Raw genomic sequence first — 72,089 nt, forward strand, 5'->3', positions numbered from 1 at the left:
TGTGTCATGGTGTTCTGGAGGGGGGTGAGAGTGTTGGCGCAGTTGGCGATCCATTGGTTGGGGTTGCTTGCCGCTGTCGTAATTGAGGGTGGAGTGCAGGTGAGTGCAGAGGTGAGGTGTTCTTCTGAGACTTTGTTTGAGCTTCTTCATGGGAGGTGGCCCATGTGCTTGTGTGCGGTGGGTTTCGTAAAGGCGACATGGATGCTGTGGTGGTTGGTCCAGAGCAGTTCTGTGATGTGGCTGAAGCGAATGTTGTTTCCTCTGGCGAAAATTAAGTCAAGTGTGTGTCCTGCTGTGTGAGTGGGGGTGGAGACAAGTCCAATGTTGGTGAGGTTCTCTAGGAGGGCAGAGGTGTTGGGATCGCTGTGGTTGTCCAGGTCGAAGTTCAGGTCTCCGAGTAGTATGTAGTCTGTAGAGGCGTGGGGTTCGATGAAGTTGGCGATGACATTGGTGAAGGGGTGCAGCGTCCAGGGGGTCTGTAGGTGAGTGTCATTTTGGGGTATGGCTGGATCTGGTAGTGGATGCGTTCCATGGGGGGCGCGGCGTCATCCGAGTTAGTGGTTGTCAATAGAAGGGAGCTCTTTATCAATTAGCAATCAATCTAGCTCTTCGTGGTAGAAGGTTCATAGCTTGGAGCTTGTTTTTTTTTAAATAATATGTGATTTTGTTTTTCTCCATAGGGTGGCCAACTCTTTCCAGGTAATTATGGACACGAGCTCCAAACCTGAGCTGAGCTTTTTACCTAAAAATCAGTGATTTCAGGTGTGTTAGTTTAATGAGCCAGTTCACAATACCCAGAATGCTTTAGGCTGACCCACTGAAGTCCAGGGCAGGACACTGTGCCCCCAATGAGCTTCAGGGAGGTGGGCACCCTATTTCAGGGGAGCAACTCGTGGATTTCATGACGTTTCCCATGGTGCAGAGCTATGGTCTCCAATAGATATATATTCCTGTGTGCGTTCAGCGAGCTGCCCGTTTATGTTATATTGGTATTTCTAATTCATTTTAAATGCGACCTCCATGGGCCACAGAGGTTTATGAAGGATCTCTTGCAGACCTCACAAGGCAACATTTTGAAATACGAACGGAAAAAATCGGGATTGTATTTTCCCTGCAGACTTTCATTGAAGCAGAGGCAATTTCCTGTGGTCGAGGCTAAAATCAAGCCGTGTTGGCTTAAAGATGGGGGTGTCTCTCCGGCCCGTTTGCAGGTGTGCAGCGGGGCAGAGTCTCTGCTCAGAGCGGGCTTCTGATATCTGTGTCCTGGCACCTGAGGCCTCGTGTGCTGATGCTCCCTGGTCGCTGTGGGGCATGTGGGAGTAAACTGGGCTAAGGCAGCGCTGCTATCTCTCTCTCTCCCGTCTCCTGGGCTCTAGCCCCGGGTGGCTTGTTTCAGCGCTGTGTGCAATGACAACACAATATATCTGCTCCTGCGCCACATCCGCAGAGTTTGGAAAGCCCTGGGTACCAGACTGAGTTCAGGGTCTTAAGGGATCCTACGAACACGCGCCTTTGTTACCCCGAGGCCGTGTCTACATTCATGCGAGCAAAGGGTGCACCCTCCGTTTTTTGCAGTGATTGCTGACGCGTCCTTCTTTTCATATTTCACCTTCAGCCTTCTCGCACTGTCTCTTTCTTCTAATCTCTCTTGCTTTCACTCTTTGTCATTTCTTAGATTATTTCGCTTCTCTAATATTTTTGCACTTTCCCTTTCCTCTGTTGCTAAGTTTCTACTTTCCAATAAATCATACTTTCTCCCCCTCATCTGTAGTATTTATTGTTCTCGCTCTCCGTTCTAATAATTCCAAGTTTCTCCCATCGCTAGTATTTAATACTTTCTCTCTGTCTCTCCTCTCTAATATTTGTGTTCTATGTCTCCGCGATTTCCCCTGGTAAGTCTCCCTTTACTCTCTGATATTTTGCATTCTCTCCTCTGTAATCTGGCTAGTTGTCTCTCCACTCGAATTTCTTAGCCCCCTTCCCCATACCTAACACTCTCTTTTCTTACATTTCTATTCTCATTTCTGCATCCCCTCTCGAAGAGGTCTAGTCCAGCACGTCTCTCTCTCTGTCTCTCTTGAGTATGTCCAACTCTCTGCCTCCACTCTAATGAGTTGTGGCCTGTCCCTTTTCCTCCATCAGTGTCTCTCTTGGGAGGCTGTGGGGCCAGCTCTTTCCCTCACGCACTTCCCTCTGTCCATGTCCCCTCACCTCTCGCGTCTCTCTCACCCCAGTGGTGGCACTTCGTTGCCAGGCCCGCGAAGGCCCCACCCCACCCCCTCTTTTACGAGCCTCGAGGAAGTGCAGCGCGGGTTGAAGAGACTGGCCGGCTCGGGGCTCGGGGTGGTAATTAGAGGGCGGGCCCTGCGGGGGGAGGAGGGAGGGAGGGAGGGAGGCGAGGCCTCCGCCGCCGGCCCGGCCCACTCGCCCAGTGCAGCTTGAGGTGAGCGGAGCAGCGCGGCGGCGGCGACAGAGCGGAGCCCGGACCGGCATGGCCTCATCGATGCTCGAGGCAGGTAACTCTCGCTCCTTCCTTCCCCCGTGCTGTGGGCTGGGCAGCAGCTTCAGGGGCACGCGCTCAGAGACTAGCGCCAGCGCGCAGTGCCTGCCCGTGAGGCGCTTTATGCCCGTGAGGCGCTTTATGCACACCTCTTGTTTCTGCCTGCCATGGTGATCTGCGCTAACGTGGAGTACAACTGCTGCTTCTTTCAGTACTTGGGAGGTTAGAGTACTCTAAGTATCAACAAGTGCTTTTACTGGGTGCCCATGGGTACTCGCAGCCGCCCCAGCTGTTTGAAGCACTTTATGAACACGTCTTCTTTCTGCCTGTCATTGTGATCAGTGCTAACGTGGAGTACAAGTGCGGATTCTTTCAGTACTTGGGAGGTTAGAGTATTCTCTCTAGGTATCAACAAGTGCTGGTACTGTGCCAGGGGTACGGCTGCCCCCGCTGTTTGTAGCACTTTATGAACACGTCTTGTTTCTGCCTGCTATGGTGATCCGCGCTATCGTAGAGTAGAAGTGTGGCTTCTTTCAGTACTTGGGAGGTTAGAGTATTCCCTCTAGGTATCAACAAGTGCTGGTACTTGCAGCTGCCCCCGCCGTTTGAAGCACTTTATGAACAGTCTTGTTTCTGCCTGTCATTGTGATCAGTGCTAACGTGGAGTACAAGTACGGCTTCTTTCAGTACTTGGGAGGTTAGAGTACTCTCTCTAGGTATCCGCAAGTGATGGTACTGTGCCAGGGGTACTCGCAGCTGCCCCCGCTGTTTGAAGCACTTTATGAAAAGTCTTGTTTCTGCCTGTCATTGTGATCAGTGCTAACGTGGAGTACAAGTACGGCTTCTTTCAGTACTTGGGAGGTTAGAGTACTCTCTCTAGGTATCAGCAAGTGATGGTACTGTGCCAGGGGTACTTGCAGCTGCCCCCGCCGTTTGAAGCACTTTATGAACAGTCTTGTTTCTGCCTGTCATTGAGATCAGTGCTAACGTGGAGTACAAGTACGGCTTCTTTCAGTACTTGGGAGGTTAGAGTACTCTCTCTAGGTATCCGCAAGTGATGGTACTGTGCCAGGGGTACTCGCAGCTGCCCCCGCTGTTTGAAGCACTTTATGAAAAGTCTTGTTTCTGCCTGTCATTGTGATCAGTGCTAACGTGGAGTACAAGTACGGCTTCTTTCAGTACTTGGGAGGTTAGAGTACTCTCTCTAGGTATCAGCAAGTGATGGTACTGTGCCAGGGGTACTTGCAGCTGCCCCCGCCGTTTGAAGCACTTTATGAACAGTCTTGTTTCTGCCTGTCATTGAGATCAGTGCTAACGTGGAGTACAAGTACGGCTTCTTTCAGTACTTGGGAGGTTAGAGTACTCTCTCTAGGTATCAACAAGTGCTGGTACTGTGCCAGGGATACTCGCAGCTGCCCCCCGCTGTTTGAAGCACTTTATGAAAAGTCTTGTCTTCCTGTCATTGTGATCATTGCTAACGCGGGGGTATGAAGTGAAGAGTGTCCGAGTAGGAGAGGTCGAAGTACCCTGAGTATTGAGTAGGAAGTGCGGTTTCATTGGTATTTGAGAGCCTTTTAAGTGCCAACAAGTATTGTTACGGAGAGCCCCGCTATATCTGCAACTGCCCCGGCGGCGTGCAGCACTTTGCGTACACTGCTTGTTTCTGTCTGTCACGAGGGCCGGTGCTATTGTGGGGGCGGATCATGCCAGTACTTGGCAGGTAGCGGCGCTCTCAGTACCAAGGAGAGCTGGGACTGAGAGCTCTGCGGTACCCGAACCTCATGCAGCACTTTATCCGCACTTCTTGCTTCTTCCTGAGATGTGCATCAACTCTGCCGTCGGGACAGGGAGCGCAGCATCTCTCGGTGCCTTCGAGGTGCATACTCTCCTAGATGCCCCCTCTGGAGGCAGGGATTCGCGCAGCCGCTCATCCTGTCTCTTATCGGCCCCTTCTCTTGGCACCGCTGCGCACGCCGAGAAAGGGTTTGCGCAGGATCACAGAGCGCTCATATGGGGGAAGCCGGGATCAGAGGTGAGTTCCCTTGACACGGCGGCGCTCAGATGAACCAACGGATCTCAGCTCTGCCCAGTCAGTGATGTGAAGCATACAGAGAACTGACAGGGCGCCCCTGCCCGCGTCTTTTGGGGCAAGGATACCCCTAAGATTTGGAACTGCCCTATAAAGAGGAATGCGTGGGTTGAGGACAGCACAAGGGAAGCCTTCGCAGGTGTTTCATATTATAGGAAGAGAATATAGACGTGACTGTAACAGAGAGCAGACTTATCGGGACTATGGAGACAAATTGGAATGCCACGGCCCACTTTTCTTATGTAACCCCTGATACTGCGTGGCTGACTCTTTCTTGGCCGATAAGGGGCGCCTGGCGCAGTTCAATAAAGTGATTTATCCAGGATCACACCGCTCCACAAGGTAGTAGCCGGTAACTCAGGCGCTAGGCGGACCCTGGCGCCCCTGTCCAGCGACGCTCCTAACAGGTGCTGTCCCCGCAGGGAGGGCACGCGGGGCGCTTGGCACACTGGCAGCGCCAGGGCTGCGCCTGGCGCTCTGTACTGTACTGCGTTCACACCCGAGGGGCCCGTGCTGTGGAAGGGGCCTCTTCACAGGCTGTTTTAGAAGAGACATTCAGTTCATGGGAATGCCCTGTGACTCACCCATAATCTCCATGTACTGCATGCAGGTGTGTGTCTAGAGTATAAAGTGTCACACATCACTGAGTGCCGCCGGTATGACAGAGGGAAAGACGCTCGTTCGGAGTCCGGTGATGCGCCTGGCACTGTTTCCACGGCGGGAGGCACAGGCTCCACAGATGCTCCGAGATGAGACTAGTGCATAGTGGTATTTACACAGCTTTTATTGGCCTTGGTTGGGGAAGGTGAGGTCTTAACTGCACCAGTAGCAGCAGCCGGCACTGCGCGGGCTGTCATTTTGGGAGTGGGTCCTTTCTGAAAAGAGAACTTGCATTTTTGACTGAAATACCCCTTTCTGGCGGTGGAAGGACGTGTTCTCTATCCGGTAGAATACTACAGTCTTCTGCTTGCCCTGGGCTCCTTTTCACGGCCTTAAATCTCCTCCCTTCCATCTCCTCCTTTCCATCTCCTCCTTTCCATCTCCTCCTTTCCATGCTCCTTCACACTTCCTCTCACCTGTTTTATCCAAAGAGCTCACAACCCTACATGCATTTGTTTCTTTGATTTCTTTTTTTTGAAGTGCTGCACTGTGCGTTTTCCCGTCACGGCACTTTCGAGAGCAGGGGTTGTCCAGTCTGCCCCTGTTGCACCAGCGTGCAGCCCTAGTGAGCCATGGCAGAGGGAGTGCGCCAAGCAAGTTCACGTCTGGCTTGCACCATTAGAGAGGCCTGCCTGTGACGAAGGACTGACTGCTGGGCTCCACGGAAGATTGTTCTCGAGCTTTCAGTGCCAGGACGGATACGAAATGGTCTGAATGGAAAAGTCGCCTCTTTACACGTGTTGTTTACAGTGCTTTGAAGCAGAGACCCTCTGGCAGGAAGTGCTACATAAATTATTACACCGCGAGGCCTGGGGCACATGATGGGCGCTGACCAGATGTTCAGGGCTGTTCACCTGAGAACTTTATTGGCACTGCGCCCCGGGGCAGACAGTACGATGCTTTCCTGAGGAACCAACCGTTGTTATGTATCTCATTGGGGTCTGGGCTGTCGAGGGAGCATAATGGGGGCTTGTAGGGAAACTTCTCTTGTGAGGATGTCGTCAGGAGGTGGGCACCTGTGCCGTCCTGTCTGAGGTCGTCGTACCACTGTCTGTGCCATGCCTCCTTGCTGAGAGGAGGTGCCCAGACAAGGCGAGTGTGCCCACGACATGCGTGCCCGGCACCGACACACACACCTTCGTCGTCAGGGGCATAGGGGATGCCACTGACTTCCACTGCCGGCGGAACTCTATCCCCGGCACTCCACTGAGGGTCAGCCTCCTCCTAGGCGGCCCTTTCCCTGCTCCCATACACGGCTCGCAGGCGGCCGAGGACGGGCCTCTCTCCCCGCGTGGCTCGGGTGTCAGGGCACGGGGTGGGCCAAAGCCCGGCCGGCCCCTGTCTCTCTGCTGCGGTCGCTGCAGTCAGCGAGACTCGGAGGGCATCTGCTCATTACTGCCCCAGGTGGAAGGGGCTTTCAGGTCATTAACTCGCCCTTGAAGACCTCATGAAAGCATCACAGCGAAACCAGAGTTTAACCCGAGCCTCTTCCGCTGCCCAGGGCCTCGGGACGGCAAGCCAGGCGTCTGACAACTACGACCCTCCTTGCTGACCGCTGTCGTCTCTGCAAGCATCCCGGCCCCTGTCTCTGCAGACACATCCCCAGTCTCTGCAGACACCTACTGAGTCTCTGCAGACATCTTCTCAGTCTCTGCAGACACCTACCTTCCCCAGTCTCTGCAAACACTTCTTCAGTCTCTGCAAGCACCCCCTTAGACTCTGCAGACACCTCCTCAGTCTCTGCAGACACCTCCTCAGTCTCGACAGACACCTCCTCAGACTCGGCAGACACCCCCTTAGACTCAGCAAACACCTCTTTATGCAAACACCTCCTCAGTCTCTGCAGACACCTTCACAGTCTCTGCAGACGCCCCTTCAATCTCTGTTAACACCTCATCAGTCCCTGCAGACCTTGTGTAGTCTCTGCACCTCCCCAGTCTCTGAAGACACCTCCCCAGTCTCTGAAGACACCTCCCCAGTCTCTGAAGACACCCCCTCAGCCTCTGCAGACCGTGCCCAATCTCTGCAAACACCTCCTCAGTCTCTGCAGATACCTCTGGAGTCTCTGCAAACACTTCCTCAGTCTCTACAAACACCCCCTCAGACCCTGCAAACACCTCCCCAGTCTCTGCAGACACGTTCACAGTCTCTGCAAACACCCCCGTCTCTGAAAAAAACGCCTCAGTCTCTGCATAATCCTCCTCAGTCTCTGCAGAGCCTCCTCAGTCTCTGCAAACACCTCCTCAGTCTCTGCACACAACTCCCGAGTCTCTGCAGCCGCCCTGAGTCCCTGCAGACACCTCCTCAGTCTTTGCAGAGCCTCCTCAGTCTCTGCAGACACCTCCTCAGTCTCTGCAGACACCTCCTCAGTCTCTGCAGACACCTCCTCGTCTCTGCAAACACATCCTCTGTCTCTGAAAACACCCCCTCAGTCTCTGAAGACCCTGCACAGTCAATTCAATTCAAAATTCCTTTATTCGACTGTATGCGATACAGTCATAAAAGTACAATAAAAGAGCATATATATACATACAATGTTAAAATGACAGTTCATCAAGAGCAGGAAATCACAATTGACCCTGCACAGTCTCTGCAAGCACCTCCCCATAGTCTTCGCAGAGCCTCTCCAGCCTCTGCAGACACCTCCTCAGTCTCTGCAGACACCTCCTCAGTCTCTGCAGACACCTCCTCAGTCTCTGCAGAGCCGCCTCAGTCTCTACAAACACCCCCTCAGTCTCTGAAGACACTGCTCAATCTCTGCAAACATCTCCCTAGTCTCTGCAGACACCTCCTCAGTCTTTGCAGACACCTCCTCATTTCTGCAGAAACCTCCGTAGACTCTGCAGACTCTACAGACCTTGCACAGTCTCTACAAGCTCCTCACCAGTCTCTGCAAACCCCCCCCATAGTCTTCGCAGAGCCTCTCCAGCCTCTGCAGACACCTCCTCAGTCTCTGCAGACACCTCCTCAGTCTCTGCAGAGCCGCCTCAGTCTCTACAAACACCCCCTCAGTCTCTGAAGACACTGCTCAATCTCTGCAAACATCTCCCTAGTCTCTGCAGACACCTCTTCAGTCTCTGCAGACACCTCCTCAGACTCTACAGACCCGCACAGTCTCTGCAGACACCTTCTCAGTCTCTGCAGACGCCTCCTCAGTCTCTGCAGACACCTCCTCAGACCCTGCAGACACCTCCTCAGTCTCTGCAGACACCTCTTCACTCTCTGAAGACATCTACTCAGACTCTACAGACCTTGCACAGTCTCTACAAGCTCCTCCCTAGTCTCTGCAAACCCCCCCATAGTCTCCGCAGAGCCTCTCCATCCTCTGCAGACACCTCCTCAGTCTCTGCAGACACCTCCTCAGTCTCTGCAGACACCTCTTCAGTCTCTGCAGACGCCTCCTCAGTCTCTGCAGACACCTCCGTAGACTCTGCAGACACCTCTTCAGTCTCTGCAGACACCTCTTCAGTCTCTACAGACACCTCTTCAGTCTCTGCAGACACCTCCTCAGTCTCTGCAGACACCTCCTCAGTCTCTGCAGACACCTCTTCAGTCTCTGCAGACACCTCCTCAGACTCTACAGACCCCGCACAGTCTCTGCAGACACCTCTCCATCCTCTGCAGACACCTCCTCAGTCTCTGCAGACACCTCCTCAGTCTCTGCAGACACCTCTTCAGTCTCTGCAGACGCCTCCTCAGTCTCTGCAGACACCTCCGTAGACTCTGCAGACACCTCTTCAGTCTCTGCAGACACCTCCTCAGTCTCTGCAGACACCTCTTCAGTCTCTGCAGACACCTCCTCAGTCTCTGCAGACACCTCCTCAGTCTCTGCAGACACCTCTTCAGTCTCTGCAGACACCTTCTCAGACTCTACAGACCCCGCACAGTCTCTGCAGACACCTCCTCAGTCTCTGCAGACGCCTCCTCAGTCTCTGCAGACACCTCCGTAGACTCTGCAGACACCTCTTCAGTCTGTGCAGACATCTCCTCAGACTCTACAGACCCCGCACAGTCTCTGCAGACACCTCCTCAGTCTCTGCAGACGCCTCCTCAGTCTCTGCAGACACCTCCGTAGACTCTGCAGACAGCTCTTCAGTCTCTGCAAACATCTCCTCAGACTCTACAGACCCTGCATAGTCTCTGCAGACGCCTCCTTAGTCTCTGCAGACGCCTCCTCAGTCTCTGCAGACACCCGGGCTCAGTTTCTGCAAAAATGCCCTCAGTCTGTGCAAATAAGACCCAGTTTGCAAATACCCCGATTCTCCACAGCCTTTTCCGTATTTGACCTCCAGGAGCTCTTATCCAAGGGCACCAGAGAAGATTTGTAATGTTTTATTCCTTTCAGGACAGGAGGGCGGGTCGGCTGCCAGACAGGCAGGAAGCCCACTTCAGAGGGCCGGACCTGAAGGACGGCCTGGGCACGAGTGAATGGCCCAGCAGGCCTCGCGAGCCTGGAGCCAGAGCTGCTGAAAGGCGGCCGAGACGCGTTTCATTCCTTTTAAGACGGTAGGTGAGCTAATGAGGCCTTGTCCTCCTCGAGTCCAGGGTAAGACGTCCCTGCGTGTACCGGGCACCGGAAGTGTTGCACAACAGCACTCCGGGCGGAGGCTTATTTGAGGCAGATGCTGTGTGAGAGGAACTGCGACATCTTTACTGCATAAAAGCTGCGGCACCTTTTATGTGCTTCTTCGTGGTTATTAGGGAAGGTATTCCTTGTACACAGAGCCACTGCTTAGGAGCCCCCTGCTGTTTATCAATCTATTCTTTATGCAGCGCCTCCCAGCTCTGTTCGGCGGTTTGTAAGCGCTGTGCAGCCCAGATCCGCCCGGGGAGGCTGCGCACGTGCGGTGTGAGCACTCGCAATGATACTTTCTGTACATTTTCCTCTTAAGTGTGATAGTGTGTTTTGCTCATTTGTGTGCTTCTATGCATGTTCCACTAGCGTGTTGTGCATTGGGCTTGCATGCGTCTGCTTTGGCACCATATCACTCATATCAGTCGTTCATTACAGCGCCTAGATGCCTTTTATTTTTATTTCTGCGCTAGGTAAATGTTTTTTTTTTCCTAAAAATTAATTTACATTGAATGGCGTGTCAGGACAGCGTGTAATGTTTGTGAGCGCTCTTGGCGAGTGAGGTGAGGTGATCTGTGCGCTCCAAAGGTGGGAGAGATGGGGATGGAAGCGCCTCCTCTTCCCCTGGTGTCAGGGTGAAGTCTGCTCTGGGTGTGGCGTAGAGGGACGAGGACAGTCTCGGGGTACCGTCCGCGGGGGTGTTTCTGCCCTGAGCGTGGGTGGGATGTTAAGGACGTGGGATCAGAGGTAGCTCGGTGGGTTCTGTCGCTGATGGCGAGGTGTGGCCAGGGGGACACTCCGGAGGACCGCGGATAATCGCAGTTTGGTTTCTTCTGTGCTGCAGCTCTGCAGAAATATTGTATTTGCTGGAGTTGGCGCAGTGTATGAGATATGTGTGAACTCACAGAGTGGGTGAGATGCCCAAGGGAGTACTTTTGTTTTTTGTCCTTATCTGAGCGAGAAACGCGAGTTCTTGATTGGATGAGGCTGGAGGTTAGAAAGGGAATACTCGAGCTGTTTCCCTGTGTGCGCACAGAGTGCTTGTACTACCTGGAACAGTATAAACGTGAGATCTGTATTTCCTGAGTGAGCGATATGTTTGAGGAAGCATTTCACTGTTGGACGGGTGTAGGGGGAAGTCTCAAACGTGACAGGGTGAAATCTGCTCGGAAGGGCAGTAAGATATCCAAATGGTTGTTTCTGTTTGAGGGCAGAGGAAGGGGGACCCAAGGAATGGAGTGGAGCAGTGCCTGCTTAACGCATGGGCACGCTGGTCAGTTGCCCAGGGGCCCCACGAGCATAGGGGCTCCATGCTAATCTATGCAACATGTTTTTATTCCTGTGAGTGGTTGTATGGGCAGGGCCCAGTGCACTGCTTTGCACAGGGGCCTATAATGCTATTAAGATGGCCATGGGTGAAGCCTAATGGCTAGAGCGGTCGACCTCAACGATGGGGAACTGGGTTCGAGTCTCTGCAACGAAGCTTAACATCCTGTGATTCTGGGCAAATCACTTAATCTCCCTGTGCCTAACAAAAATGAATGTGTCCATCTGTAATGAAGCTGATGTTCATGTAAAGCGCTCTGATAACCGATGTCTCGGGTCTAGTTTGCACTATATGAAACTCTATAAAAAAAAATAGTTTTAGAAAAGAAGACCAGGCCGCATGTTGTAGTGGAAGGGCCATAGTGCCCCATGGCTGATCTCAGGTTGTGTTCGGTGTACATCGTCTTGCCGTTTAGAGACAGGGTGCTTGCATTCAGCAGGGCAGTTGTGGGTGAGATCTGTCCTCCCCGAGGGTGGGTGACATATTAGGCGTTCTTCATTATTAGCGCAGTGACAGGTGAGAGATGTCTGGTCTGAGGGTGGGTGAGATGCCAGAGGGAGTGCCCTGATATTTATAGGTTCTGGAGCGGGTGATACTGAACCTTCTACAGGAGCCCCCCCTCACTCCCCAGTCTTACCTGGAGCATCTTACTTTGAGTGTGTACCGAGGACTCACCGGCCTGGTATCAGACACACTCAGGGTGAGATCTCTCTTACATGAGGTTGGGTGAGAGTTAATCTAAGAGGAGAAACATTCTAGCGTTAAACCGGATGAGAAGGATGAATCTTTTCAGTTCACACTGCTGTGTGAGTTTCTGTCAGGTAGTCAGTGGTACAGAAGGCGCGCTTCAAATGCTTGGCATGCATACCATATCACCATGGATCACCTTCTGTTAACAGTTGTCCGCATAGTCCTCAAACCACCTGGAAAAACTGATAAAACCCTGCAGGCAATTGTCCCACCCACATTCAATGACCAATAGGACCCCAACACCAATGAGAATGTGCAGAAATACTAAAGGAGCGCACCCGTTCTCACGCCTCCGGAAGTAGACATTGAACAAGGATCCCCTGAACACCAGTCTATCGAAATTCAGTAGCGTCAAGAAAAACCCCAGAAATCTCCCACAGCACCCAGAGGCAGAAGACAAAGCAAAGACCACCAGGAGAAACTCAAAAGCTCTGTCATAGCAAGAAACACAGCTGCATCCAGGGGCGACTTCTCTGCTAAGACGGGGGAGCCTCGCCCCACAGAGCAGGTCAAAAGGAAAAAATAAAATGAAAATAACTCATTGTTATTATCATGTTATTTTTGCGTTGTTGCTCAGCTGGGTTGGAGCGGGGCTGGGCTCTCACAGAGCAGCTGGAGGAGGTGTGGCTCCCACTCTCTAAAGTGCGCATGACGGTTTGGCCGGCCTCCTCGGGACTGCCAAATCAGCAAGCGCACTTTGCATGTTATCCGCACAGGCTCTGGTGGAGAACATGCCCAGGCTTCCTTTCCCCTTATGAGCGCCGAACCACGCCAGTCAGACAAATCACAACGGGGCATTGTGATTGGCTTAGGGAACCTGAAAGCCTGGGTGCTTCCTGCTCCTGCTTCCTGCCCTGGAAGCGGGTCGCGGGCGGAGAGGACTGAGAGCCGGCTGTGGCGGCACACAGGTAAGTGATTGCTTTTTTTTTTTTATTCCCTCACCCCTGCGACCCTTCCCACGCCATTAAATAGCAGCCGCCACTGGAATCATCTAGAGGCCAATGAGCATGTATTACATCCAAAATCAACCAGTAATACTTTCTGGTTGGAGCACAAACATTATTAAGAGCAGAAGGAACACCTGGCTGAGGAAGAAGAGATCGTGAAAGATCATCAAGAAACCTCACTGCCCAGTTGAAGAGAACAACGAAACACCACCAGACGAAACCTCAAAATCTTCTATAATCAAAGACTGAACAGCACAGGCAGAAGGGAGATCACCGCACATCACCAGAAAAAAGTACTACACAATGCCAAACAGGAGGATGGAATCTAACTTATCCAGTGGAGTATGAAACCCGCCATGCATTAGAAACAGCGTGCCACCATATATTACCAGGAGGAGCATCGAAGCCTCCTGTTGTATGTAATCCAGGAGTGATCAGAGATGGTGAACTACTAGATACCACCTTATGTAGTATTATACCCATCTAGTCTAGTGCAAGAAACCCTGCAGCAATCGGGGAGTAGACACCATCATTCATGAAGAGAAACATCACACCTTCCCGTTCTAGGAAATCTGGCACAGAGAAAAAAAGAGCACCACCCATAGATTTAAATTTCTGTCCCATTTTTTTTTCCAATGTTGAATTGAAATGGGGTCCCTTATACTCAGTCATTTCCCCATTCAAGGTCCATGTTTGAGCTTTGGATTCATACCCTACTAAATTAATACCACTAACTACTGTTAATAGCAGTTAGAGTTAACACCACCAACTGATGGGTTGCCTTTCAGATGTTAAAGAAAACATGACCAACAGCTGCCTTGACTTAACCAAGAAAAAGATGCGTGCTATTCATTTTTGTTTTTCCATGATAGCCTTGAAGTTTTTACATACTGCCACAGCCCAAGGCCGCCACCCTCACGCCTACTCCCTTTGTAAATCTGGGCCTCGTATTTAACTGAATCTTTAGCTCCGGCCACAAAATGATCTTTCTAGGTTTGATAAGTGGGGTGAAAATACTAGGGGGTCTCTCAAAGGCACGTGGCCGATGTAATTAGGGTGTGGCTTAAAACACATAAGCTAAAAGTCTGTGCTTAGCATGGCGTGCAACCCGGCTGGCAATATGCTGCTTCTGTCTTTGCATCCAGATATAACACAACAAGTAACGCCATACCTATAAGTCAGGACTATTGGCTTTGCCAATTTTTGTTAGCTGAATAAGATAAATAAGCTACAGCTTTGGCTTCTTTGTATAGAATATTGAAAAGGCTTCAGTTCCGGATTGATGAGCCTGAAAGTACTAAAACGAGTTTCTCTAAAGTTACATCACATCAGTGAAGGGTGGCTCTGCTGCTGAGTTGAGATTTTGTTTTTCATGCTGAGGGTGAGGGCAAAAATTGAGAGAGCCCGATAGGGGCCCTCTCAGCACTTGCTTTTTAGAACTGCTGGTGCTGAGCACTAGAAGCCCTGGCTATACGATTATACAGCGTCGGTGCCCGATGTGGGGTTGTAAACTTTTTGACTGCAGCAAGAAATGCCTGAGACTTAATGATGCGAGGGCTGCATTTTCAAAAATGAACCTTAAAAAAATATATATATATATTATAGAAAGCATTTTGGAAACCACACTTGTTCTGTCATAGCTGGTGTGCATGTATATTGCAGTGCTGGCCTAAATAAGCCATCCGATTCAGAGGGCTCAGCTTATCTTTCTGTCCCATTTAAACAATTTGTCGCATGGGAGCGACTCATTGTCTTGTCTGCTGGGAAATGTAAACTCTGGCTAATGAAAACAATTGTCAGCCAAGCAGAATAAAACGGTATCTGTGGTCAGGAACATATATAACTATTTGAAATCTGGAAAAAAACGGAGTCAACTTGTAAGTTTATTAACACCAAACGTATGTGTTGTACAACATAGGAAACCTGTTTAAGTCAATGCATAGACGCTAAATCACCTCTGACACACAAATACCTCACATTGGAAGGCTTTTCACTTAACAAATGAATGGAATCTGGGCACCATGGTGGTTGTTTACATTGAACGAATTGTGTTAAAACATCCTTTATTGAGGCGTAAAAGGGAAAACATGGCTGGATACATGATGCCCAGTGTACACAGCGGGCTCTGCAAACATTAACTGTGTCGGTTCTGAAACACATGTGAGTATACCAGCCAGGCTAGAGGTGGACTGAGCTATCAGGCCACACTGTCCGCTGCCGGGGTCAGTGGTGGACTGAAAGGGATGGCTAGGCATTGAGGCTCCTGTGTATCATTACCGAGGGCTTTAAGTGGGACGAAAAAGGGGTGTGTCCAATCTAATTAAGGGCGTGGCTAAAAAAACCTACGCTAAAAATCTGGAGTTTCTTGTCATTGTACCCAGATATACGATACAACAAGTAACATCATACCTACAACAAGTCAGGGATATTGGCCTTGTCAATGGTTGTTAGTGGCCTAAGATAAATAAGCCGCAACTATGGCTTGTATATAATATTGAAAAAGCTTCCACTTACAGCCCTGGTGACACCACGACAATGGTGCTGCTCCTGAGTTTCAAAAAGAGAAGGGAAATCCAGAGAGAAAATGACTCTCTTTAAAGGATTTCCCTTCCCCTACAACACTCACCTGGTATGACGTCATGACGTAACTTCTCCAGTAGTGAGCAGTGTGAGCAGCGCACATCGATGTGCTACTGTCACTGCAGTCCGGAAAAAAACGTACCGCCTGTGCCAGAGCACAAACAGAACCCGATTGAGACCTGTTTTGAGGCCTCCTTTAAAAAACTGCTGGTGCTCAGACCCGGTGAGACCTGGCCCATTTAAAGCCTTTTCATTACCCAGTAAATGCCATTTTTTCAAGGACATGCCAAGACGGCAAGTTAGTACACACTCCAATCCTATACAGAACCAGATTTCCTCTGCAGGTTGGGCATAAGATTAATTGGACTTGATGCCTGCATCTGTCTGTCCAGCATCTATCCATCTGTTTATCTGTCTCAACATCCTTTTGATCCTGTGTGTGTTAGTGTCACTGTAAGTATGTTGTCTGTTTGTGTGTGTGTGTCCCACTGTGTATGGGTGCCTGTGTTTGCTGTGGTGCTTCTAAGCCAGTGGATCTGTGCTCAAGAGAGGGCGTTTGTCGACTTGTACCCCCATTTGTCTTTTGGCCCGCACTCTGCCATACGTGCTTCTGTGTATTGATTGTGACTATATGGTTTGTCTGTGTGTAAAGGTCATGGTTGCAAAATGACTAAAAGAAAAGCGTGCAACTTCCCAGCACCCACTGTACACCCTATCCATCACTCTGTCCTCCTTGGCATTGTATTCTTCCCATTGTCCATGTTTATCTGCATGTGTGTTGCCTGTGAGTGTGGGTTTTCCTATGTAGTTATCATCTGTGACCTAGTTTGTCTTTTTTGTATGTGTGTATGTGTCACTTTATATAAACAGGTGCCTGTCAGCTCTCAGTGTGCATTCGTGCCAGTAAACCTGTTTGCCTGTGTTGATCGGTGCGTGGATGTCTCCTATTATTATGTGCTCTCCATGTGAGATTTTGTCCTATGTACATTCATTGTGACCTTTTTCTATGGTGCCCACATGCCTATTGATCAATGTGCAAGGGTACCAGTGTACCTGTATGGCTATTTATATGTGTAGCTGGTCGCGTGCAGGCCTATGTGCTAGGGTGCCTTTCTGCTAGGGTGTCAGCGCTCACTTAAGTGACTTTTGATCAGTGAGTGTAGGAGAGAGTAAGTCTGGTGACCTCTGTGCTTGGGTGCATGTGTGCTAGGTGTGAGTGTACACTTGTCTACACTTAGGTGACTGTTGATCTGTGAGCAGAGGAGCGTGTGAGGCTGGTGACCTCTGTCCTATTGTATCAGTGTGTTAAATGTGAGTGTACACTTGTGTGACTGTTGGTCTTTGAGCATAGCAAGGGCTACAGGAATTATGCGACAGGAGAAGGCCAAATTATGTTTCAGGGTTGGCTAAATTATGCGGCAAGAAAGGGAAAATGATGTGGTGTAATGCTGCATATTTTCTGATGAAATTACTCCATTAGTTTGTCATTTTTACACTTGGTAATACAGTCTGGGCATAGGTTATATCCAGGGCTCGAGTTGGGGGTCCACGCGGGGGGACTGCGTCCCCCCACTCTTTTCACAGGGTGGACACCGTCCCCCCTGCCAAGAAGCTGGGCCCCACAGAAATATGCTGAACGTGTCCCGATGTAAATTTCAGACACCGGGACACGTTCAGCACGTGACATCACAAGGTCATTTGCAAACTATCAGTTCCCCCACTTCTTTTTATAGGACTTGAGCCCTGGTTATATTTAAATAGTACCAGTTTAACACCCACACATAGCAATAAGCAACACAAAGGTGACCAGTCAACCTCTCCAGAGGGCCTTCCATTGTGCAGCAACACTTGTTGCTGCATTATTAGTAAGTTTTGTACCGTTTCCATGCTGATGACGAGCTGGGCTCGTCATGGCGTAGCCTCCTCGCACGCTGATGACGAGCCCAGCTCGTCATGTAAAGTGCGTTTTCGCAAATGCCAGCGTGCGAGCGGAATTCCGCTAGCGCGCATGGTGTTAAGAGTCTTATATAGCGCTTGCCTAACCCGAAGGTATCAGAGCGCTTTACAACATTTATCATAATGCAATTGGACACACATTGTTTCAATAAACAGCATTGTCTCCTGTTGAATCTTGTTAAGGTCTGGAGGGGATCATAGAAGCGAATCATAAGGCAGGCGATGTAGATGCCTTCTTGTTAAGGTGCCTATATTTCCCGCTGGGTGAGATTCCTGTGGCAGAGGTACTCTGACTCGTTGGGTGGAAGCTATCCAGTAGGAAGAGTTCGGTTGAGGAAGTGGTCTTTGAGCTGTCTTTTAAAGTTTATGAAGGAACGGTTGGTCTGCCGGAACCGTTTGGGTTAGAAACTATTTTTCAGTTAAAATCTGCAGATTCTGCAGCAGATGATGGATTATGTGGCAAATGCGGCAGATCCATAATTATGCGAAAAACGGTGCAGCCGCATAATCGTATAATTCCAGGGGCCCTGCAGAGGGCAGAGTGGCACACAATGATAAATATAGGTTTTAAGTTCACCTGTTTCAAACCATGCCCTGATTTATGTTGGCTACGCTTCTTGGAGAGTTCTAGTTCTGCTTCTTAGGCCACACCCCTTTCAGAGCCCCCCCTCCCCCTGCCGAGAGAGTAAATCTGACAGGAGGAAGGTCCTTCTCCTACCTGGCCGCCAAGACCTGGAACTCCCTCCCGACCGACCTGCGCCTGACCCAAGACCACCTCTCCTTCAGGAAGAAGCTGAAGACCTGGCTGTTCGAGCAGTAGCGGCACCCCCCCCCCCCCCCCCCCCCCCCCCCCCAGCGCCTTGAGACCCTACGGGTATGTAGCGCGCTTTACAAATGTCACTGATTGATTGATTGATTGACTATCTCTGTGCTTGGGTGTCTGTGTATGGATGCGTGTCCCTGTGCTTTGTGGTTCTGTGTTCATGCTCTATCCAAGTGGAAAAAAATATCGGCTTTGTCACTCGTTTCAGCTGCACTTTCCCTGTTGGGAAATTGACTCTATTGTTCCCTTACTTTTAGCCTTATCCATAAAATAATTAAAACCAACTCTCCCCTCTTACTTTCCAAGTCTTGTCCTACCTTTGGTTTCCAGCCTCACTCTAGGTTCGTCAAGAGGCCCCTTCCGTTCCTAGCACCCCCCTCCCCCCCAGTCCCCGGTGAGTACAAGATCCCGGGTGGGACACAATCTGCTCCAAGATGGCGTCCTGGTCACTGAAACCCCCTCGGCTGAGACAGGCAGGAGAATAACTGCACAGGAACAGCGCCCAGAGGCGGATTAGTCCCCGTTCTGGCCATGCTTACTTTAACCCACTCACTAATCCTTATAGGTTAGCTGAAAGTAACTATTTTACGTGACCTGCACGCCAGCACTCTTCCTCCAGACTTTACCCAATGGCAAAGCCTTTGAAATGATGTGCTCCAAAAATCTCATCGCGTCACAGACATGACCCCGTCGGTCAATGAGGTATTCTCAGAAAAAAGTTCAGAATCACGGACACGTTTTTCCGGTGGTGTTGACATAAGTTTATGTTAATTGCATACAAGAGCCAGCCTGAGGTAAGACCGTTTCTCCTGTGTCTTTGCGCACCATGCGGCTTAACATATCTGTGCACGAAAGGGCACTAAGGTTGCCGCCTCGTGGGCAAGATGTATGTGGTGGGACGAGGCTCTCGCCACAGGGCCCCGAGGCGCGCTCTCCGCTCGGCACAGTGCGTGCAGCCTGCCTCGTCACCCCATAATCACAGGCCCAGACTCCGCCAGTTACCTGGACGCCCAAACAGGCACCTTGTGCAAGCGAACACAGGCATTCCGGAAATGCACCCTCCCATTCCGTCGTGTCACATTCCAGGCGTGCAGAACCTCCCCGGGGGCCCTGTGGCCGGACCCGGCGGGGCATGCGGCGGGACGGGTGACACTCCGTGTGATCCTAAGAGCGCATCACCGGGTGACTGTACTGTGCTGTGCACTTAAAAACAAGTCCTGCTTCACATTTGTATAGGAACCGCCACCAAACGAACTCTCGCCGATAAAAGTATAAGTCGCGAAATGAACGAGCGCAGTGGTACTCCTTTCATCCAGCTTGGATGGAAGAAAGACCTCGGGGCATATTCTCAAGACAGGCGATAACATTATCGCTGCTTTAGCGGCAGAAAACTGCCGCTAAAACGGCGATAATGGGCTTGATAATATGCTCTATGGTTTTCCAATTGAAGCTCGGGTTAGATGTCCTTCACATCTAACATGGGCTTCAATTGGAATTCTATAGAGCATACTATCAAGCCCATTATCGCCATGGCGATAATTTTATCACCTGTCTTGATAATATGCCCCTTTATTCGGAAGCCAGTAGTGGAATGGGGTAAATATCTCGCTCTCGTCTCCATTCCTCTTTCTCCCTCTGTCTCATCGAGAGTGCAGAGGTTGTGAAGTGACCACTGACGGTTCAGTGTCAGAGGGGCCGGGCCATTCATTCCAGCAGGCGCCCCCTTATTGCCAGGTCTGGCAGACAAAGACCTCAAACGCCCCCCCCCCCCCCTCTCCCCCCAGGCTTCGAGAGGAAACTCCCTAGTGCGGGGGACATTACTTATTTATTAATGTAAGCGGGAACAAGTGCACCCCACACAGGCATGACATGGCAGACCTGCGCCCTAGTTGTTTTTATATAAACCGAGCACTGGTCACCAAACTGGATAATCCTATGTTCCCACTGACCTAAAGTCATTTGAAGTTACATAAACTAGGCAAAGTCTCACGAATGGTGGTACCACAGTACAAAGCAGGTAATTACTTTGCCACACTTTTTTAGCGTGCATGTTTTTACCATAAATATGTATTTACAACGCTTGCCAATACCACGGATTGTTTTTAGATTTAAAAACAATGTATGGGGGGGGGGGGGGGACCCTCCCTCCCCCCCAACTTCACTTAAATGCAGGGTAATGGCATGCGTTGTAAAGGCATATTCGCGGTAAAAATATGCGCGCTACAAAATGCGCGGTAAAGGCAGAAAGAGGTAAAAACCTCCTCGTAAAGGCTGTTTCCCGTCGAATGAACAACCTACAGTGAGCAAGCAGGGCGGGCCTTGAAGAGTGACTGAGGCTTGCTCCGGAGTTCTTCGAGAACAGCATGTCACCGTAAAGCATCAGTGCACACCTTGCTGCATGCTGTGTCAATGAGAAATAAACACACAATAAATATTATTAATGCTCCAAAAAGCAGGATTGAGTTGAGGCCTAGTAGATGCCTAGTTTGGCTTATGCCAGGAAAACATAGTTGTGTCCATCCCAGCATTATTGTTTCAATTTCAAAAGGGTCTGCATTAATAAGGAAATATGATTTTAATCAGAAATTGACATTAACAATGGTTTCAGAGTGTTCAGAGCACTTTGTAAAACCCAATAAACGCGCAAATAAATCTCTGTTCTGTGTTTGCAAAATCACAAAAAAGTCTATCTCAAGATAGAGATCTCTTATTTTAAGCTTTTGCTAAAAAGTTGATGCATGTTATTGAAATTATTACAGTGGAGGATGTAGAGCTGATAAAGCATTTGCTTTTTGGCACGAAACTGTTTTTGCGCTGGGAAATAGTCATTAAGGTAACTTAAATAGCTCTTTACACTGCTTTCTGCTACATTTTGTATTTGTGTGTGTTTGGGGGGGGGGCGTCCTTTGCCTGGTACATGGGCAATCCAACGCTACCACCCAAGGTTTTTGACACAAAGCCATATCCACTGAAATGAAATTACTGAAATAAAGTCCGGATCTGTATGGTTCTGATGCTAGGACAGGTAGGTTGGTTGGTGGTAGAGCCGCTCCTCGCTTCTGCTTGATTCAGGCATACTGCATTACACTCTGGGGGTTGGGATTGGTTTGTTACTGAATTAAAGTGTAAGGTTTGCTGTGCTGCCTGAGGTCCTGGTGCTCGGACTGGGTGGTTAGTGGTAGATATCCTCCCTTTATCTGTGGAGTTCAGGCCCACTAAAGTATGAAACACTGCCTTAGCTTCTGCTTCTAGGACTGAAATGTTTGCCACATACAAACGCTGTCCCCAGTTCCCTTCCTTCACGTTACAGGCACTGTCTATGTAAGATTTTCTCTTGATCAGATCCTTGCATTGCTTAATTTCTACAAGAATAAGTGCTGGGCCGCAAAGTTTTCCCCAGAAGCCCTTAGGAAGTGCTAATGAAGGGCAGCAGAGCCGGATACCAATGCTGTCTATTCTCCATTCCACCTTATGTTTCCTTCATCCACCTCCAGACACCCCCTGTCTCTTTATCTCACTCCTGCAGGTTCTTTTCCATCCCTGCTTCCTCTTCCTCCCTTTGTGGCTGTTTTTCTTCTCTTTCTTCTTTCTGTGTTTTTCTCCTCATGCTCTGGGTCAAAGTATGATGATGAAAAATAGGTGTCGGTCACTAAGTATCAGTGTCAATGGACCCCACCTCCAACCACCAACTCAAAGTAAGCCCTGGATAGTCAGTCTTCCTGGCTACCTCCCATTTCTGTGTCCCCCTCTGTCTTCCATAATATCGCTTTACTGTCTTCCTTCTGTTCAAACAGACACAGGCTTTCTCCCTCATGTCTCCCACGTGCTGGCCTCTCTCACAATCATGTACAGTAAGTCACTCACGCTATTGTCTCCCTCCTTAATTATCTGTCGTCTGTTTTTCTGGTCTCTCCTCTTCTTACATGGGCATTGGGACTCTCCCATCTCTGTCTCCCAATTTCCCCCAATTGCACAGACACCAGGGCTGTATTTAAATTAGTTAATAAATTAATTGAATAATTAGGTGGTGTGCTTTATAGCACAAACTAGTCACAGAAAAGAAGATCAGATGTCTGTTCATGGCATAGTATTCACAAAGAGTTAAAATGTTGTGAGAACAATGTATACATGTAAGAGCAGAATAATGCACCAATAGCACGCAGAGGGTCTCGTTTACATCTTGCAGAAATTTAAAATTGTCCGACATCTGGAGGAAACTCTAAAAACAGGCTTCTCAATAGTATCCCTTCAGTGGAGAAAGTACAACTGGGCATTTTACTCTGTATTTCGAATTTCCACCAGAAAGCGGAACATTTTCAGTTCCCTACAAACTGTAATGAAGCCCGGACTCCAAACATTTCTAAACTTTCTCCCTTCTGTCTCCCATCTTCTTTATTTGTTCTCTTGTTCCTCCAATCTTCTCTGTCCCTCTCTTCGCACGTTGGTGTAGTGGTACCATTCAGGTTTCCCCATCATAAAGACACCTCCAGGCCCATCTCCATTGCCTGCCCAATGCATTGCCCCAGTTATTAAGTTACTTGTACTTCATCTAGGAAAGGCTTCACGATGCAGGTACTTGGACTCAGAGATCTGATCAACGTTTGGAATTAGGACTTTATTCCATATCTCAAGGACTTCATTGATCATGAGAAAAAGGTCTTTTTTTGCAATTGTTACACTCCATTTTTTGTTTCAAGCCCCCTTCAAGGCGCAAGGCAACACTAGAAACGTGGATGCCTACTGCGCCACCTTCAAATGGTGCCAGATTGCTGGCCCTGTGCCATTGTGGTGGTGTTTATGAAGTGCCCCTTTGGGGAGGGTGGCGACAAATCTTCACCAGCCCTGCTTATATTAGAAGCAGCTCCAAGAAGTGCCAGGTGGTGCAGAACGACAAAAACTTCATGGGTAGGATGTGGGAAGCTAAAAATATCAACTGTGAATTTCTTTGGGTATATTGATAGCTTGTAAAATGTGTGGAACACAGTGGGAGGTAGGGCAGAAGGGAGGAAGATGTTTATGTATAGCGCATTCGACAAACTAGGCCAACTATGGACTGGTTACAAGGCTGCGTTCACTGCAGGCTCTTTCTTATTAATTGTAAATTAACTAGATCTTAAGATGGGCCCTGGGATCCAGAAGCTGATGCATTGTACTTCTAATACATTTAATTTTCAGCTACTCCAAAAAGGCACAAAAAAGCTGGAGGTTTGTAGGTGGTTCTATAAAAAATGAAGACTAAAGAAGCTTTAAAGTTTAAAGCTTCTCCTTCTCTCAGGTCCACATCCAAACTGTAGCCATAATGCAGGGAGAGACAGAAATACATGCATTGATTAAACGTAGGCAAGAGCTGCAGATGCACCTCTTTAAAGAACCCCACATGGTGACAAAGTAACAGTCGGCTTCAACTCTCAGAACCCAGCTACCCCTCCAATGACTTGTTGACATGGTATCTGCCAGTGGAGTAACGAAACTTGTGCGGGCCACCCCTGCAAGGTACATGGTCTGGGCCCAGTCAGGTGCTCTCAGGCCAGGGATCCACCCCCCATGCACAGTGTTGGAGGGGACCCCCTGGTGCTCGGGGGACCCCCCTGCACTGCAGGGTCTGCCGAGGCTGTTGGTACACCACTGATTTCCCCCTTTAACCATGTACTGTGCTCTGCTGCCTTTCGGCTAGGTTCCCGTTATATAACTGCGAGACACATAGGCAAACATGCAGTATGCAATGTGCTCACTCTCAAAACAAGGAAGGGAATTATAAGAGATTATTTGACAGTGTCACTGTGAAGGAGCAGGATTGAGGGTCGTCGACTTGGAAAACGTTGGCCTTCATTACAAACTATGCAGAAAAGGGTGACAAGTTTCCCACATCCGGGAAATACATTACCCCGGGGCTGAGGTGTTTACTGTTGTGGTAAATGCCTCATACTTTGAGTTGCCAAAAATAAGGCGCTAATTGCTGAATCTGTTTTAAGACACTAAGGTGCATATTATCAACAAAAGGCGATACATTATCGCTGCTTTTATCGGCAGGAAACTGCCGATAAAACGGCGATAATGGGCTTGATAACAGGCCCTTGTGAATTCCCATAGCAGCCCAGGTTAACACCAGAACCTGGGCTTCTATGGGAATTCACAAGGACCTATTATCAAGCCCATTATCGCCGCTTTATCGGCAGTTTCCTGCCGATAAAAGCGGCGATAATGTATCGCCTTTTGTTGATAATATGCCCCCTAATTCTGCATGTGTTGCCATTTTTTCCAGGCATCTACCCCCGTGGTGAATTTTGGCATGTTTGAGGTGCTAACGGCGAGGCACAAGTGTCTGCCCCGTGACGTGGACGTTAGCCCTGAACTTGTTATGAGGGCCTTCTTTTCCTTGAGCGTTGAGTATGTTTGAGCGCTGCGTCAACCACTAGTGGTTGAGGAAAAGAAATGTCAGTGGCCTCCATCACCCTACATTTCCCCCAGATTTGACCTCATGCTGTAGCTCTCCTCAAAGTGGGGCAGCTTCAGTGTTCTGTTATGCAGTGCTTTAAATAGACCGGTACTGAGTACTGGCACTTTTTTTTTTTTTTGCGAGGAAGAGTACCCGCTCTTCTAAAAAAAAAAAAAAAAAGTAATACCTTTAACTGGAGAGTACCGACACTTCTCAGAAACAAGCAGGTACTCTGTGAGGGCCTGAACTTGTCTTCTTCCATCTCAAGCACTGATGTTATGTTACTGAGACGGTAGAAAGAGCAGCATGAATCGTCCTTTACCTAGCCTGCGCGTGGCCAGCTTACTCCAAGGATGCAGACGCGCGTGCAGGGATTCCTCTCCTAAGCCCAGTCGCTCCTCCAATTGCGGCCCGTTCTCGTCTCCTCCGCGCCAGGAGCTCCTGGTCTCTGCTGAGGCATTAATGGATATTTATTGTTCCACAGAATCCCCGGCCCACCTAGGCGCTGTGGTTTACCGCTCCAGCTGACCTTGGACGCGTCGGGGGCTCCCAGCTTTCTCTTTCCATTGCCATCACCGCAAGCTTGAACGAGAGCCCCGTAAAACAGGCTCCAAGGACAGAGCCGCCCCCCGCCCATTCCTGCCTCGCGCCCGTGTTTGGGTCACGTGATCTCGCGGCGGTGCCAGTGGCTGCAGCCCCTGCCTAGCATGGCCGGGTTCTTCTGCTCTGTTTATTGCTCAAGGTTGTGCATCGGAGGCCTCTGTTTTCATTCCCCATTCCCTTGGTTTGTTGAAGAGGGGACTCGTCTCTTGATATTACTTGTTTTATATCAAGGGAGGGTTTTTAATAAAAGCAGAAGGGTAGTGCAGTGATAGCTTAAATATGTTGTGGTTCCCTGGTTGGAACAACTTTAAATTGTGTTGTGCTTTTTTGCTGATTCAACAGTCCCCTATGTTACCTAATAATATTGAATGATGCATTAAGGGTTAAAACGGAGAAATGAGTTGGAGAGACATTTCCTTTTTCAAAGGGTCCCCATGGAAGTTGGGAGCTCTGGGCAAATGCCCACTTTGCCCATGTCTAAAACGTCTCTGAGAGAAAAGTTGGAAAACGAGAGAAGTGCATTGGAAATGGGGACGAAAGCAAAGCTATTGAGATAAAAACAAAGAAGAAAGAGTAAAAGAAGACACATAGAGCAGGAAAAAAGGGGTGAGGAGGGCAAGCAGAGGGGTGCGAAGGCGAGAAGGAAGTCATTGTATTAATTCATGATAGTGTGCAGTGTTAATGGCACCAAAAAACAATTCGCCTAAAACCAGAAATCAAGTAAGGAGAGGCAGGAGAAAAGTAAAAAGAGAGGGAGAGATGTGGCTGAAAACAAGGCGGGAGGAAGAAGTGAAGGAAAGAACGGTGAGAGGGGGAACGAGATTGTGAACTGAGAGAAGCTGACTAGGTAAGACGAGAGATTGACAGAGGTAGGGACTGCAAATAGAGAATGAATAGGGCAAGAAACTCAATGGGTAGGCAGGTGGGTAAAATCAAAACAGGGGAGAGATAACAGGCCGGAAAGTGTGTTTTTCATCATGCTAACGTTATTACCATCAAGGAAGAACAGAAAATAAATGCAGCACCAGCAAAAAAAACAAACCATACCTGCCTCACGTTAGACTGAGCAAGCATAGTGAAGGCGCCCAAAGTAAACCCTCCAAAGAGGATGTTTGGAAAAAAATGCTCCAAAGGATGAATTTAACATTGAACTGTGCAATTTTTTCATAGTGTCTAAGAACTGTTGGTTTTAAAGGTTGTTCAGAAGGGTGAACTAACAAAATAGTCTAAAATCGCAGTTTATCTTCTATGAAAAACGCAATTGTCATGCCAGTTTCCACACTACCCCCATATTTAAAGCACTGTTATCAAGCCGAACTCTACATCACCTCCCCCCCCCCCCCCCCCCCCCCCCGATATGTAACGTTCTGTTGCCATGCTGATCTCCACATTGCCCGATATTTAAAGCATCAGTACCGTGGCCATTATCTCCTGGTTGGTGGCTCGGGCGCTTTGTTGGCAGGCATTTTCTGCCAGATGAGGATCTACATTCCTCCAGGCCTAAAGCCTAAAACCATCATCCCCTGGAGGGATGGCCTGTTAAATGTCCCTGCAAGCCAGCCCTGCCGCACCAAAACCCCAGAAGTTCAAGGAATGAAGTTGGAAATTTGGCACACCGAATATTGGCTATGATACTAATGCCTCAGCTCCTCGAATGCTCTAGAAGAGGGAATCATCGGATAGTGGTCGACTGTAAGGATTAACTATCTCGAACTGATGTGTCCTTTTAAATTCCATGGGGAAAAAGCTTGATTTACAGCTACTCATCATGAATTCTATACATCTACTCATTTAAAATTGAGTATCTTGATAAACTAGTTGACTCTTTTTAAAAAGATGCCATGGTTTGCCATTTTGGGCCTCTCAGCAAGAATACATGCCTTACAAGCTGCAGCTCGGAACTTTTTATCATAAAAGTTCCATCATTGTGCATGCGTAACATGAGAGAATTTGCATTAATCTCCTGGAGCATGCTTTGATAATGTAAGAGAGCGATATCGGTAAAATTGTACGTTTTTTACCTAGGATCTTTTCATTGCATCCCTAATTTATGTGTCCAATGGTTGGTTATAGGCACAAAAGCAATTCCTGTAAATGTTTGCAGAAAAAGAATGAATATTGCAATGTTTTCCAATCGTTGAGTGAAGAATCCAGGGATCCTTTGGCCACCGAATTATGAGCAAAGCTGGAGTGGAATTGGTTTAAGGGAGAAAGCAGAAAGTCCTCATCAGCTGGGTGAAATGTTACAAGAGATCCATTAAAATAAGTCACTTTGTAAAAGAGGTTATTCTTGGTTTACTTACTTTTCTCTAATGGACTGTGTTTTTTGACAAGTTGTTTTTACCCTGATGCCTTCGAATCCGAGATCTTGAAGGCACCTGCAGTTAAACTTAGACTTGAAGGTATCTTCACTCTTCACGTGAGGGAACTCCTACCAACTCATCTGCCCTTGAGAGGCAGTGCTACAAGACTAACCAACCATCTTCTAATGCATCATTGATAAAAGTCCATTGGGCACTCAGGCTTTGTGTGCAATACTAATAACTTTAGCATAAATGACAGCACCCGATCCTGGTGCCAACTGCCTGTTTTTTTAGTCCGTATTTTTATTATACAAAGGTCCTAGGTTTATGTTGATAGTTCAAGAAATAATTTACACAGGCTCAAGATAAAGGCTGTGTTTTTCCTTACTTCCAAGTCCAGCCGGACCTAGAAACGTTTATTTTGGAAAACAATTTATAAATATAAATAGGATAGGCGAAACCAGGTCGCACATGAGTAACTGGGCACAAGCCTGTACCTAGTCAGGAAAAGACAATACAGGGGAAAAGGAGAAAGAATGAACAGGCAAACAAGGAGAACAGGGTGGCTTATAATACAATGTAAACAAATTTGAATAAGCACAAACCCACAGTATCTGCCGTGAAAATTGCAAATCATAGAACAAGCAGTACTGCAAACAGTACTGTTTTGCAGTACTGCTTGTTCTATGATTTGCAATTTTCACTAGGTTGAAAAGTCCTCTTTGTAGGAAAAAAAAGTCCCCAGGAAAGGAAGGGGCCGTGGCTTTAGCGATGTGCCGCGTCAGCTTGGACGAGTTTGCCCTGTTTTGTTACCTGTGGACATAAGTGACTCTCGGAAGGGCAGGGCACACTGCCCACAGGGTTATCTGGAGTGCAGCTGCAGCCTGCCCCGCTCACCGGCCTGTGGTGAACGGCCACACATGCAGCTTTCCTAAATTATGCTACCTCCTCTTTTTTTTTATACACGTGTACATTTTATTTTTGGTTTTGGCCAGCCCGCCTAGGCTGTCGGTCCTATGCTAACAACTGACCTTAAAGCCTGAGGGGGGTTTCAGTTGGAGTAATCCCCAACATAAAGTGCTGACGAGGAAATGTAGGTCTGCCAAGCAACCCTGGCTTTTAAAAATAGTTTGAGGGATAGTAGCTGTTTGTGGGTAATCTCTGGTGTCAGCACCATGGCAAGGCAGTAAAATCAGTACAATGTGCTGTTAATATTGAAGTTTGTATTGCATCCGGCCTTCTAATATTCCATATCCCATTACATCCGAGGGCAGGCCTGCACTTCTGAAGGAGGGCAAGCACTTTTTTGCTTTCTTGTCGAGCGAATCAGCAAATCTGTCTTTTTCTCTCCTTCGCCACTCTTTCTGTGTTTCCTTTCTTAATCTTTTTTCTTTTCATAGTTTAATTTCATTTTCTTTATATGCATTTCATTCCTTCAATAAAACATTATATCATTATATTTTGCTATTTGTAATGCGCACGAAACACCCCCAAAGGGATATCCTGGAAAAGCAGCAACAAAAACGCAGGCAGTGGCCTTGGATACTAAAAGTCTTAAAGTTACGATGAGCATCATATTTTCATTTGCTTCTTTCTTTTCCTCTCGTCTTCCTCCCTTAAGTCTCACTCTGCATGCCTACGTTTTTGTATGAGTCTCTCGTGTTTCTAGACATAATGTTTTCTCTCTGGTTATCACCCGATCTTACTTTTGTATGGCCATTATCCCCTCTTCATCCCTGTATGCTGTTTCCTTAATTTGTATTTTCCTTTTTCGTTGTTTTTTCCCTCCTGCGGCTATAGCCCTCGATATGCAGTCACTCTTCGCATCATTTTTCGCACTTCCGCAAACTCGTCCATCTTTCGTGTTTTTCATCTTGCCTTTTTTTTTTCTTTTTTCAATAATTATTTTCTCTTTGATTCCCTTCTTAACGGTTGTCTTTTCTCGCATTTATTTTCACTTTCATTGACTTCTATCTACTATCCAAGTTCCACGTGCCTTGTCTTTTCATCCCATTCTTGTCCATTTACCTCCAGTGTGTTCTTTTTTACTTTAGGCATTGATCTTTTCATCATCAGTTAGTTCCTTTCTTTATTTGAGTTGGTTCCTCTTTTGCCTCATTTCTTCTTTCCCTATTTTTTTTATCCTGAACTTCCCCCCACGCCTTGTTTCGAAACTTTCTGTGATTACTTCTAATCACGTTCCCTCCGTTGTCACCGACCGTTGTGCCTCTGTTCCTCGGTCTCTGTCTGTGCCAGACCCTGTTCTTCGCTGTCTCACCTGGGCGTGTTCCCGCGCCTCCACTTCTGCTCCCAGATCTATCTGACCCGGACATCGCCCGTGAGACCCCCCGGCCATCTGCATGGCTGCGCCGCTCAGATAAAGGTACAGCATGCAGAGTCACAGCAGCCAGTCAGCCTGTCTGAGACCCGGGGCCCTCCGTCTCCCTGTCTGCCGAGAGCTGCGGGCAGACGGGCCCTTTCACCCAGTCACCTGCTGGGACGCGCCCGAGCAGCGCATCGAAGGCCTGGTTGGTGAAATTAGCGCTGCGCAATGTGACAACACGTCGCCTGTCGTGCTCTGCGCTGCTCGAGCTTGGCCTTGTGGTCTGGCGAGGGGCCAATTCCTCCCTCAGTTAGGAGTGGGCACAATCTTCTTCTAGGAAGCTTTAAGACAGTTTCTATACATTGCGGGCCGCCTATACAAGGGAAGCTATCTCTTCAGCCTCATCATTCAGATGATTTTAGGGACAGTGTAAGACTGACCGCAGTCAAACTATCTCCCCAGCGAGACTGCTGCTGTTCCCCACCCAGGATTACACACCATGGGCCATTCTCACCATACTCCATTCTCACCATACTCCATTCTTACCATACTCCATTCTCACCATACTCCATTCTTACCATACTCCATTCTTACCATACTCCATTCTTACCATACTCCATTCTCGCCATACTCCATTCTCACTATACTCCATTCTCACCATCCTCCATTCTCGCCATACTCCATTCTTACCATACTCCATTCTTACCATACTCCATTCTCACCATACTCCATTCTTACCATACTCCATTCTCACCATACACCATTCTCACCATACTCCATTCTTACCATACTCCATTCTTACCATACTCCATTCTCACCATACTCCATTCTTACCATACTCAATTCTCACCATACTCCATTCTTACCATACTCAATTCTCACCATACTCCATTCTCACCATATTCCATTCTCACCATACTCCATTCTCACCATACTCCATTCTCACCATACTCCATTCTCACCATACTCCATTCTCACCATCCTCCATTCTCGCCATACTCCATTCTCACCATAATCCATTCTCACCATACTCCATTCTCACCATACTCCATTCTCACCATACTCCATTCTCACCATACTCCATTCTCACCATACTCCATTCTCACCATACTCCATTCTCACCATACTCCATTCTCACCATACTACATTCTCACCATACTCCATTCTTACCATACTCCATTCTCACCATACTCCATTCTTACCATACTCCATTCTTACCATACTCCATTCTCACCATACTCCATTCTCACCATACTCCATTCTCACCATACTCCATTCCCACCATACTCCATTCTCACCATACTACATTCTCACCATACTCCATTCTCACCATACTCCATTCTCACCATACTCCATTCTCACCATACTCCATTCTTACCATACTCCATTCTTACCATACTCCATTCTCACCATACTCCATTCTCACCATACTCCATTCTCACCATACTCCATTCTCACCATATTCCATTCTCACCATACTCCATTCTCACCATACTCCATTCTTACCATACTCCATTCTCACCATATTCCATTCTCACCATACTCCATTCTCACCATACTCCATTCTCACCATACTCCATTCTCACCATCCTCCATTCTCGCCATACTCCATTCTCACCATAATCCATTCTCACCATACTCCATTCTCACCATACTCCATTCTCACCATACTCCATTCTCACCATACTCCATTCTCACCATACTCCATTCTTACCATACTCCATTCTCACCATACTCCATTCTCACCATACTACATTCTCACCATACTCCATTCTTACCATACTCCATTCTCACCATACTCCATTCTTACCATACTCCATTCTTACCATACTCCATTCTTACCATACTCCATTCTCACCATACTCCATTCTCACCATACTCCATTCTCACCATACTCCATTCCCACCATACTCCATTCTCACCATACTCCATTCTCACCATACTCCATTCTCACCATACTCCATTCTTACCATACTCCATTCTCACCATACTCCATTCTCACCATACTCCATTCTCACCATACTCCATTCTCACCATACTCCATTCTTACCATACTCCATTCTTACCATACTCCATTCTCACCATACTCCATTCTCACCATACTCCATTCTTACCATACTCCATTCTCACCATACTCCATTCTCACCATACTCCATTCTTACCATACTCCATTCTCACCATACTCCATTCTCACCATACTCCATTCTTACCATACTCCATTCTCACCATACTCCATTCTCACCATACTCCGGCTCCTATAGTAGTAGTAGTAGTAGTAGTAGTTTATTTGTTGATTAAATAAAATCATTACAAACAAGTAAAGCAAGAAAAAAAACAGCAAAAGCAAACAAGCATATATACACAAAACTATTAACATCCTTGGGAAGATACACCAATTATGAGTTGATAAATGACATTTTTAACAGAATATCTAAAACCTTACATTAAAAATTAAAGTGCATTATGCTCACTAAGGTGCCTTATGCTAGCAGCGAATAGCATTTTAGCAGCATCTAACTAAAGTGACATGTGTTAGCAGCAAATATTATAATAGCAATTATTTTGCTATTGTCCATTCGTAAGCGGTAATAAAGTGCATTATGCTTACTAAAGTGCCATGTGCTAGCTGCTAATACTGTTTTAGCAGCATTTAACTAAAGTGACATGTGCTAGCAGTAGATATTATGACAGCAACAGCTCCTATAAAATCAGGCCAGGGTGAAATTCTGATCACGCCACTGAAGTTAGCCAAATTCCCATTACTTGATTTCGTGTACTTTTTTAAGTGACACAGCACCTCATATGGATAGGTTGAAGACCTTACAATGGTATTGCTTGAAATATTTTTGCACAGGCTCGTTCACTTAAAAATATTCCCTTAGATAGTGTTAAGCAGAATGTTGCAATGAAAGTGCAGTTTCCCCAACTTTTCTTCAAATTTAACTAGAAAAAAGTACGCAGTTTCGCACAACTACAAAAAAAATCATGCTACTTCTTTTCCACACTTCCTAGGTTTTCGAAGAGTGCAACATTTCCTCTAACCACTAAACATTAGTCAAAAATTATTGAAAAACTTAGTTGGATTGGAATTTTGAAACTTCAGAATCTGGACTGAGGCTGTGATGGCAAAGGGCAGTCCTCCCAAGAGGAACAGATCTCTGATTAGAAAAAATAGTGAAATGGGGGATATACGTGGGTGTTCTCTGGACTAGTGCCTTTTTTTATCTGTCCACTTAACCATTAATATTTACATTTACAAAGTTGCAGAGCAAGCATAAAGCCAGCACATGGAATGTTGCTTGCGATTAGGTCCCACACTCAAGCTCCTCATACAAATCTTTGAGTATCAATATAATCTATTGAAATGGAATTTGAGCTCCCTGTAGGGAATGTAGAGAATCAATTGTTCAGGAAATGTTGGTCCTTAGAAAGATGTAAGAAGCATATGCTGCTCTGCAAGTGAAGTGTCAAGGGAATTTGTTGTGGTAAAGTAGTTCCCAGAAATGCATCAAGCATCTTCCAAAAGAAAAGGGATTTTGTCCAGGCTGCACAAAAAGGCAAATGTTATGTTTGCCTCTATGTAGATCAAATTAAGTTTAGAACAGATCTACGTTTTGGCTTCCCTAAGATAAACTGTGGTCCTGCACTGTGATCAAATAAACAGTTCTTTTGGTTTAGCCCATGCTTTTCATCCAGGTCACGGATGCCAAATAAGGTCACAGAAGGAACTGAGTACTCGTATTTATGCTTTCTGTCTCTTCTGAGGATCCAATGTCATCTTCCACTGTTTATAACACATTTGGTTCAGGACCCATTTTTGCAATTTAAGATTTGGTTTCTCGAAATCTCAGACGCAATGCGAATCTGGAGCAGTCTTGGATCTCAGACCGAGACTGATTTCTCTGTGTCACAGGTGAATCATATTTTTCAAGATCCTTCTCATTTCAGGGAAAGCTCCCTAACAAATGTGTGGCATTTTCAATAGACTCATTACACTGGTGGTCACTTGTGTAGTTCTTCTAGCCTTAAAATGTGGGAATTGCAACTCAAACGTCCCTCTGAGTCAGTCCCATGAAATATGTCTTCCTGATAACCTGTGTCTATGGTTATTGGCCTTGGATTTTCCTGGTCCCCTTTAAGCATTAGTCCCTTCAGGCCCCAGTCTCCAAAGGATTCTCAGAGTAAAGGAGAGGTGTGCTCTTGGAATCTCCATGCCCTCGCTCACATAGAAGGATAGTCCATTCAGGGAAGGGGGGAGTCTGATGAGAAATAATTGTGAAATTTTAAATATTCTTAGGAGTTCTGTCGACTGCTGTGTGTCACTTCCATCAATCCTTGCACTTTACTCCGAATTCCCTAGGTAAACGTTTCTAAAACACGGCAACTTCAACGTCCTCCCTGAAGTGAGAAGAGGCGGTCAGTTAGGCACTAACTGTGAAGCAGAGCTGGATTGGTCATTCCAGACTCCAGTATTTCCCCGCTTGTCTGCCAGCCACGGAGTTGCTTTTCCAGCAGGATGGATGCCATGTTAGGCTATAGCTTTCAGGAAGGGTGCTCGTGCACAACATGCCCTTGTTCTGCACTCTTTTAATGGAAAAAGGTTATCTTCCATGTGGTCACCGCCTTCTTCACAAGCAGTTTCTCGACCCCTCCATCACTTTGTGGATACCTCAACTTCTGGTAATGCGCAGATGGGCCATGTTTCACACTCATAACAATTCCTACGGTAGATATATTCATAACCTATATTTGCATTAATTCCTAGCGGGGTTTCATGGTGTTCCACAATGGATATGTGGTTATCGCATTAGGCAAGCCCCCCTTGCCTGTGTGGTCTGGATTGCATATATTGTGCAGTAGACTGCTGTTTATGCAGCGCTCTCGTGTGGCTATAAATCATGGCTCGGGTTGAGTGCAGTACATTCAGGCTGAAATTGTTTTTCCTTTTAAAGAGACGATGGGCTAAATAAGGGAATATTTTGCCTATTACCTGTGAGCTGTATTGGCACCATATTTTGGTCAAGCCTGGGCAGCGGATACAATGCTCTGCGAGGCAGATGTATTCAAGTATGGACTTGAAGCTCCGCCCACTCCCTGCCCATATTTGTCATTGGCTTGTGTCATTGTCCTTTGTAAAGTCTGGCTTCTGATTCATTAATTTGCATGTCAGTCCCTCCTTAGTACCGCCTTGTCTTCATTTGTAACCTCCCATTAGGACTGGCCCTTGTACTTCTGTTGTTACATGGTATGTTTTAGTTAGTCTGTGAACACTATTGTCTTTAATGAGTATCTCCTACTGCAGGCACAACATGCTTTCCTGCAACATTCAGCCCGCTATGCCTGCTTTCTCTTTCCAAGCAGCCCGGGATAATGGTGGCATTTCTTTGAAGTGAAATAGGTCTCGCAGTTACAAGAGTTTGCGCTATTGGCATGGTAAATGACAAAGCCTTTTATTTATGTGTTAATGATCAAAACAGATAAATAAAATGCATTTTTATTTACAATGCCAATTGATTAAACCCTCACAACTGTGAGACCTATTGCATTGCAAATGCTTGTTCTGTTTTGTTCCCATAACTTGAACCTTCCACCTTTAAATATGCAATGCACAATGCATCAGGGCTTTTTATGTTATTTGTTTCACCATTCACATTTTAAAAATCATATTATTATATATTTCCCACGTTGTATACTTTTAATTTTTTAACTTATTTTCCAGGCTTGAGTGTTTTACTGTTTCTTTTTAAGTCAAGGTTATTTAATTTTCTAGACTGTGACTTTTTCCCAGAGAGAAAACAATTCCCAATTCTGTCTTAGGGCTGCCTTCTTATCTCAGAAAAATGACCATGCCAGACCGGTGTTTGTCTGTACCCTTTTTTACCAGCTATTTGCAACACATCAAGATGTGCTTTTGTCTTAAGGTGTTGAAGCTCATGTATCTCAGAAAAAGACCTATGGAAATGTAAGCCCAGAGTTGCCTCCCCTTTTCTTGTTCAGATTAGCAAGGATAAGTGGAGCATTGTTAAAAAAAACAAAAAAGCGCCAGGCAGGTTTCAAATTAGAATGTCCGGCTCTGAAACCTCAATTTTGTCTCTTTCAAAAGTCACTCTTTTCTGTTGTAAGCCTTATATTGCCCGATGGCATGAATTCCATCTGCACTGAGCCATCTTTAGATACATACTCAACATTGTAGCCTATCCTTTGATAGTAGTGTGTATAGCTGACTCATACGTAGCACAAAATAGACTAAATTAAAATTGTAGGGATGATTCCTTAAAATAATTATAACGTATACAGCAACTAGAAAACACGTTTTTAGAATTTCATAACTGTTTATTCTTCTTTAAACCATAAAAGATTGTTAACTTTTTTAATGATGTGTTATCTACCAAGTATATAAACAATTGGATGCATGGTAAGGACAAAATGTAATGAATCCAATTAGTTTTGCTGGAAGTGCATGAATAGATGCTATTCATTTAGTGGCAGCTCATCTGCTAAGGCGGAGGAGCATCGCCCCACTGGTTCAATGCAGTGAAGTAAAGAAAACATAAAATGATAATAACTTGCGCTATCATTTTCTGTGACTTTCTGCTGCAGCAGCTTTCGGGGCGGGGCTGCTCCGACTACAGAGGAGCAGGGCAGGAGTGGTTTGCCCCCTTCTAAGTGCACTCCTAAGTGCACATGACTGTTTGGCCGGACCAAGAGCGCCAGCCAAACATTTATGCGCACTTTGCATCTTCTCCAAGCAGGCTGCATTACAGCCTGCATGGAGAACATGCCAAGGCCACCATTCCCTGGCTGAGCGCCGATCCACGGCGCTCAGACAAATCACAATGTTGCATTGCGGCATTGAGATTGGCTATTGGGAGGGTGCTTCCTGCATCCTGAAGCAGACCCGAGGCAGGAAGAAGAGGACAGAGGAGAAGTGGCGGCTGGCTGTCACGGCGAAGTGTTTTTGTTTTTTTAAACTTTTTTCGTCAACCCTCCCCCAAAGGGTCCGGTAGCTGCCACTACTGGATTCATTCTATAATCTCCTTCTGCACTGAAGAAGCTTTTCTTTGAAGCTTAAGGCAAATATTTTAAGTCTTCAACTTAGTATACATTTTTAGGGGCAGTGGCTATTTTGTTGTGTTCAGTGTGTTACAAAGAAGCACAGCCATGTATTTTGCTCTGTTAAAGATACCATTTTTTGGAAGGCTTGGAGGTCAGATCCCAAATCGGCTACAAGTTTAGCCGCAAGGCGACACTCTACAAGATTGAGTATTGTGAATTTAGTTCAGTACCTGTCTCAGTCAAAGGATACTCTATTCATTCCTTTGGAGCCTACACTTGGGCACTTCTAATAACCCTCCTAAACTGTTTTGTTTTGCGCCCCTTGATGGTATTGACAAGAGCAGGAGTAATTTTGTGACACTGCATGATGCTAAGACAACTGCTAACTCTACATCCTGAAATTGAGTATTAATTTCCTGGTTGTCAATATTTTTTGTGAATATATTTTTCTTATCTACCTTCAAGAGACTTCTATTTTGATTTCCAACCTCGTGCTCCACAGCCTTTGTTTTTGTATTCTCACTAATTCAAGGATTTTCTCAGTTGACCAGATATTTACCCTTCTATTTGTGGGAGAAACAGTTTATGGTAACAAATTAGTTTCCTCCTTTACGTGTTTGCAAGTGTTTGCGGATTCAAATTTCCTGGGATAGTGAAGCAGGGCTTAGAATTAAATTAGTCCACAATCTAATGAGCTTCCATTTCAGCAAATTGATCTATTAGAGAACACCTCAACGGGTTTGAACTAATGCTGTGTGTAGACTAGAAAGATTTATGTTTGTATTACTTGGGCAGTGGTGTATATTCTAAGAATATAAATGTATACAAAAATGACCATCATGGTCCACAACCCGTATCATTGAATTTGTTTTGTTTTTGTTACGTGCATCCTAATCCGAATGTTGCCAATCCCTCTCTACCTCTCTAAAGATGGAAGCCTTTTGTTACTGGATATGAGGAGAAGTATTGGATGCATATGTGAAAATGTAGTGCCCCAAGATTTTGTTTACTAATACCACTATCTTTACATCTTCTAGGAAGAAGTTAGGTATGGTTCCAGCCCGCTTGCTATGCTGACAGCTGCCTGCAACAAGTTTGGAGGGTCTAGTCCAATTCAGGATACAACCACTTTCAGTAAAACAGTGTCTGATTCATCCAAAAAGCTTTATAACCTTAGCTCTGACTTTTGTACCCCAAGGAACCGCGTCTCTGACGGGATGGGTGAATCTTATGCTGCTGCATACCCCAATGGCAATGGCCTTTTGTCACCTTCCTCCAGTCCCCAGGCTTCTACTGTCTACAGTACAGACTATAGCCCCTTTTCTCACTCCTTCGCCTCATCATCTGTAAACCAAGAATCCTCCATCCTGGCCTCTAAGAACCACACAACCACAGATTGCCTTCCGAGCGTCTACACATCTTTGGACTTGGCACACTCCTATGGATCCTGGTACAAAACAGGCATTCACCCAAGCATATCTACCAGCTCAAGTAATGCAACAGCATCATGGTGGGACATGCATTCCAACTCTAACTGGTTGAGTGCCCAGTCTCAATCAGACAGCCTGCAATCTTCAGTACCATCACAGATGCCCATCAACTCACAACTTTCCAGCTACAGTCCAGAGTTCACAACCTTGAGCCCTGCTTCCTATCCAGGAGTTGGCATTACTTCTAGCCAGCACATGCTGTCTCAGGACATGTATAAACCCAAGCCAGTGTCCAACAACTCTCTTATGGAAGGGTCCATTGGGATAAAACCTCCTCGGGGGAGCTCCTATGGTGCAGCAAATGGCCGGTCAACGTGTGATTGTCCAAACTGTCAGGAGCTGGAACGATTAGGTGCCTCAGCAGCCAGCCTCAGGAAGAAGCCCATTCATAGCTGTCACATCCCAGGTTGTGGTAAGGTATACGGCAAAGCCTCCCACTTAAAGGCTCACCTACGGTGGCACACAGGTGAGAGGCCCTTCGTCTGCAACTGGTTGTTTTGTGGCAAGAGGTTTACCCGGTCCGACGAGCTGGAGAGGCATGTCCGGACGCACACCCGGGAGAAGAAGTTCACCTGCCTGTTATGCAACAAGCGATTTACTCGCAGCGACCACCTGAGTAAACACCAGAAAACACACACCGAAGCAGATGTGGCAGGCAAGTCTGTAGAGGGAGGTGATGGGGCGCCCACTAATGCCTCATCGCCTAATGGCCTGCAGGACAATATGGCCCTGAGTGAAGACAAGGCTTCCAGGAGCCCAGAGCAAGGAAACTTGTTGGAGATTTAAGACATATGTCCGCTCTTCCTCCCAAGCCAAAGACTGGGCAAAAGGATTGATCCAGTACGGGTGGCTCTTTCCATTGAGGAACCTTTTTATTAATCAACTTTCTGTAGCAAAAATCTATTAAAAAGGGAAAATGCAATCACATTTTCTTGGTTGTATGTTCTCTGCATTGAAGCTAATGGTCACTAATGGTCCTTTGTGTTGGTTGCTAGGATCTCTACCCTTGGAACAGAAGGGGAAGAGTGTAAAGACACATTGTTGCTGATTAATTCAGAATGTCATTAGCGTGATGGACATACGCTACTGGTTTGATTTGTGCCAGCATCTGAAAATTCCCTTGTAATATCACTGCTTGATGCAAGGCACCAGAGACAATTTAGCAAAACGGTCACAGGACTCGAATCATTTTCAGCATGTGCCCATAGAGATATCCATTTTGGGACGAATATTCAATGCCTGAAGAGGGACTCCAAACATGGTGTCCTGCAACTAAAAGAGATGATGTTGTCCCATTTTAGAATTGTATTTAATCTATTACAAGAAGTCTGTAATCTATTTATGTGTTTTAAGTTATGACGATAAGTTAAGTAGATCTCCTCCGCCTCACAGAAAGATCTGTACTGTCTAGAAAGCTTATGATAAAGAATTATTTTCCATTCATATATAAAGATCAGAGTACTATGTTACAAAACATGGATAATGAAGAACCCTAGAGGGGTCCATCTATCTCCCTGGCAACACACATTCAAACTTAACCGTGAATCTGCTTAACATTGGTCGTGTTTAAATGTAACAATTTTCTATGCAAAGTCTTCTTTTTACATCTTTCTTTGTTCAATTTAAAGGCAAATCAATCAAAAGATTGAGCAAAACATACGCTTTTTCCTTTTTCTGACTGTTTTGATGATGTTGATGCTAAAAGTTAGAAACAACTCATTCATTGCACTTTTTTGAGAGTGTCTTTTGATAGAATATTTTAGAAGTTGCTAAGCTGGACTTCTTTCAGGATTGTGAACATGCAATTGATGCAGAGCTCAAGTAGTCTTTAAAGCCCACCCTTTTTTTTCAAACTAATTTAGCAATAATAGAGGCTTGCATATCCATTGGTGGATGTAGAAAGCAGGTGAGACATCCAATCTTACTAAAAAGTAAGGACATTCTAAACTGGGATGTTAACAATCTATTATTTTCCACCTCAGGGAAGATATCTGCATCTATTGCCAACGTCTACTCTTGGTGTCTACCACCACGCAATCACACATGGATAATAAAAAGTTGAAAAGTTGTTTTTCAGGCAATTCTGGTACTTAGATGACACTCTGCTTCAGCCTATCAAAGAAGCAGAACTAAGTGAAGGATAGGAAGTATTAGTTGTTGGTCTGGTACAATAACCGCGTACAAAGCAAGGAAGTTGCATTTTTCAATTAGAAAATGCAAACACAACTTTTGTTGTTCACATCTGCTGCTCTAAGAGATCACAACACATTATGTCCCACCCCCTCAGGGCCTGGCCCTGTTTCAGCTGTTGAAGTTAAAAACAAGGACAGCCAATGTAGGTACAAGATTACAAAGAGGGTACAAATAGGGATTGGAAGAATTTAAAAATAGAAATTGACAGAATGCTGAAAGTATTATTAACAACACAACCTCTTTAAGTAGTTTTGACCAATTACTGCTATTGGTCCAGTTGGCAACAGTTTTTAGACTGGCACATGAATCCAGTTTTCCCCTATGCCATTATTAGTTAGGTACTTACCTAATGGATGAGAGCCAGATTCTGCGAGCATATAATCATGTTTGATTGCATTTCTTCTGCTTGTGCGTGTTCTTGATAACTCTAATAGATCTGGCTTTGATGGCTGTATAGATACCTGGCCTCCTTTCATTGAGAGGCCCTGTAGCTCTAGCCATCTTGATGCGAGTAAGAAACTGGCACAGGCCACAGGCTATACAGCTGAATACTTTTTGTGTGGATAAAAGCAACTATGGAGATGTCGCATGTAAAAGGGAAACTTGCAATGTAGGCCACGAGTCCATCTATCCTCTCAGAGTCTATCTTTTTCAGTTTTTCAGGTGTGGTGATCAGGTAAAAAGCTATTGTGTTACGCTTCACTCTGACAAGGTTGAATAAACGTTGAACACTCAAACCGGACACCCCAGGAGCATGGGAAGGGATTTAGGGCCTGATTTACATCTTGGTGGTATCGGTACTCTATTGAAATGGCAACAGAGTACTTATACCTTCAAGATAATGGTCTTCCCGCTAGATTTTGATGTGAGCAGACAATAGGTTTGGCTACAGCGCTGTCTACTCAGTCACCTCCATAGTCAAGCCTTTCCAATGGCCCAATAGAGTAAGGGTTTTCTAAAAAAAATAGCTCTATATCTCTCAGCCACCTCCCAACCCCCTCAATTTTGATGGGTGGATATATAGCCATTTTTTCACTGCCCGCCAGCCAAACGCTAGGCAGTGAGGGCCAGTAAAAAGGAAATAAGGCGGGGTCCCTGACCATGGGAGATGACTTGCATAGCATGATGGCCATTTTATTTTTTATTTTCAAAAACAACATTTTATTTTTGAAAATGGAACTGATTGGTGCAGGGTTATATCTTGGTGATGCGGTCCTGCACCAAGCAGTGAAATCCTTTGGCAGGAACCGCTAACACAGCGGTTCCTGACAATGCATTATAAATGGCGGCGGTGGCGAGCGGTCCCTCCAACAGGGGGGCAGAGTGAATTACTCTGTTCCCCTGGTGGAAGAATGGGCTGTCTGGCTATTTTTAAATCAGGCCCTAAGTTCGTAGTTGTTTTTGGACAATCTTGCAGAGGAGCTCAGACTGTCCACCCTAGTGGAGTCTGCCTGCTACATATTTAGCCCAGTGCTTCATTAGTAAAGAGTGCTGGAGTCCCAAGCAGACAGGGGCACCCTCTAAAATAAATAAAAAAAGAAAATTCTGGCTCTAACTGTAAAGCATTGTGCCATTTTTACAATACTAGTAAATTATGCCTAGTACGTAACACAGGCATAGGGGTCTTAGTGGTCACTCACTCTGATTGGATGTAAAAAGAGGATCGTTCACAGAATGTTTAAAAAGAACCCAGAATCACAGCCATTTCAAATATTCTTTCTGTAATTGATGAATTATGTTTTTTTGGAATTTTTTAATTTATTACTATTTGTTTAATAAAGAGTAAGGACTTTCACATTGAATAAGTGTCTTCTTTTTTGATCAATACATTGATGGCCTATGCTCTGGACAGGTTATTATCTATGGTGGACCCATGAAAGGGTTCTGGTGACAAACTCTGTTATCTGCATTCCCCTCAGAATGTTAATGCTAATCACGATTTAAATCCTGGGAATAAGGGATTATTAGCCTGCCCGTTGGACAGTTTGTTTTATACAGCGGAGTGAGCTTAGTTCTAAGGATTAAAAAGAGAGAGGTGGAAGATATGACATATAGCATAAGGCATCAATATTATAATATTATTATTTTATCCCAAATCAGGCTAGTACCGTGGACGGCGTGCTGTGCAGACTAGAGACTGTGTGCCCTGGTAATGTTCATTGTTGACATTCCGTATGAGATTGAGGGTATGGAGGTTGTGAAGGAGTGTGCTGTCTTTTTAAAATTGAAGAGATCCTGCCTCTCCATCCTTTCTGAAACAATCTCCATATTTAGTTTTCTCCAAATATTACTTTCATGCTGTTCCTCTGTCTAACTGTTTTTGTAATTTTAGTACCATTTCCCTGCCTCCTCTGCTTCTGTGTACTCCAGCAGTGAAAATGCTGTTTTCCCTTTATTGTATTGGAGTTGTGTTTAAATAATATAGTGCTTCATAGTCCTCTGGCAAGGCACCAAGGCCATTAGCAGGGGGGTAGCAGGATGCACCAAGGCTGAGTGCTTAGTTGTAAGAGTTTTGAACTGCGTTGGGCACAGTGTGGACGTGTTTCGGTGTGGCGCATTAATGATCGGAGTGATGCTGCTCTTATCTTGACATTGGTCGCTGCTCCTGGGCTTGTAATGGCTGAAAAAAGGAGTGAGAGATTGACCGCGTTGCTCTCACTGATTCTCTGTCTCTATACCTCTACCCATGAGCAACACAGCTGCAATTCATTGTATGCACTGAATGCAGCCAGTCACAGGAGAGCATCAATATAATCCAGCTGAACTGGGAGGAGAGCAACCCACGTAGGTGGACCGCATAGAGCCAACCATGGAAGGCCCCTTCAGAAAACGTAGGGTCTAAGTCTTTCTTTTTTTCTTTCAAAATACTTTATTCGATTTTAGAATAAAACCATAAAAGTTACATCACTCCATATAGCAATTAAAACATACAATTCATAACCGTAACAGAGAGGGAGATAGTCCCTTAAAAATCAAAAATATATACATCTAGTGCAAGGTATAATAGGGGGGTAAAAACACACAGCCAAAGGACAAAACTTCATCTTTATAGGTGGTATTAGGGGGTGCCTACCAATGTTGATCCATACAGATCCTAGATCTCAATGAGCATTTCAGAAAGCCTACTATAAAAGATACACGTTCTGGTTTGAGCAGTTGTAAATAAAAAAGAGCTGGGTGGACCTGGATAAAATCCAACTTCTTTAAAAGAGGAGTTAAAAAATATCTGCGAGGTACTTCATAAAATTTACAGAAAATCATAAAGTGTATCAAATCCTGAGGAGACACTCCGTCGCAGCCACAGGATGCGAACACCTGGCCTCTGCAGCTCCCTTTTGGGACTGCAAGCAACTGATGGCAATAGTCCAATCGGAACCTAATCAATAAAGCCTGCTCATGAGACATCAATGGCCACAAGAGATATGGCTCAATGGATGGGATTGTTTTAAGCATCACATGTTTTGGACTCTAGATTTTCCAATTTCTAGATCATCTCTACCAAGCTTTTTAGGGTAGTAAAAGTTTTCTTTACAAATTCCACATCCTTCAAAGTAATAGTGTCAGGCTTTAAAAAAGGCCTGGCCACCCCAGCTCTTCAAAACAGCCCGTAATGTATTTTAACCATGGATTCAAGGCTCATATTTTCTCCTAAGATCTGGTGGTTGAGAGCTAAACCTTTGTTTAGCCAACAGTTAAGCCAAAACAACAAAGGGCACATAGCCAAAGTATCGCATATAAATGTCAACACCTATTCTTCATGTACCTCGAGGTTTGATGTTCCGCTGGTCACTCCTAGGAGACGCTTTAAAAAGGTGTTCTCTGCCACCTGCAGAGCATCATTTGCTGCATAGCCCCAGATTGTGCGCCCATAACTAGCTATGGCAACACCTTTGGCCTGATATATTTTCACCATTGCCGCAATTGGGCGCTTACCCATCTTCGCGGCAAAGTTGAAAATTGCTGCATTTGCCCTTATGACCTCCCCTTTTTTCCTCTGATTCAGGGCCCCCCATTCAGGCGGTCATCTACTAAAACACCCAGGTAAGAGAATATCGAGGTCATTGGTACTTCCTCATTACCCACTTTAAAGGGGTACTGTTTCTTCGGGTGGGTCCCGACCTGCATAATATAAGATTTTGAATTATTAATTGCCAGGTCACGGGCTTCCATAAAGCTCCTAAAGGTGTCAAGCAGGGTCTGAAGTCCCCTTGCCGTCCTAGCAACGAGGACCGCGTCGTCCGCATATAGCAGGATGGGTAGACCTCATCGCCCCACATATGGGATATTGACCCCTGTTTTTACCAGAGTTTTTTCCAGGTCATTAATATATAAATTAAATAAAAAGGGAGCCAGGATACACCTCTGCCGCACCCCCTTTCTATTTTAAAATCCCTAGATAGACAGAGATCCTGGGCATATCTAATGTTCGCCTTAGTTTCCCTATGCAGATCCTCCAGGAAGTCAACCAAATTATCCTCCACCCCCATGGCCCTCATGGATTGCCACAGTTTCCCTCGGTTGACACAATCGAAAGCAGAGGAAAGATCCATGAAGGCCATGTAGATCGTACCTTGGCGGGCGATTGTATACTTCCCCAGGATCATATATAAGTTAAGGCATTGGGCCACGGTGGACCGCCCTGTACGGAACCCGTATTGTATATCGGAAATGATCTTGTTCTCTGCCACCCAGGAGGATAATCTTCCCAGTAACACCCCACCCACAACCTTAACCACGGAGTCAAGAAGGGAGATCAGTCTATAACACGAAGTGCTATTACGTTCACCGTTCTTGAAAACCGGTACAATGGTTGAGGTGCCCCAGGAGTCCGGGCAGTCGATCCTGGCCGCTGCATTGAGCACATCCCTCAGAACCGAAGCCCAGAGAAGTGGGTTTGATTTAAAAAGGTGTGGAGGAAAGCCATCCGGGCTTGTGGCCTTGTTGCATGTCAGCCCTAAAATGCCCTTATCCACCTCTTTCTGCTCAAACATTACTGGAGTGTTGGTATTAGCCCTGCCTTGGAGTTGGGGTTGATCCGTGGGGCATCTAAAAATAGATTTAAAATGAGACACCCATTCATCCTCAGTTATATTAGTGCCTACTTCTCCATCCCTAGACTTTTCAAATAAAGGTCAGGTTAATAATGCCCCAAAACCTTGCACTGTTCCCCAAGGTTCTTGCCTCCAATAGTTCTCTCCACATTTCCTCTTTCAGTTCGCCCTTACGGGTGGCCAATGCCCCTTTGTACTCAATACGGCAGGCGCAAATCAAGGATTGATTTCTCAGGATAGCTTTTAAAGCATCTTTTAATTGTCTTGCTGCCTTAGAACATAGTGGGTCGAACCATCTAGGGTTGGATAGCACCGTCCTATGTGACGGGGCGCTTAAGAGTGCCCTTATCTTGGTAGTAATGATGTCAAAAGCCTTGAGGACACCCCCCGGGTGGGAGCTAGATGACACACAGGAAGCTAATTCAGTTGCACATGACACTTGTACCTCGCCATAAAATGAGTCTGGAGATATCTGCGACCATTTTAGGCGGCATCTTCCATCCACAGGTCTCAACATGCCTGGGGCTGTCACCCTAACTTGTGTTGACAACAGCCTACCTCCAAGGTGCACGCAAATAGGATTATGGTTGTTAAAAACGTTATCCATAATTATAAACCCCCGGAAATTGGATTGGAGGCCAGTGGAGATCAGGATGTGATCTATAAAAGAACCATCACTTCATCCTTTAAAAGAAAGAACAGGTCTGTATGCTAAGGGGGGCAGATAAAGACATTGATGGTAGCAAGTTGAATTCATTAAGCAAATTATTCAGTGCGTTCCCCTGGACAGAATGCTCGAAGTGGAATCCCCGCATCCTGGCACATCCCAGCTCAGCCATGCATCTGATTTTGGGATCTCCACAAGGGTGAATATTAAAATCCCCCCCACCATGAGATTATGTGCAACAGAACCGCAGGACTGTCTTATAAGGCAACCCAGCTGGGCAATCTTGCACTCCCCCCTGCTCGCTTATTGCATTATAAAAATTAATAATGCCCATGCTGTAATTTCCTCTCCTTAGAGCGATAACATGAGAGTCCTTATTAGCAGTAGGCAGTTGCTGGATCCTGCAGTTCACGGCCAATGATATATAAATCACCAAACCACCCCTAGCTCTGCCACAAGGAGACTGGGACGCAGGAACAAAGAAGGCTTTATATCCCTCCAAAAACAGGTTACAGTTCACAAGCCAAGTCTCCTGTAGACAGATCACAGGGAATTGTCTGATGAACTGCATCCATAAGGGGTCCTGAAATGTTCCCAACAAGCCTGCAATATTCTATGACAGTACATTATAAGTGTCTGCACTTGCGGTCATTGCTTGGTGTGCAGCCGGTGAAAGCACCCGCTGCTGGAGACTAGTCTTCCCGGACGACTCCATAGCGCAGGACACAACATTTCGCATAGAAATGCGTAGGGACCCCTGAGGATACGGTAACTCTCCAACGGGCTCTAAGCTCTTATTCAGTCAGTCACACTCATCCAACCTTGATAGAGCTGAAAATCTGTTGGATAGCTCTAACTGAGTAGCAGGCTGATACCCAGTCGTTCGGGATTGGACCCCTTGGGATTGTGGATGGCTACCACCCATAACCTCACGAGGTCTTTGAAACCACCTATCACATGAAATGCTTGTGTTTGAGCGCCTTATGTAGGCAGCCTTATAGAAAAAACCCAACGGGAGAACCTGGATACCAGAATCATGATGTGTACGGACAAAATTAGCATCCTGTAAAATTCTGTCCACAATGAGAAATCTATTGAAATTCACAACAATACAATCACCCCCTCCAGGTTTCATTGAACTCCCTAACCAACCCACACGATGCACCGTGATAATATTGTGTTCCACCATTGGACCCACAGAGGTGTTATTCGACAGCCAATGAGTGACCTTGTTTTTAAGTTGAGCAACATCCTTATTGGACCCTGGTAAAAGTGGAGGGGCGTTTCCCAAGATTATTACAAGGGGTGTAGATTGCAGTGGAAGAATAATAACCGCTAGATTCTGTGCAGCATTTCTTAGATAACCCTGCGCCTCTTCCTTTGGTATTCCTGATCTTTGGGAAACCGTTCCCTGGGAATAAATAGATGGAGCCCCATTAGGAACCTGTTTTTTTCTTGAAACATCAGCCATCTCCCCCCCTAGGTATTTAGGAGCCATATTTTTACCTCGAGGCTAAGCTCCACTGGCAGGCCAAGGGACTGGAGCTGACCCAGGCATGGGTGTAATACCTGGGGCTATGTTATCCCTAGACAAGTCCGAAATCACAGGTTGAATAGATTGGGTAAGTGGTGCAGACCTATTTTGTTCTACTAGAACTTTCTCTATTAAATTGAACCTATCCAAGATGGGGCTCAACTTAGCATCCAGCATACAACTCATAGTTGATTTAAAGGCTTCCATCATAGCCGGGTGAATTGTATTTACTACTGGTGATACAGGTACCATGATTTTAGAAACTAACTTGGTGGATACATTTGGTTTATTTTTTTGGCTTGACTCCCGATAGACTTCGATTTTCTTTTTGTGCTCCCACATGACCTTTGGGCCACCCTTGGTTGTTGTGAGGGGTCAATGTTACTGGGTGCTTCTGGGGACTTATGACTATTAATGCCACCAATCCCTGTCATTAGCGTAGAAACACCATTCGCCCTGTTCGTAATAATAACAGCGGGAGAAAATGGCCTATGTGGCACCTCACAAGAGATTCCTTGCAAAGGAGATGAAGCTTCATTGGGCTGTGAGTCGGTACCCAGCACGTGGGACAAGGGTAGACTCAGTGTTTCCATAACAACTTCACTTATGGGGTTGATAGGATCAGCAAGGAGAGAGAATAGGCCATTAGAAGGAGATCTAGAAAGACGCCTATTCACTAATTCAATCTCCTTGTCTATAACTGAAGCAGCTCTCGATAGAAAAGCATCCATGGTTGTGACATTAGCCCTGGTTACAGCTTTTGTCCCTTCTTGACTCATTTGAGTCTTCCGCCTCCCCGTGACACAATAACAAAATAAGCCCCCAAATCTTAAGCAAAGATAACATCACAGCACCTAATACCCTGATTAGGATGCAAGAAACAATATCAGCCTGACAGACCGTTACAAGCCCCAGCTGTACAACAGCAAGAGTGCAAAGAAGACCCGTTTGGGTGATACTCAACCGCAATATGGTGCTACACCTATACACTTCTCCATACAGTCCACCAAAAGAAGGACAAAGTCCCAGTCCGGAATTACAATGTTGCCCCACAGCTGCAGAAAAAAAACCAAGAGGGGGGACCAGCCTAGCCTCTTCCAGCCCCCGACGGGCTCAGATGGGCCCGCCCTTGGCCTGGGCTTTGCACAGGTGCGTCCCTTGCCGCGGGGGTCGAGGCAGAACTTTATAGCGCGATCACCAGGCCTCCCCCAGCGGCAGCTGCATCCAATGCGGGTGTTGTGGTGCGATGTGCCCTGGGACAGCTAGTCCCACCAGGGTATGGCGTCCGTGGCCTTGGGGGCAGCAGGGGTGTGGGTAGCAACCCGGAGCCCAGCAGACAAAGGTAGGTGGCGGCAAAAACAAAGATTGAGGGCTAAAGCCCACTGGAGCGTCCCGCGCCACGGAGGTAAAGGCAGCGCTTTATAGTGCTGTCACCACACCTCCCCCAGCGGCAGCTGCATCCAATGTGGGCGTTGTGGTGCGATGTACCCCGGGACAGCGAATCCCACCAGGGTATAGCGTCCGTGGCCTCGGTGGCAGCAGGGGCGTGGATAGCAACCCGGAGCCCAGCAGACAACGGTATGTGGTGGCAAAAACAAAGATTGAGGGCTGAAGTCCACTGGAGCGTCTAAGTCACTGTCAGGTAGAGAAGATACAATAATAGTAAGATATGTTTGTGGACTACCCATGGGTGATGGCTTAAGTGACCCACAGGAGTTTGAGTGGAGATTCTCAAGGCCGCTTCCTGGAGACAAGCTGCATAGAAACCCTATGTGGTCCATACCGGGGTGGGAGAAGACCAGTCCACGGCATGGGATGGATACAGCCAGCCATTGCAGATCTGGAGTCAGTCAGATCATGGTGCAAGCAACAAGTATTCAGGAGCGAGTAGCCATAGTTCATATCCTACAAATAATATCCAGGACTGAATGGGGAATCTACAGGCATAAATGCCATTAATTGATCATTGCATTACCACATCCATAATCATGGTGCACCTCTTTGCTTTGAAGTTTCCGCCAGTTCTTTTGCATTTATTTGTGGATCATTACAACAACCTTTCTGCATCTCCTTTGGGACACTACATCCCTGTACTGTAATGTGGTACATCTGCCAAAATGCTACAAAACATTAAAAAGCAAAAATTGTACTTGCAGCATTTACCTTACTGCACAACCAACAGTGCTTTGGCACTAATCTGCCCTTCTCTGAATGAGATTCTTTTATTCCTGTGATTGCTCCATCTTAAAAGATTTCTCAATGGCTTAACCATGCAAGGATACTAGAATGCACTTTTTCTTGTGCTTACGTTTGTTTTGTTAATGATAGCTTTTTCTGAACCAATAATATTAGGTTACTGCACCTGGCCTCTTGACTCAAGAATGTAGGTTCAGCATACAGATTTGAAATTCAAAAACTGAACTCAGAGGTGAAGATATTCGAATGTTGTCGCCACAGTCAAACTATAAGACATACTTTTATTTTCATCACATGAATTCTTCTATAGAAAAATAATGGCTTTGGATCTCAAAAACTTTTACAAATATTGTTAGTCATCATCAAAGTAACTTTATGTAGTCTGAATTAGCCCATAAAAGTAAACAGAGTGCATTAGCATTATTCAGATAAAATCAATAAAAAACGAATACAGGTTTATGCATCGGGTAAAATGTCACCAGTTCCATCCTCGAATATACATAAAAAAATACAATTGAAATAATAAAAAAAAGTTAGCTAAAAATATAACCCATCCAGGCAATTCTAGCCAACCCATCACAAACTTAGTAGAGCCCAAAACAATAACATGAAAGCAGCAAATCACAATAAAGAACATTACATTCATTGCCAACTAAAGGCGGCTCTTTCACTCTGGCGGAGGAGCGTCGCTCAGTGCTTTTGAGCAGTGCAAAGTAAAGGAAATATAAAATGATACTAACTTTGAGTTATTATCATTTTATGTTTCCTCTGCAGGTGGTGGGGGGCTGCTGTGCTCTCAGAGCACAGCAGGAGTGGTCTGCCCACTACTAAGTGCAGATGACTGTTTAGCCTGCCCTCTCTGACCGCCCAAAACAGTCATGTGGACTTTCCCTGTGTTATAGCCTGCGTGGAGAACATGCCCAGGCCCCCATTTCCTGGATGAGCGTTGAACCAGGACGCTCAAAACTAATCACATTGCAGCGTTGTGATTGGTCAGGGGAGCCTGGCTGTTCTTCCTCACATCCTGTTCCTTAAGACTCATGAGAAGAGCAGAAGCAGAAACGCGGGACCCGGCGGCAAGGTAAGTCTATATATTTTATTTATTTTTGCATTGCGCAACCCTGCGCCTGTTCCCGGCTCACCACCCTCACGTTATGCCGGCCGCCACTTGAGCCAACTAGCCCTACAGGCATCAGATGTTCCTAAAAACTTTCAACCAATAATAAAGTGCATACTTCACAATGGCTCACTCTAGCTCTAAACTCATATTTAGCGTCTTCCCCAAGCTCAATGTTGCGGCAGAAAACATGCAACAACATAGGTTGTAGAAACATTCGATAGTAACTGAAGGTGCATAAAAGTGGGCTTGACCTGGGCAAAATTCAAATATTTCAGCAGAGTTAATAAAATAGTTCTATGAGTGACATCAAAAAAAACCACAGAAAAACATAAAATGCATAAGATCCTGCGCAAAGAAATTATCAGGCCCCAAAGGCATGTTCCAGGTGTCAGGCATTGGAAAAGCCAGCAACCAGTGAAATTGACTAAACCTGAATCTGGTAATAAAAAACCTATGGTGACTATTGGACATGTTAAGCAGATAGGGATCAACAGCTGGTTCTGTTAGAAACTGTCTCTCAGCAGTTTCCTATTTATTTTATTTATTTATAAAGTTTTATATAGCACGAACTTGATCCCGAAGGATATCAGAGCGCTTTACAATTTGAGGCAAAGGTAACAAATCAGAACATTAGTCTAACATGTGGAATCTAACATACACCTGGGTGATCATGATAGATAACTATTCTGTGTCCAATTAATATCTGCCTTCAGAATATTATGTGGCGAGTTCTACAGAGCTGTTTAGCTTACCAAAAGTGACCGGTATGTATGCCAGCCATATAATTCACCTCCACGCTTGTAGCTGTATACAGTCCATGAGTATATCTCTGTTAAAGTGATTTGCAGGTCTCACCCATATGGTGAGCTACTAAGCATGGGGCGCAGAGCAATAAGATCTGACAAGTAGGGCAGCCCTAACTCATCATGAACCATAAAGGCGGGAGAAGATATGGGCCCTGCCAAAAGACGTTTACAGAATCCATTTGTCTCCACTTGGAGCACCCCCTAATTCTATATATCCCCAAACGTCACTGCCAACTGTGGACACAGAGACCAATTTAGCCTGGTAAATTTCATTCAAAATACCTAGAGGCTTACTACCACTTTTGAAGGAGAAACCTGCCCCTACAGAGCGGTACAGGGATAATCCCTTAGATTTATCAAAGGGGTCCAGGTGAATCATTTATTAAAAAAACACACCAAAGTATGTGTAAGTCTGAACCCTGATTAGTTTGTGACCCTGAACATGAAAGGATCTTGACTTCATCCGTCTTTGGCCCACACCGATCATCTGAGATTTACTATAGTTGATAGAGAGGCCGAGGCAGTTCGTGTACGTGATCAAACCATCAAGCAGTGTGTTACATCTCAATATTCATGTGCTAAGAATACTTGTTATTACTTGTTCTACATTCTAATTCTTTAAGAACCTTACTTTAGAATGCTCACCATCTGAAGGGTCAGTTGCACTGAGCCCTAATGAAGATAAGACTTATATATGTTGCTGTGCTGCAATTGGAATAAACTATTTTAAACTTGGCGACAAAGGGAGGAACACCATTCTCAACAAGGAGCTGCAGCACAGAAGAATTGTGTTCCTGAACCATATTTTTTATCAATTATTAATCTAACAGTTATCGATTCAACTGAAAATTAAACGAAAATATTCATCAATAAAAGAAGAAAATCGGATCAGCGTATGCTAAACCAAAGCTTTATGGTGATTTTTAGACTGTTTATTGCTTGAATAATTGATGGTAAGCACTTAACTCTGCTCTACTTAAAAGTTTAGCTTTGCTCGAGTCAAAAGTTCAAATGTAATCACCTTGCTTCAGCGCGCTGATCCGCAACGTTGTCTGCATTGTTTACAACGTTTGCGCTGAATCTCCTCGACTTGGAACTGTGGAGAGAGCTCCATTCTTCATTCATAATGGATCTTGGTGACATCGGTACGTCTTCAGGTAGCGCATGGAATTGTGGGATACACGACGTTTAGACGCACCCTACACACAACATGGCGGACATTTTATGTGACAATCAAACAACAGAAGAGTGACTGAAACAAAAAACAAAAAAAGGGGGGGTAAAGATATTCAGTTACCACCACCAAAAAGTATAATCAAAAAAGGAAAAGGAGGGGGGGCGTGGCCAAGATGGCGGCGGAGTAGGACGCCTTTCCGTGCCGCTCCGGCGCTGATCCAACATAGCAACTAATAGCACGATTTTGGGGGCACCCACGAACCCCTAAGGTGGCGGAGACGTTCGCCTAGCAGAGCGGCGGACGTTGGCGGGGTCCCCGGGGCGGTGGGACCCCCAGAGCGCCTGCGAGGACGTTCGCAGCCTACGGCCTGTGAGACCCCGGGCTTTCCAACTATCGCGGCCCGGCGTGGTCGAGGGGCGGGGCCCTAGATCCGCCTGCAGGCACTGGAGCAGACGGACGGCTGAGCGGACCGGAGTTTGGACGAGGGAGGTTCTATCGGCGAGACCCGGCTCATACCCCGCCACGCCGGGGAGAGGACCCCTGGCCGAGTAGCGCCACTTGCACAACCGGTGGCCCCCTGCTAACGCCATCGACTGGCCCCCCACGTGGGTGGCGCCTGCGGCTTGCTGGAACTGTCCGAGCCTAGGGCCGGGTCGCTGCACGGAGCCGGACGACGACGGAGCACAGGAGTGACTCTATCGCTCATTGGTGGCGGAAGCTTGGAGGACCGAGGCGGCAGATCGCTGGCCCCCTGGAACTCCCGTCTGGGACACGGTAGACGCTCACGGTCGAGTGCCTGGGGGCGAGGAGCCTGGAAACGACTGGAGGCGAAGGAAGAACCGAGCGCTTGGCCCGCCGGCAGCCTCCACTGCATCCTAGGCCACGTGGAGTCGACACGAGGCGTCATGGCTACAGTGCAGCGCAAACGAAACCAGGGAAAGGACAAGGCCTCTCAACAACCGACCTCCCCTGGAGCAAGTGGGTCATCAAGGCAATCTGATGAAGACGCTCCGGTGACGAAGGCCTTTATGTCGGAGCTGTTTGCCTCCATCAAGGAGGACATATCGGAACTCAGGTCGCAGCTCGCCTCCGACCTGCGGGAGGTGCGGAGGGACGTGGACGGCATAGGTGAGAGGGTGGCGACCCTGGAGGACAGGGACTTGAGCGTCGCCACGGATGTTCATATGCTCCAGCAGGACATTATCCGCCTCACCGAGCAGAACCTGGACCTCCAATTGCATACGGAAGACCTTGAAAACCGCTCCCGTAGGAACAACATCCGTATACGGGCGGTGCCCTGGGACGGTGAGGCGGGAGACCTCCGGGGATACGTACAGGAGCTGTTCCTCCAGGTCTTAGACGAGGAGGACACGAAGGAGATACGGATGGACAGGGTGCACAGGGTGGGCCTGCCGCGGCGAGGGGGGGGTCCCCCCCCCGACATACTGGTGTGCGTCCACGATTTTCAACTCAAGGAGAGGATACTGCGGAAGGCCAGGACCATCGACTCATTGCAATTCCGTGGCCATAGACCCCAGCTGTTCCAGGACTTGGCGGCCTCTACCTTACAAAAACGAAGGGACTTCCGTCCTATCACAGCATTCCTGAAAGAGAGGGGGATTGCCTACTCTTGGGGGCACCCCTTCAGAATAATCTTCAGATGGCAGAACCGCCTGGTCCAAGTACGCACGCTTCAGGCGGCAAAGGAGCTCCTGGGATTGGCGGATGTTCCGTCATCGCAGGCCACGGCGGCCTCCCCATCTCGGCGGCGCCGCCGTTCGAATTCCTGGCACAGGGTAGGGCGCTCTCCCGCCGGATCCCCTGCAAGACAACGCCCGGACCTCTCTACTAGCCTGCAGGAACGAGGAGCAGCGGTCGCTTCGGTGGCATCGGCCACGTTGGCTGCTTCACAGCTTAGCTCCGGGGCGGCGTGAGCCCCAAAATGGCGGATTGGCGCCGGGAAGGCTCGGGCCCTCTGATCAAGGGTGTACGAGTACTCTGGTGGAGACGACCTTGATTTCGGCCAAGGGGAATAGTGGCTTCATTCCTCTGGACTGTCACTCGATTGGGGGCTTCCTACGAACTTCGGCCTACTGATCCCGTTGAGTATGGTTTTTGCACTTTTTTTTCCATTTTTGTACAATGTTCTGTGTTGGTTCGGGGGGGTTCTGGTTGGGGGACTGTTGGGGAGGGGGAGGGGGGACCGTGACGGCCGGCCTTTGGGGATGAGTGTAGAGAATGAGTGGTGGAATGCGCGCCATGCTGTAGAGGGGCTGCACCTACGACGGTTCTGGGAACGCTTGGGAGCACGTGGTGGGGGGGAGGGGTGGAAGGAGGGTTGGCCGCCATTTTGTATTTCTGATAGCAAGATCTTTTGGAGGTGTTTATCATGCCGCTTAGTATAGGCACGTGGAATGTCAAAGGCTTGAATTCCCCTCAGAAGAGACAGAAGGTCCTGAAATACCTTGTAGACCATCACCTTGATGTGGTGGGGCTCCAGGAAACCCACTTAGCCCGAAAGGATGAAATGCGGCTCCGACACAGGGCGTACCCCATTGTGTACAGGTCCTCAGCTGTCACGAAGCATCGGGGGGTGGCATTAATGTTTAAGGCAGCGTTGCATTTTCAGCCTGTGGGAGTCCGCACTGATAGAGAAGGACGGTGGTTGATGGTCAAGGGGCACATCCAGGGCAGGTTGTGTACGTTTGTGGTGCTCTACTTGCCTAATTCTGGCCAAAATAAGTACTTGCAGGAGCTGCTGGAGAAGGTGGGGGACTTTGCGGAAGGACTTGTATTCATGTTGGGTGATTATAACTTGGTTTGGGATGGGGAGATGGACAGCTCTGGGGGGCGAAGGGCGGACACGGGGGTTTTCTCGGGGAGTACACAGAGGGGGGTGGAAGAGATGGGGCTGGTGGATGGTTGGAGGTTTTTTCACCCTGCTGTGAAGGACTATACGTTCTTTTCCCATGTACACCACTCATACTCCCGCCTGGACTACGTCTTCCTCAGCCAGTCCCTTAGAGGGAACATCTTAGATGCCGCCATTCTCCCGATTTCTGTCTCAGATCACAGTCTTCTAGTGCTCACGCTTCGGTGGTCGCCGCCGGACACCGCGAACCGGAAATGGTACTTCCCGGCCTCGGTGGTCCGAGACGATGTATCCCATCGGGCCTTGCGTCAGGCCATCCGGGACTTTTTTGATTGCAACCCTCCCTCGGACACGTCCCTAATGACCACCTGGGACGCCTTTAAGGCGACGATCAGGGGGACGTGCCTGGGCCTCAACTCACAATTGAACGCCTTGCGTAGGAAGGAGAGGGAAGCGCTGGAGACAGAGGTGCTCACGCTTGAGAGGGAACACAAAGCTAATCCCTCGAGGGTGACTCTACGTCCCCTGACGGCAGTACGGGGCAAGTTGAAGTCTCACTACACGAATAGGGCTGAACTCACACTGTTGCGGCTGGGCCGGCTCTCCTACTCTGGGGGCAACAAGATTGGTAGACACCTTGCCCGGCAATTGAAGGACAAGAGGGAGCGGGAATACGTAGGTGGGATTAGAGACGTGGCAGGAGTGCTCCAGCACGGTGACGGAGCGAAGGCTGATATCTTTGGCCGCTTCTACGCTGCGTTGTACGCGGGGGAAGAGTTGGACGCGGCTGATCAACGTGCTTTTTTGCAGCGCTTATCGCTCCCGCAGGTACCAGGGGCCTGGAACGATTTACTTGAGGCTCCGATCACAAGGGAGGAGGTCCTCGCGGCTATTAAAAACCTGAAACTACACAAAGCCCCCGGCCCCGACGGGTTCACCGCTGTCTTTTACCAGACCTATGCTACTGAGGTGTGTGACTTCCTAGCCGCCCTCTTTAACGACATGTCTGGACCTGGGGTGAATTCTGGGACCCTGGCGGAAGCAGTGATCACGGTCCTGCCGAAGCCAGGGAAGGACCCGGAGCGGTGTGCCTCATACCGCCCTATAGCCTTACTCAACATCGACGCCAAGCTCTACTCGGCTATATTAGCGAGCCGTTTGCAAGACCTGCTGCCGTCGATTATCCATGCGGACCAATCGGGCTTCATCAAAGGCCGCCAAACGCATGATAACACCCGGAGGGTCATCCACCTTATAGAGAAGGCGGACAGGTTCCGCATCCCGGCGGTCTTGGTGGGGCTGGATGCGGAGAAGGCCTTCGACCGCGTAGACTGGGGCTTTCTCTTCCACACGTTGCGGGCGTTTGGGTTTTCCGATCGTTTTATCGCGATGGTAAGAGCTAACTTCTGCAGCCCGCGCTCAAGGGTGGCGGTGAACGGCCACTTGTCGGCCTTCTTCCAACACTCGCGAGGCACTAGGCAGGGATGTCCCCTCTCGCCCTTGCTGTTTGCACTCAGCATTGAACCTCTGGCGCTGGCAGTCCGGGAGCATGAGGGGGTGAAGGGCATCCCGTTCGCTGGGGAACAGCACAAGATTACCCTGTTTGCGGATGATGTCCTCTTGTCGTTGGCCGACCCCGCTAACTCCCTTCCGTATGTTCGTGATATACTGCTGGAATTTGAAGCGGTGGCCGGCTTCAAGGTCAACTATGGCAAATCGCATGTCCTGAACCTGACTCTATCTCAGGCCGAGGTGACACAGGTGAAGGCGACGACGCCGTTGGCCTGGGCCTCGGGCTCCCTGCTATATCTCGGGGTACACCTCACCCCGACAGTGGGCGGTCTCTTTGCGGCCAATTTCCCGCCCCTCATGGCCAGATCACGCGTGGAGCTGGAGAAATGGAAGCCTAGATTCCTGTCCTGGCTGGGACGGGTACATGCTGTCAAAATGGTCCTTCTCCCCAAATATCTATACCTGTTCCAAGCCTTGCCTATTCCACTGCCCTCTACATTCTTTAGCCAACTCAAATCGACGATGTTGAAATTTATCTGGCAAGGTGGTCGGGCGCGGCTTTCATTTACACTTCTGCGGCGCCTGCGGAATGACGGAGGGGTAGGCCTTCCGGACTTCCACCTCTACTACAAGGCGGCCCAACTCAGAGTTATGGTGGAGTGGTCACAGCAGTTCTCTGACAAACACTGGCTGCACATGGACCGGAGTGTGGCAGGCCGGTCCATCTGGGACCTAGCGTGGAAGCCGAAGCGAGACCGCCCGGTAAACGCGTACATTAGTACCCCCACGGGGACCACGCTGAAAGTTTGGGACACACTGGCCAGTGACGAGAGGTGGACGACCTTCCCATCCCCATTCACCCCTTTGCATTTTAATCCGGAGTTTTCCCCGGCGCTCACCGAGGGCCCCTTTGACGTCTGGAGGGAGGGGGGATGCCGGGCATTACTTCACTTGTTCCATGGCCCCGACCCCTTGACGTTCGAGAACTGCATGCGGGACTATCAAGTCCCGCCGGGGGAAAGGTATCGGCATTTACAACTGCTACACTGGGCCACTTCACCCGCGGTGCGAGAAGCGGCGACGAGACCTTTATCCGACTTTGAGGCCTTTCTCCTGAAGACCTCGGCCATGAAGGGGGCTATCTCCTTTTTATATCAGCTGCTGCTCCGCTCGGCCCTTTCCCCTAGACCGCGTTACATGGAGCAGTGGGAGGAGATGGCGGGGAGGGATATCACTGACGGAGAATGGTCGGCGCTTTGGAAGGACATGACGCAATTTAACCACTCCATACTCTTGAGGGAAGCTCATTACAAAACCCTAACGCAATGGTACATGGTTCCGGCCCGACTTCATCGCATTTTCCCGGCGGCCACGGACAGGTGTTGGAGGGGTTGCGGCCTCTTGGGGGATTTCCGCCACGTTTGGTGGGACTGCCCGATCATTAAGCCCTTCTGGGCCGAGATCTTATCGCATATTAAAGACATTTTGCAGTACCCTATCGATGATTCCCCCGAATTCGTTTTGCTGGGGTTGAGAGATCCCGGCCTGGAACACCAATCGCGAGCTGACAAAAAGATCTTATGGCTGTGTCTCGGCGCGGCCAAGCTCACGCTGGCCTCGGCCTGGAAACGTAAGGAGGCCCCGGCGGTTTCCCTTTGGCACTCCAGACTGTGGAGACTTCTGAGTCTCGAGAGAATGGCGGATATATTTATAGGCGAATATAAAAACTTCAAGCACGTGTGGGGCCCCTTGGTGTCCTTTCTGTCTGCTGGCTTGCCTTCGGCTGTTTGCCCGGCGTCATTGCGGAACTTGCACTTGTTTCAACTCTAGAGTGAGCTTGGTGTATGAATGAGATTTGCGAGCGGCGCCGTCATGGGGGGGGGGGAGGGGGGAGTTTTGTTTTTGGGGGGAGGGTAGGGAGTTGCTTTGGGACAATCACTTCACCGAGATGAGGCATCCTTGACCGCTGGAGAGCTCTTGGACTAGTTGCTGGCTGCACTGTTTGAGCTACCCCTTGGCGGGGGATTGCTGCGGGACTGCCGACGTTACCAGCACTGAAGACTTTTTGCTTTACTGCCTTGCCTCATCTTCCTTCTCAGCCTTCCCACTGTGTGGGACCTTTCGTGCGCCCACTGTAACGCCTTTTGTTAACTGTCATTTTTTCATTGTATGCAAAATAAAAATTTTACAAAAAAAAAAAAAAGGAAAAGGAACAAAGGGTGAGCTTTGAAGACACAGTGAAGAAAAAGAACCCTCAGGCACCAACTGAAAGTTGGTAGCCAGTTGTCTTCATTGGGTTCTCAGTGTAAGTACGTGAAGTAGTACCCAACAGTGTGAGGTGAATTAAAAGGAGTATGGACTATTCCCCAAACTAGAAAAATGTTTATTTAATGAAGGGAAAGTTCTAACTCCATTAAAAAAGGTGAAAGTCGGACATTCAGATGGTTGGGTTAATTTGAACCAAATTGTCCTAAACATAAAAGTGCAAAGGTTGACATGTTTCTGCTTTGAGTGAGCCAATAGTCAGCTCAGCATTCATCAGGACCATATAAATCCTCGCCCGTAGGCGGCGCTCGCTAAGGCGCCAGCACAAAAGGGGCGGGGAAACAAATAAAAGATTACAAACTTGAATGTAACCGGTGCACAGGAACTTCCACGTGCAACCCCTCCAGCACGTGAGGGCTGTTGAATCTGAAATAAAACCATAAACATAGGGAAAATTGAACAGATATAACAATCCCCACTCATATAGTTGTTGTGAATGAATGGTTTGTTACAATGTGAAAGAAGCAAAACACACCCAGTAGTCAATAAATGTCATTGGCATTATTGAATTCAATTCGTCCCACCAAGTGATGCCAAGTGAAAAAGCAGACCCGCTAACTCTCAGGCATGTCATACCAATTGTAATTTAGACATTTTCAACAATGCGCCAAATTTTTTGCAAAGTACTGCAAGGCACGTTAGCCTGCAAATAACCACTTTCGTCAGGCAAAAATAACCCCTTATGGTATATAAGCCCGAAGTGGACATTTTATGTGTTCATAGCAACGGGCATAGCAACCACTACGCGGCTCAAGTTTTCCTTAAACACACTTTGACATCGTTTTGCCGAGCAAAATCACTAATGCCAGAACTGTTTCTACAGTTATTTATTAACCAAGTAAGTGCTTTTAATTTTAAATACAAAAAGAAATAATACATTCTCAAGAGAATTAGTCCTCAACTCATAGTTTACAAAAGGAGATAATTTATTATTTCAAAGGAACATATTACAATATTTCAAACTTGATTTTACATATTTCGATATATTCAAACCCTGTTTTTGGGTACATTTTCTCTAAAAAAAACAGTATAAACTAAGGAATTTAAATTTTTACATCATTTCTGTGAAACATATATTCAGAAAATATGCAATTTGAACCACCAGCTAGGTTTTTATTATCAAAGGGTGATCCTCCATTACCATGGTCCAGATGGAAGGAGGAATTCATAAACTACATGAAGACTATTGATGGTGATAGAATGGGTGCAGAAAGAAAGAAAAGTATTCCGTTACATTGTCTAGGATTGGAGGGACACATGATTTTCAGAGCTTTACTGCAAATTGTTATTGCAGAAAATGGAGAAGCTACTAAGGTTTACAATGAGGCTTTTACTCAGGATGGAAAAAAGGTTTAAGCCTCAAGTAATATAGCTCTGAATTGGTTCAAATTTTATACAAGGATACGAGAGGAAAATTAGTCATTTGATAATTTTTTAACATTCTTAAGAACATTGAGTGTACATTGTAAGTTTGGAAACATGTCTGACGAAATGATAAAGGACCAAATTATTGTTCATGTGAGTTGTAAAAAAAGCTCAAGAACAGTTATGGGTGATGAGTGATCCAAAACTATCAGAAGCCATTTCACCTGCAAAAGCATTTCAGCAAAGTGAAAAATGGATGAATACTGTGAGAAATGTAAATAAAAGTTTAATAAATCAGAAGACATTTGTGCACTCAAACGTCAAAGTGAAGTCAAAAATGACTCTCCTAATTTTAACGCTTCTGATAGTGCTAATTACAATAATTTAAAGAGATTTGATAGAAATGAGAAATATTTAGCCTGTTACAGGTATAGAACCATAATCCATATGGCTTCATTTGGAGGATGACCTGCTATAAAAAGAGAATGTAAAACTGTGGACGGATTGGACATTTTTCAAATGTGTAGAGATCAAAGGAAATTTTCATCTCAAAATCGAGCAAGAGTCTCATGTACATTAGAGGGACCCACAGGAAGTCTACAAAATGGAGGCGATGATAATACCTCACAAAATAAAGGTTTTGTTGTGTCATTAGTTGATAGCTTAGCAAATATAAAAAATTCTGATGACATGCCCATTAGGAATTCGCCTATGTGTATTGTTCAAGTTTCAGATGTGGATTTAAATCTGATGGCTGATTCTGGATCTCCATGGACTATTAATTGTAAACAATATTTTTAAGAAATACTTAGTGGTGTTTTTGACATTCATAAAATTTTACCATCTGATATAAATCCTGTAAGTTATGACGGTTCACGTATTGACAAGGTAGGTTATTTTCACACAGAGCTATGTTTTAAGTACAGAAAGGCCAACATACAGCTATATGTATCTGTCAAAGGGATAAATGTACTTGGTTGGAGGGACCAATGGAAGCTTAGGATAATTTTCAATCCAAGACTTAAAGAACCAGTCATTTTGGATGAATCTATGGGCCCTAATAATATTTCAGTTACAGGTTGTGAAGACATAGAAAAATATATAAAAGACAGTGACAAGGAAGTTTTTACACATTTTTTAGGAAAACTCAAAGATTACTCTCATCAGATCAAACTCCAGAGTAATGTAACACCTATCAGACAAAAGATTAGACCAGTACCCATTAATTTTAGAGAGGAGTTAAAGGACATGTTGAAAGAACTAGCGTCAGAAGGGATTATTGAACCGATTAACTCCTCTGATAAGGTTTCACCCATTGTTTTAGTTCACAAACCGGATAAAAAAATTGAGATTATGTGTTGACTTAAGAGCATTAAATGCAGGCATTGTGGGGGGGCGTGGCTAGCAGCCAACGATGGCGGCCGCAGCTTAGAGAGGCTCCCGTGACGAGGCGGCTTCCCACTGAAATCCGTCATATTTATCCTGATTTTCGAGGTGCTTAAAAGGGTGGATCGGACCCAGAGGCCGTGCAGCGCCCGATGGTCCAATTTCACGGCGGCGAAGACCCTGAAATAGCGCGCCATCGCCTGGCAGAGATCGGCGAGAGGTGGGGCCTAGCGCTCTCATGGAGGCAGCGGAGTTGCGTATACTTGGGACCCGGCCGGAAATAAACTTTTGGCGGCGGGGGTTGGCCGGATGTACCGGTGTCCGAGACGCACTGCTAGAACAACCCGTAAACACCCTCCGGCGGCCCGGTGAGATAAGCGGGGCCCCGAGATGGCCAGTGGCGGTAGATATTCGTGTGACCACGCCTGGAGGCGCCGTGGACAGTGCCGGGTCTCGGGCAACCAGACCCGCCATCTTGGGCGTTGGCTACACATCATGTCCCGGGCTCTTCCAGCAACCATCTCCGCGGAGCCGCCTGCCATGGCGGAGCGATAAAGACCTGTGGTCTTGGAGACCTCCCAGGTGGCTACTACTGAAACGGTCAACTACTGTGACCACCCACAGACGACGGCAGGATAACGCAGCACCGGCCCGCCTTGATTTGATCACCGACTAACGCTGGTCCGAAAAGACCGCAAGATCGAAGCCATGTCCAACAGAGGCCCCAGGAATAGCACTACTCAGGCCAAATTGGACAAATTCGCCTACGAGAGACAAACTCCTCCCCAAGATCAGCGCACGAATGCGGGGAAAACGTCGGAGTCCGAGGGGGCGAAGAAGGCCACACTAGAGGACGTTCTGGCGGTGCTGGCTCAGGTGCAGGCAACGGTAGGAGCGACAGCCACGGAGGTCACCCTGACACGGGCGGACCTCCAGAAAATGAATGAAAGGGTAAAACAGGTGGAGGTTGTCACTAAATCATTAGTCGAAGACGTGTCTGAGTTACAAACGGCGATGGAACGGCTACAAACTGATAACAAACTACTCAGAGTAAAGTTGGATGACCAAGCAGGGCGCTCCCGGCGCAATAACGTTCGAATTTTAGGAGTGCCGGAATTTGAAGACAAGGGCGCCATGGACTTATATGTGGAAGAAATAATTAAAACCAGACTCCAGCCCAAAGGCCTCTTGAATTTTTTTTCAGTGGAGCGGGCCCACAGAGTGCCGGGGGGCAAACCAAAGACAGGTGGTCCGCCTCGACCTATACTGGCAAGGCTTTTCAATTTCAGAGACCGCAACGCCATCTTGCAGGCCGCGAGGGTGGCGCCGCCGATCCAAATACAGAACTCGAGAATTGCCTTCTTCCCAGACTACACGGCAGAGGTCTCTAGAAAGCGCAGAACATTCCTGGAGGTAAAAAAAACTTTGAGGGAAAAGGAACTGCCGTATTCAATGCTTTTTCCGGCCCGGCTGCGAGTGGTGGCGGGCAAAAAAGTATGGTTTTTCGATTCTCCAGAAGCGGCCCGGTACTGGCTTGAGGGGTGGCATACTGTGGACCGGCAGCGGAGGCGACACAGGTCTAACCAGGATCGCAGAGGCGACAGCAGAACTGGCTCACAGACGTCAGGGCGTGGAGGAGCGGAAGGCTCTCCGTCCCGTGGTTTCGCGGGGGCCGGCGGTGAAGAATGAACCCCATACTCCAATTCTTATGGACAGGGCAATCGCTGACCGTTCACACACTGTTTTATAGCTGCAATTGGACACTGGCACGAACACCCCAACGGCACGCATGTATGCCGCCAGCTCGGGGAGACGCTCTCCCCCCTACACGCAAGTACTCTGATTACGGGATGGGTTAAGCACTCTGCTCAGTTGGGGGGGTGGGCAGTTGAAAGTCCGTTAGGCAGGGTAGCAGGGTAGCAGGGATGGGGGTTGGGGGGGTTGTATTGTTACAGCTAGGAATGTATATATATGGTCGAGGACAATGTTTGAATTTCTGTATGAGTCAATGCAAGATGGGTGGGATGGACAACGATCATAAACCCCCGTGATGTCCCTCAGCCCTTCGCTATGCGCCGGCATAGCCACCATACCTGATCCACTTCTTGGCCAATACACCATGAATCCCATAGTACCTAATGGCTGATAATTCTGTCCCGGTAAGGGGGGTAGTGGACCCTGAGTCACGGTGCCCCTCCTTACGTTTACTGTCTTGGAACGTGAGAGGTCTTGGGGACAAGGTCAAAAGAGGGTTGGTGCTGACTGCAATTAAAAGACAAAACCCACCATAGCACTACTGCAAGAAACTCATCTGGTAGGGGGGGCTACCAAGGCCTTGGATAGACGAGGCTATAAAATGTTGGTCCACTCTGAGTTCACGTCCGGTTCCAGGGGGACCGGTATCCTGATACAGAAAAACACACGTTTCATCCCCTTACTGACTAAGACTGATGACCAGGGCTGCTTCGCGGCCTTGCAGGGGCAATGGGAAGGGAAACTTTTTAATTTGGTCTCAGTATATATCCCACCGGCATTGCACTCGGTTCACCTCCCAAAATTAGGTGACTTCCTTCTGACTCTCCCCGAGGGCGAGATCATCCTGGGGGGGGGGACTTCAATGCAGTTCTGGACACACAACTTGATAGATACCCCACACCGGTTCATGCGGGTGGGGTCCCCTACCTCCAGCGGTTTGTAACGGCCATGGGACTGACTGACATCTGGAGACATCTGCACCCTGGTACGAAACAATACACTTTTCACTCCGCTGTGCACGGCAGTCTCTCTCGCATTGACCACTTCCTGACGCTGGGAGACGGCCTCCAACATATAGACGCAATGGCAATTCACCCTCGAGGGATTTCAGACCACTCGCCACTCATGCTAACACTTTCTTCTCAGACACGAGCACGCAAACGCATTTACCCCATTCACGCTACCTACTTTATGGTTCCACAGGTTCGCAAGGCCCTTAAGAAAATAACAAAGCAATACTTCCAGGAAAACATACACTCAGTGCGTTCCCCCGAGACACTTTGGGAAGCCTATAAAACGGTCCTGCGGGGACAAGCCATTAACTCCATCACGGGTCATAAAAGACAGTTGTCACAGGAGTTAGTTAATCTGGAGGTGTCTTTACAGGAACGGACCGCAGCCCATGAACAACACCGCTCTCCATCAACCCTTCACGCACTTACCCTTCAACAACAACTATACAACGATCACCTGCGCATCCAAGTACAAGGGCACATAACCGACACTCGAAATAGAATCTACGAGGTGGGTGACAAAGCCGGGAAAATGTTGGCATGGCTTGATAAACGGGAGGGTAATTCCAGGGGGATCCAACGCTTGAAAGACGACCAAGGGGCGGTACACACAGACCCAAGACATATCACGGAACTACTCGCGACCTATTTTGAACGGGTATACACCCCAGAACGTGTGATCACACCTGAGTTGGCCAAAGATATCCTAGCTCCGATCGAGGTCCAAACATTGTCACCGCAAGCATCACATGAGCTGGAAGCGGACATCACCGCCGATGAAATCCAACTGGCGATTCAGGCACTAAACCCGGGCAAAGCAATGGGACCCAATGGCATACCCATTGAATGGTACCAAGCAGTGCCCGGAACCCTCAGTGGACATCTACTGGGAATGTTTAGGGAATGTCTAGAGAAGGGTTCCCTTCCACCGGACCAGCGTGTGACGACCATTGTAACTATTCCTAAACCGGGTAAACCACCTGATGAGTGTTCCTCTTATCGCCCCATATCCTTGCTCAATGCCGAAGTTAAGATTTTGGCTAAACTCCTAGTGACCAGAATCCTACCCCATCTGTCGTCGATTATACACCCGGATCAATCCGGATTTATGCCACACAGAAATACAGCGTTGAATCTGCGAAGGCTGCACGGCGTGCTGGCTGGAGCAGATTCTATCAGCGCACCAGCGGTGATTTTAGCACTTGACGCTAAGATGGCATTTGATCTGGTGGAATGGGCGTATCTTTTTGAGGCACTGAAGCGATTGGGTTTCGGGCCCCGTTATATTGCGTGGGTCATACTATTATACACTGACCCGGTGGCACACGTGGTAGCTAATGGACATATCTCGCGCACGTTCCCGCTGGGGAGGGGCACACGGCAGGGTTGTCCCTTGTCACCCCTGCTGTTCGCTATCTCCTTGGAACCCCTCGCGACCCTCATAAGGACCTCGCCTCTCCTCAAGGGCATATCATGGAGTGAGGAATGGGAGGACCGACTGTCTTTATATGCAGACGATTTGTTGATTTATCTAACAGACCCCGAATGCGGGGTGCCGGCTTTATTGCAGACTTGTGACACACATGGCAGCGTTTCCGGCTATACGCTGAATTGGAATAAGTCAAAACTGTATGTATTGCAGGGACAGGCCCCGAACCTTGGCGAGGCGTGCCCACTAGCGATAGCGGGCTCGTCGTTCAAATATCTGGGCATTCAAGTCACTAGGGACCCAACGGAATTCATGGATAAGAATTTGAAGCCTCACCTGGATAGACTTAAACGAGATGTTACGTTCTGGTCGGGTCTTCCGTTAACACTCCTGGGTAGAGCTGCACTCTATAAAATGATGGCGCTGCCACGTTTTTTATATGTCCTCGAAAATTAACCCTATCCTGTGGCCCCTAGGTTTTTCCAAAAAGTGGCAGCGCTGGTTTCTACCCTTCTATGGGGGAACCTCCCTGCACGCATTGCACAATCCAAGCTGCACAGAGGCTGGTACGACGGTGGCATCGCATTACCTAACTTACGACTGTACTACTGGGCAGCACATCTTAAGCCGATCAACCAGTGGATTCACGCACCTCAAACTGAGCCAGCGTTCCAGTCTGACAGGGCGCAACTAGGCACGAACAGCCTGTTGGGTCCATTATATGATCACTGTAAAGTTCGCGCCTTACTGGGGCCCACTAGACTGACAGTACAGATGTGGCATACAGCAACAGCAGCGCTCGGTTGGAAGGGGAAGATCACCAAAATGACACCGCTATGGGATTCTCGGATGTTGGGCAACATGAGAAACAGTAAGGGCTTTGCATACTGGGACACTATAGGGATTTCCACGGTGGGTGATCTCTGGGAGAGGAACGGGGTGATACCCTTTAACTGGCTAAAAGAATTATATGACCTTAGTGACAGGGAACTTTATAGGTACATCCAGATACAACATGCATTGCTCGCAGCCCTGCCCCCGACACAACACTGCCTGAGTCCTCGCCGTTAGAGGACCGCCTCCTCACTGATTTTATGATGGAAAGGGCAACATCACTCACATACTGGAAATTGCTCAATAACTTCCCAGACCCGACACTCCTATTAAAGGCGAAATGGGAGGGTGACACTAGCGACATGGACGAGCATGAGTGGAATGAGGCGCTTGGGTCCCCTAAGGAAGTAGGTATCTCGGCCCGACTGCGGCTAGTACAACTCAAGATACTACACAGAGTTTACTACACTAGGACCATGCTACACCGCATCCACAGGATACCACATCCTTACTGCCTTCATTGGGTATGGGGAGGAAGGAAAATTTTTTCACACCATATGGGAATGCCCCAAGATTCGAGAATACTGGAAACAGTTACTCCGCACAATCTCGCAAACGTTGGACCTGTCGCTGTTGCCTGACCCAAGGAGGTGCATGCTAAACGAATGGGAGCCTACTGACCTCTCCAGATATGAACAGCTCTGGGTCACAGTAGGATTAATTGTGGCAAAACGAGACATCGCACAGCGCTGGGGTGTGGCAGAAGTGCCGACCAAGTCACAATGGTGTCTAAATATGGACAGGGTGATGATAACGGAAAGGGCAGTATATTCTAACCGGGCCTGCCCGGGGAAGTGGAATAAGATTTGGACGAAATGGAATGTGTACAGGGGGGAAATTTGTGACTCTTTGCTGGAATATGATCAAGATGTCTCCGACGAGGAAGAGGAAGAGGGGTAAAGCTAAGTGAGAATTGTTGGGAGAAGGGAAGCCGAGGTTACTGCACGGGATCTCCTATTTGAATTACTAAGTGGGTAGGCAGGGGGTGGATGTAATGGTAAGATTGGTGGGAAGTGATCGAGTAAATGGGCATGCGACTAGAGTAGGCCTCTCACAAGAGGTACTCGTAACTCAGACTGTGTTGATTCAAGCAAGATCGTAATACTATTCCTAACGTGTGAAGTTGAATGTTGTTGTTTTTCAAAAAAAAAAAGTAAAATCAAAAACCTCTTCCAGCGTTGATACAGATCTCTGAGATGCACCTTTCCTTAGCAGCGGCCTTATTTGGATCAATACAGAGACTGATGGTTTCAATGACTATTTTGAAATGCTGCATTTTGAATCACGAACTGTGTTAGCGGCCGGCCCACAGGGTTGTAGGCATTCCGCTGTGTATTATACAGGTGCAATAAAGGTTTAAAAAAAATGCAGGCATTGTGGTGGACTGTCACCTTTACCCAACATTTTTTAGGTGGTTTCTTTGTTGGAGGTTTCCAAAGTGTTTTCCACGTTTGATTGAGGTCTGCGTACCATCAAGTTCCGCTTACTGAAGAATCGACGGCTTTTATCACTCCACAAGGATTATTTCAATATACCAGAATGCCCTGTGGTTTGGCCTCGGCGGCATCAGTATTTCAAAGAGTCAATTTCAATATCTATAGAGACATTGATAATTTCGTGAAGTGTTTTCAAGACGATACAATAATCTTTTCAGCTAACGAGGAAGAACATCTCAAATATTTATCAGAAATTTGTTCTAGGCTAGAACAAAGTGGTTTAACACTTAAGGCACACAAATGTAAAATGTAAAAAAAAAATGTTGAATATTTAGGTCATACGCTTACTGGTGATGGGGTAATACCAAAGAAATCGAATGTTGATGGCATTGTAAACGCTCCTTCTCCAAGTAAAAAGGAGCAATTATTGTCCTTTGCAGGCATGTGTGAGTATTATAGCAAGTTTTTTACTAACTTTGCCTCAAAAATGGAGCCCTTGAGGAAGCTTTTAAGACACAATGCCATGTTTGAATGGGGTAAAGATCATCAGGATGCTTTTACCATTAAGCAGGATATTGTAAATGCACCCACTTTAAAACCTTTTTGTATGAAGAAACACTGCATTATAACTGTAGGTGCAAGTTTATATGATATAGGTGGGGTTTTGTCACAAAAGTGTGAAAATAAGGAATGGAATGTTTGCTTTGCTTCGAGAACTTTAAATGAAACAGAAAGACGTTATGCAGTCATGAAAAAAGAGTTACTTGCGTGTGTCTGGGAGATTGAACACTTTAGGAATTATATATGGGGAAGCAATTTTACTTTAAGGATAGATCACAAACCTTTTGGTAATATTCTTTCACCAGGAGGAGGCTGGAATTCTTTCGGGATAATTTCTAGATTAAGTTCAAGATTACAAGAATATTGTTTTAATACTGAGTTTGTTCCAAGTAAGAAAAATGTCACTGCTGATTTTATGTCACGTCATCCATGTGAGAAACAACTGTCTAAAAAGGATGATGTTTTAGAAATTGTTACTACCATTCAGGATGTGGTGGTTGGTGCTTTTGCAGATATTTCAGAGGAGAAATGGAGGTCCATTGAAGAGGTTTATTCATTATTGCAAAATGCCAAGAGGTATATTATGGAAGGCTGGCAAACAAAAAAAATATTAGTGAAGAACTAATGCCTATGTTCAATGTTGCAGAGGAATAAGAATTAGATGGAGATTTAGTTTACAAAAATGGTAAATGTGTACCTCCTTTTGGTGTGTGTGATGCGATTCTAAAGTTAGCCCATAATTCTCATCCTGAGATGTCTGCTATGAAATGTTTAATAAGATCTTATTTTTGGTGACCAGGAATGGATCGAATGGCAGACCGCACAGTAAGAGAATGTGATATATGCATTTAAAGTGCAAAAAGAATACTGAGTGGCCGGAAGAGCCCTGGAAGAAATTGGCCTTTGATATTTCTGGCCCATTTATGAATCTTCCATCTGATTCACGATATGCTTTAGTGCCAGCTGATTATCATTCGAAATGGCCTGAGGTCAAGTTTGTTCCTTTTTCTACAGCTCTTAGAGTGTTGGAATTTTTTAAGGGAATGTTTGCAAGGGAAGTTTGTCCTTCAACCATTGTAACAGACAATGGTGTTCAACTTATTTCAAAAGAGATGGAAAAATATCTTAAGTGTCACAATATAAAACATGATACCACTTCCCTGTATGCACCCCATGAAAATGGTCAAGTGGAACGCTTCAATAGGGTTCTGAAGGGTTACATTGCAGATGTGGCTAAGCAAAGTGATGATTGAAAAAACTTGTTAAGGGAAAGATTATGGATGCATAGAATTACTCCACATTCCATTACAGAAGTGAGTCCATTCCATCTGTTAAAGGGCAGGGATCCTGCTTCTAATATTTGCCCTTGGTGACTAAAAGAGAAATGCTAAAATAATTTAAAAAATGATTATCATGTGCTTGATACCAGTATAAAAGTCAAAGAAAAACAAAATAAGTTTAAAGAATGGTATGATAAAAGGTGGATTACCAATGACCATGATTTCAAAGTAGGAGATTTGGTGAGAATTAAGAAACCAGGCTTTGTGGGTAAGTGTATGACTAAGTTTTCTAATCCTATTAAGATCACTAAAGTTTTTAGAGATACTCTCATTACTCAGGATGGCAAGTTATCGAATATTAGACGTGTTTTGCTAAGTGTCTTGGAAGTTTTAGGACCACGGTTGAATCTAAGAAAATTAACAATTCTGATTTGGGTTCAGATGTAGCCATTCCAACAAGTTCACATCAACTACAACGTAACATCTCTGATACCATGGTTTCCCACAATGACACTGTTGCTGGTAGAGTTAAAAACTCTGCACGTTCAAGGTTTTTACCCATGAAAATGTTAGATTTTGTTAGATAGTGTTTCCTTTGTTTTCTTTTCTTTTTATGCTTGTTTCTTTTCTTTTAAAAAAAAGGGAGATATGTTGCATCTCAATATTCATGTACTAAGAATACTTGTTATTACTTGTTCTACATTCTAATTCTTTAAGAACCTTACTTTAGAATGCTCACCATCTGAAGGGTCAGTTGCACTGAGCCCTAAAGAAGATAAGACCTCTAAATGTTGTTGTGCTGGAATTGGAATACAACTATTTTAAACTATTCTGGATTAAATACTTCTTACACAGTGTCTGAAGATCTAAGGCAGTTTTCACCAGCAAAACCGTGTCATACGCTTTTAACAGCACAGTGACCTGACGAGCATCTGCTCTAGGACAATCCACCTGCCTCTCTACCAGCCTCTCCCCCAAGCCATTCACATACAAGGTGAACAAAAAAAGAGCCAATATACATCCCTGTCTTACCCCACTGTTTTAAGGTGAAGGGACTAGTACAGGACCCTTTTGAGTTACATCCCATAGCTTGTGTCATAT

At 46.9% G+C, this 72,089-nt stretch overlaps 1 protein-coding gene across 3 annotated transcripts; it reads left to right on the top strand.

Moving 5' to 3' along the window:
- The first annotated feature begins 2,431 nt into the window (after window positions 1–2,431).
- SP7 (Sp7 transcription factor) lies at window positions 2,432–42,404 on the top strand. 3 transcript variants are annotated; one of them, XM_086965415.1, is made up of 2 exons: window positions 2,432–2,516; window positions 37,964–42,404. In XM_086965415.1, the coding sequence occupies exon 2, from the start codon at window positions 37,997–37,999 to the stop codon at window positions 39,200–39,202; it is 1,206 nt and encodes a 401-aa protein (XP_086821541.1). In that variant the 5' UTR covers window positions 2,432–2,516; window positions 37,964–37,996; the 3' UTR covers window positions 39,203–42,404. The 3 variants fall into 3 exon arrangements, with proteins under 3 accessions (XP_086821541.1, XP_086821534.1, XP_086821549.1); XM_086965408.1 differs by having other exon boundaries at window positions 2,438–2,516; window positions 37,968–42,404; XM_086965423.1 differs by lacking the exon at window positions 2,432–2,516 and adding an exon at window positions 26,010–26,113.
- The last annotated feature ends 29,685 nt before the right edge of the window (window positions 42,405–72,089 follow it).

The sequence above is a fragment of the Lissotriton vulgaris genome, chromosome 1_1, assembly GCF_964263255.1.
Source record: "Lissotriton vulgaris chromosome 1_1, aLisVul1.2, whole genome shotgun sequence".
Classification (NCBI taxonomy): Eukaryota; Metazoa; Chordata; class Amphibia; order Caudata; family Salamandridae; genus Lissotriton; species Lissotriton vulgaris.

Coding starts and splice junctions, on each gene's coding strand:
- SP7 (XM_086965408.1), top strand. CDS start 2,492: ATGGCCTCATCGATGCTCGAGGCAG. Junction 2,517..37,967: donor CTCATCGATGCTCGAGGCAG/GTAACTCTCGCT, acceptor TCTTCTAGGAAG/AAGTTAGGTATGGTTCCAGC.